Genomic DNA, 71,879 nt, shown 5'->3' on the forward strand with positions numbered 1-71,879 from the left:
TGAGTCCTTGGTTCTCCCAGACTGAGAAGTCCTTGCATTTGGCCTGTGACCATTGCTGAGCTGAATTCATGACGTCTTCAGTGGTCTGAACACCCGTAGCATGAAAATGGATGTCATACATATGTACAGGTGATAGGGCACGGCATGATAGAAGACTGAAGAGTGAGTGTGCAGAGCATTCTGGGAAGATGGTGCAGTAAGAGGCAATAGGAAATCTGTCTCCCCACCAGGACAACAATTGCACTGGCAGAATTTGCCGGATGTAACTATTTTGAAACTCTGGGGTCTATACAATAAGGCTTACAACTTTCAGGGGAAGGATCGGATGGTTAATTGTGGTCCATTTCAGGTCCTAGCACAATAGCAGCTGCTTACTCCCTGCTCCCTTCCACGGGGCAGGCAGCTGTGCACATGTTCCTGCAGCAGCTTGCACACAGTCTGCAGGAATCGGGGTGGGTGGAAAGGACTGTGTCCTCAAATACGGGTTCTGGTCAGTGGTTGTCGTCTCTGATGAGAGATGCAAAGAGGCAGGTGGTCACTGTTGCTGCACCTCCCGCAGTTGTTGTAAGAGCTTCACCCTCCAGCTGATGTGACTTCCAGGGAACTTAAAGCGCCAGCATCTTCTCCCCTTTATAGTTTTCATTTTTCCCTTTTAGGAGCCAGATGTTAAAGACAAGCATGTTCAGAAGCAACTGCATATATGGGGATAATTAGAAAGTGACTGTGCATGCCCAGGGAAGGGCACAGGGACAGCCTACAACAATAAAATAAGGACAGCAGAGACTGAACTAGCAAACTGGGAGGGGGGAGAAGCTGATATCCAGAGTTACCACATTTTGAGATCCAAATGTCTGGTTTTCAACAAAAAACTCAACCAAGAATCCTGTGTCTGGCAAAACTGTCCTTCAAAAGTGAGGGAGAAATTAAGACATTCTTAGAAAAACAAAAGTTGAGGGAGTTTGGTATCACTACACCTGGCCTGCAAAAAAACCCCCCAAAAAACAAACAAACAAAATGCTCAAGGGAGCCCTGCAGAGGGGAATGGAAGGGCGAAGAAATAAAGATCACGGTGAAGGTAAATACACGGGCAATTATAAAAGCTAGTGTTATTATAGTAACTATTCTTTTTGTTTCCTACATGATTTAAGAGACCAATACATTTAAAATAATTATTAATTTGTGGTTTTGGACACACGTGAAAAGATATAATTGCGTGACAGCGACTGGAAGAGGTGGGGACAGAGCTGGGAAGGAGCGGAGTTTTAGTGTGTCACTGCAGTTGAGCTTGCGTAAGTTCAAATTAGAGTGTTACAGCTCGGGCATGTTAAAGGTAATCCCCATGGGAACCACAAACAAAAGAGTTATAAAACATGCACAAAAGGAAATGAAAAAGAATTTTAGCATTTCACTACAAAATATCAACTATACACAAAATAAGAAGTGCAGGAAATGAGGGCCAAAAATCTATAAGGCATGTAGAGAACAAGTAGCAAAATGACAGAAGTCACTTCTTGCCAGTGATTACTTTAAATGTAAATGGATTAAACTCTCCAATCAAAAGACAGAGATTGACATAATGGAAAAAGAACATATGACCCAACTATAGGCTGTTGACAAGAGACTCACTTTGGATCCAAAGACACATAAGAGATTGAAAGTGAAAGGGTGGGAAAAATATTCCATGCAAGTAGCAAGCAAAAGAGAGTAGGGATGGCTATACTAGTATCAGACAACATAGACTTAAATCCAGAAAGGTTACAAGAGACAAAGGATGTTACATATTAATAAAAGGTTCAATACGGCAAGAAGACACGACAATTATAAACGTTTATGCACTTAATGACAGACCATCAAAATCTATGAAGCAAAACCTGATAGAATCAAGACAGAAGTAGATGATTCTACAAGTGTTGGAGACTTCAGTCTCCCGTCATCCTCACACTTAGATGAATCTGCCTCCTCGCAGAGACTGCCCGTTAAGAGGGTAATGAGAGAATTTCTTTTAAATAATGTAAAATTTCAAAAACTAAGGGGCTTCTCAGGTATGATGCTTGAGGCTCAACCCGGTTCTGCACAATGAGTCTTCATTACGCGTCATCGGCATTTGTTTGTTCTGAAACTGCACAGTGCAGTTCCGGTATTGAGAAATCACTCTGTGCGACCTGCGGGGGTGGGGACAGAGCAACTCCTGTGTTGCTAGTAAGGGCTGAGCGGGCACAGGGAGGTGAGAGCTAAAGGGTACCAGGTTTCTTGAGCCGATGAAAGTGTGTTAAAATTGTGGTTATGTTTGCACATATCTATGAATATACCAAAATCCGCTGACTTGTACACTTTAAGTGGGTGGATTGTATGTTATGTGAAGTGTATCTCAGTAAAGCTGGTCATTAAAAGAGGTGAGTTCACAGCACCAGGTTGCATGGTAACCTGTGTAAAGACATGTATTAGAGGTATTAGAGGTATTTTAAAGAATGCTAGTTGCACATATGAAGAAGGCTAATGTTACTTCAGTGAGCGAATGTGTTCACCACACTGGGGAGCATGGAATACACTATGTAAAGACATGTTTTAACAATATTTCAAACAGTGGGGGGAAACGATTTGAGAACTCCACAAAATGTCCCATTTGTTGGGGAAATGGCCTTAATATACTTAAACCTAATTCTGATAATTTCCTATGATATTTGACCCAAATCAGTAATGACTTCTTCCTGACTTTGCTTATTACCCTATCTTCACTGACTTGTGTTACTGGAGTTTGACCCATTTTGCTTTCAAAGGGAAGTGTCTCAGTAGAGGGTCAGCCCTAACTTTGAATCCCAGCAGGCACCTGCTAGGCTGGGCGTTGGCTGACCACCTGGGCCCACATTGTGCCGCTCACTGGTCTTTACGGACTGACCTCACCCTGCATTTTCTGGCTTAAGGCTTTTCCCTTCTGAAATCATGAATTTAGACCTATGGCCAAAAGTACTGCAGGGGATCATCGAGGAGCCATTCCTCTGTCTATTTGAAAGCTATTGCTCCATTTAAATAATGAACAGCTTCCCTTCTAAGAAGCCTGCAATGAAGAGCCGGCCAGAGCCTCTCTCCTGTGGTGCTCAGGAACTATGGGGCTGGAAGGGTTCTGGGAGACCTTATGCGACTCTGTTTTACTCTTGAGGAAACAGGCCCAAGAGGTGAAGTGTAAGGAAATCACCAGGTACTGGGCAAGATAAGACTGAGTCCCCCAACTCATGGCTTATTCCACTTTTCGTTGCCTATGAAAGCTAAAAGGAAAACAAACCCCCAACTATTCATCTCCCCTGTCTCCTCAAACCAACCATCTATTTCTAAAATCAAGTTGCAGCTGTTTCTGAGACAGAGCAGGGCAGCCCATTCCCATCACTAAAGAAATATGACCCTCTTGGCAGGGAAGACATTGCTCTGAGGGGTAGAAGGAGCCCAATCACTCCCTCCACTCCTCAGGGCCCAGCCCACAGGCTCTGCCTTCACAAGTGCCAGAGGCTGGAAGAGTGTTCTCTCCCTCCTAATGTAACCTAATTGCTGCCTCCCTGCTAGCCCAGGCACTCAGCATTCCCTGTGCCAAGCTCTGGCTCCCACCCAGGCCCTCCTTGAGGTGGAGCCAATCCCCAGACTCCCTTGTCCCAGGAACAGGTCCAGAAAGGCCTTAGCAATCAGTAAGGAAGAGCTCTATTCCACGGTCTAGGGGGTCCGGCTGCCCCAGCTCATGCTGCCTGGGTGGGTGGCCAGGACACCTCCTCTGTAGGGACCTGCCCCAGCTCAGCAAATAAAAGACAAAAAAGGGAAAGGACAGGTGTGGCCCTTAGTGTGGCCCTGAGTTGCCGGTGAGGGTGGGGTGTGAGAAACTGCTTGCTCTGGCTAACCCCTCCTTCTGGAACTAGGAGGAGCTCTTGAGTGCCACATGCCTTACTCTTCAATTCAGCCAAATATTGAGCTACTGGGATCCTGGAACCACTCACACTCTGGACACCTGGGAATCTGCATGACAGCAGGTGAAGCTGGAACTGGGGCAGTGTGGGCCAGTCCAGGCGATGTCTCTTCTTCACAAGGAAGCTTTGCAAGCCCTCTCCACTATTCCCTTCCTCGGGGTCAACAGTGCCTAGTGTGTCCAGTGATGGCCTCCCTGTACCTTTGAGATTTATTACTCGGAATGCCAGGACAGGCTCGTCAATTCTTTGGTTTAGGTATGGTAGCTCTGCCTGACCAGTTTTCAAAGGGTAGGCAGAACATGTAGGAGCCTGCCTCTCCCTGCAGCCAGCCTCTGTGTCCCCAGGCACATGTTTACCCTGAAGCCTTTGAAGCCCCACCACCGAGTCACCATGAAGGGCAGGGTGACATTCATTCATTCTCTCCAAGCCTATACTTTCACGTGTTGTAGCGACATTTCTCAAAATTGAGAACTCACAGGTGCCTAGCTATGCCTGCAACCCTGAGGGTGTGCCCAGGCCTATTAGAGAAACACACTGTTACTTTTCTCTCATTTGAGCTGACCCATCAGCATGAGTGACATTGTGAGCACAAAGAGAAACGCGGACCCCGAAGCCAGAGGGCATCATCTGACTTACGGTCGCCATCCCTTCATGATTCAGAAGGTACTGATGATGATTTGTGATTTTTTTAAAAGTTAGAATGAAAGAAAAATTGTAAAACTCCTTTTACAACTTATGGACTCTTCCCCCTCCAACTCACCCACCCCAGAACCTCCTCCAAGGCCATCTGATTCATGACTTTTGTCCATGTCCCAGCCAGTCCATTAATGGACAGCTCCTGCTAATGCAGTGTCTTGGCTGCCAGTTGGCTGATCTAGAATTTTCCCGGATTGGTTTTGCTCTTGACACCTGGAACCATATTAAATTAAAAACAATTTTTCCAAAGATATTGGAGCAGAGAGCATGCAGGCCTGATTCGAGCCTGCTTTCTTTTTATATGTAAATGAATAGAAGAAGTTCATTGGAGCAGCCAATGAGTGTACTGATTTGCTTCTGAAAAAAGTACAGATGGGCGAGATGGGAGTTTGGAGGAGACACACAGATGGAGCAGTCTTTTCATTTTGTCACTGAGCAGAGACCTGGAGCTGCTGAGGGTGTCAGAGCTCACAGATGCAGACTCGCAGGGACGAGGAGTGATGCAGACACAGGCAGGCACAGAGGCAGGAAACGTCTTCCTGCAGGTTCAGATACACAGGGACACATAAGCAGGGTGGGGGGGACCTTCAGCACGAGTCCCTGGTGTTCCCCATGGGGACAGAGCTGAGTGCTCAGGGATGGCGGGGGATTCCAGATGACAGACAAGCTGCTCCGGGGAACCCCACCCCCTTAAAGAATGAGTCCTGTCTGCCTTGGATTTGCTCAGCCGGGCAGCGCTGTCTGGTTTGTGTGGGGCTTGATCAATTGTGCGAGTGTGTACTGCTGCTTGTTGGAAGTCAGTTTTATTTCGGGTGCCACTTACATGTAGGCCTGCGCATGCTAACCTTGTTTTTGTGGGTTCTCATTATTGAAAATTTTGTACAGAGTTCTGAGCAAAATGCACATCTGCTAGCCTGCCACATTTTTTTCAGCCCAAAGAGCCTCTCTCTTGTTTACTACATTGTTATGTAAAGTATTTGAAATTTCTTACCTTTTCATTTGGTTGATGAATTCGACAATTACTTGAACTTATATGCCAATGTAGGTTAAAATGTGTACACAGGGCTGGTTTTGGCTCTGTTTAGAGGAATGGCGGGTTACCTGTCCCTGGGTAGCCCAGCTCCCCCGGCTAATGTTGGTAAGTTTGAGATACACTCAGCTGGCCTTGCAGTACAGAGAGCCCCTTGGCTGCCTCAGCTGGGGAAGCCTAAGGCCATAGAAGATGTCTGTTGTTGCCCTTGCTGAGACCTGCTGGTGGAAGCGCTGATCTTTCTCTGAGCAGAACAAGGACGTCGCAGGTCCTGTAGAGACTCATGGGCTGTCAGAACTCAGCCCTCCTTTGCCTGGGAATCTGCCTTCTTCCTGGCTGTGTCTCAGATGGGCAGAAGACAGTTCCACCCATTCTTTTTGGGTCGCAGTTCTCTGGATAGGTCTACCTGGCTTAGTGAAAAAAGAACCAGCTCTCAAACTAGAACACAATCCCTAATCAGATGAGTACACCAAAGCGAGCATTGAGGACTATGTGAAAATGCATTCAGCTACTGCTGGGGGGTTTGCTGCCGACTGGGTGGGTGAGAAGGGGAGCAGTCTGCTTGTGGTTTCCACCAGCTGTACCCAAACTACCAACGACTTCCCCAGCCCAGATTGGCACAGGGCATCACTGTTAGTCCTCGAGTCTATGAGGAGGCTGTCAAATATGGAGAACAGTGGATTACTTAACTATTGCCCATTCCTCCCCGGACATCCTTCCTATGAACTAATTATGAGTGCTGGTAGCTGAAGAACTTACCTGCATGGTTTGCACTGATGTTGACAAGGGAGCTAGTTCAGGCTAAATGGCCACTGTAGGTTTTTTTTCACACGTTCCCACATACCACCTCTTGATGTTCCTGCTAGAGACCATGGCGTGGCATAAGCCAGAGGGCTGAGCTAATGTGGCATTTTACAAAAGAGGCGTCGCAGGACAGGAGGTGATGCAGGAAGAGCACGTCTCTTAATGTGGTGTCCTCCAGACAACATTGTAAGACAATACATTCCCCTGACGTTTGCTGAGAGTGTGACGAAAAGGTGGCAGGATGCCCTGACTGGTGTGGCTCAGGGGGGTTGGTGTCAGCCCACAAAGCGAAAGGTTCAATTCCTGCCTCTCTGTGAGAGACGACTGATTGATGTTTCCCTCTCTCCTTCCCTTCCCTTCTCCACACCCCTGAGCTGGCTCTCCCTAGACCAGGGGCACAGCCCTACCTGGCTTCCCCTGGGGCTACATCCCCTCAGGGTCTAAGGGCAGAGGCTTTACTCTCCATTTTCTTCTTCCTTTAAATCCCATTATTCTTAACACTGTATATAACTCCAGGGGATTTTAATTTTTGAATAACAATTCCAAAACCTCTTGTTGGAGGGGTAGTTTCAATTTATTAATGAACCAGAGAAAACAGCACAGAATGACTATGAAGGACCCAGAAAGACAGATGGGGGGTTCATTTTGCCTGGCTCGCCTGTGCATGCCAGATTAAGCCCTCCCGTGTCTCATGGACTGTGCCCCTGGGACGCGGGACAGCCGGTCCCACAGCAGAGCACAGTTCGCTTCTGTGCAACGGGTGGCAAACTCCGCGTGCCCGCCGGAGGGTCATAAATCAGCACATCTGAGACCTAAAAGACGGCTTCTGAGAAACATCCTCCCAAATGGCCGCTATATTTTTCACACCTTTAGATTCATTTCCAGTTTGTTTGAAAGAGCACATCTGGAGACAGACCGCAAACCCAGACCACCAGAGACTATTGTTCTGTTCGTTGCTGTGTAGTGGTCTGGATCCAGGTCGGACCCTCCCACACCCTGAAGGGAAAGTAAGACCCTACTTTAGTGTTTTCAAAAGCATGAACATACACTGTTTCATTTGATCCTCACAGCAGCCCTAGAAGGCAGACAGGCAGGTATCCTGGCTCCAAGACCCAGAGGACAGAGGAGCCGTAACTGGTGGAGCTGGGAACCAAACCCATGTCCTCTGACTCCTGGTCCAGAGCTCCTTCCACTCCACAAGATGAACTGAGGTCTCCTTGAAGAGCAGGGCAGCCTTTCTGCTCAGAATAGACAAAATGTCCTTCGGGCTTGCAGACAAAGGTGATTTTAAGTACAGACCTCATCAGCGAGCTCAGGGAATAAACCCACCTGAGCTCGATTCGACATGAACACTGGAGGGAAGAAAAGGACAGAACACAGGTGTGTCTTTGACAAGGGTTTCTTCCTGTTTTCTTGATTCTCACCCAGACCACGCTGGGTGCAGTAACATGAACGCAGCAAAGTCCAGGAGGAACGAAAATGTTCAAAGGACGTTCTCATCGAGCAATTTATGGATTCCTTCACAAATCCTCTTGAGGTTGGGTCTACAGTTTCCATCCAGACTATAGAGGGTAGAGAGGAACTCCACATCAGCGAAGTGGTTGAAGACATGGTTGATGCGCCCGTGGGTCCTGGGCGTCAGGTGTCGCTGCACCAGTTCATGCACCAGGTCCTTGCACTCGTGTAGGAGCTTGGAGAGCACACTCCTGTCGAAGGTGTATTCCACCTCGTAGAAGCTGATGATGGTCATGGCGGTCTGGTTCAGCTTCTTCCTGAACTTCTCCACGATGACAACCTCCTCCTGGTTGAACTGGTTGTTCCGGTAGAGGATCCCAATTTTGATTGCCACCTTGATTAAGTCTTTCATGATCCTGTGGGCCTCCTTCTTGTTGTGGGTGTGCTCTTTGGTGACTTTGTAGAGCTCATCAAAGATCTCACTGCTGGTGTCATCAATCAACATGCTGGCCACGGCTTTGCTGGCTATTTTGCTCAGAATCTTCTTCTGGGCTTGAATGGCAAGGCTCTTGGAACTGAAAACATCAGGACCTATGGTAAGAAAGAAATGAAGGTTATGGCAATAGGAGAGCAATTTATTATTTTTCTACAAGTGAAACACACTAATTTGAGCTTAACTTCTTAGGGCAAAAACTCATGCTTCTAGAGCCCACACTCCCTGTCTAAACCCCACCCACGCCCAGCTGCCACACTGCCCTGTCCATGTGACATGCTTGTTTACTCTCTTGAACCTTCTAAACTGCGCTCTTCCCTCCCTGGAAGTGCTCGCCTCCTGTCTGGGCCAAATCTCACCTTTTTAGACCTACTCCATGCATACAGCCTTCCAGACTCTATTAGATCTCAGGGGACTCCCTGTAATGGAAACCATTCAGTTTTGCAAATGATACAGGGGGAGAGTTATTGCTTAAGGACAAGAATGTAGTCTTTTTTGACTCTCGGAATCCATATGGACTCAGAATCCATATGGACTGTTCACTGAGTCTAAGGTGTATATTTTTCCAGTTTGATAACTTCGAAACCCAAGATGTGTCTTATAGTCAATGTTGCCAGGTGTCAGTTGTGCCATAGTGTCATCACCTGTGTGCACATCAGTTTACAGAATAAGAGCCAGAGAGATTTGGGAGAAAAGTCAAGAGCACTCTTGTAAGAAACAGTGCCTCGCCAGTGCTCCCGGTGGCACAGAGAACCGCGCCACGTGGGAAATTAGACCCCGACAGCTCCAAGTCAAAGGTGCTACAATCGGTAACACTCTCAATGTGAAGAAGCTTGGAAAAACCACAGCCAGTTTATTTCCTTGTTATTCTCCACTGTACAAATGAAAAAGAACAATACATGTTAAAAATAATACTATGTCTAAGTAAGTCGTAAAAGGATGTTTCAGTAAGTATACTCCCCTTACAGGGCGCTGTACTTATTGAAAATAAAAATTCTAAGTAACAAGAAAGCAATCACAATTTAATTGGCACCATCTTTTTCTCTCTTAAGAACACATAAAACAGCATTTTACAATCAATGGGGTCTTAGATCTGATGAAATACCCTAGGGAGTCACCAATTAGCTGGAGCTGACATTTGGAATTCAACACTCCCCCTCCCCCCATCCAGCCTTACTCAACAGTTTTTATGTGCACTATTATCATTAGCTTCCCAAGGCGGTGTCGGTTGCCTGAGGACAGAGGCAGTGTCTCCCGCAGCACCCAGCTCAGTTCTGGGCACAGGGATGGGCTGGTGTCTGTTGTGAAGTACCAGGGAAATACCGCAGGAGAATAAGAAGGTAGTAACGTATAAGAAGTGCAAACATATACTTACCAAAAACAACAACAAATTTTCCTTTGAGAGTTGAAGGCCCTCTAGGATCTCTAGGGCTTGCCACCCAGAGTGCTCTGTGGCCATGTGGAAGGGACATGTGTGACATGCAGGGTGGATGGCCAGCCAGCCCCACTCGCCACCTTCTGCAGCCCTTGTCTGGCCCCTACCCTATCTCATATTCCACCACCTCTGCCCACCCGGACTCATTTCCCCAGTGGACAGTGATTAATCCCTGGACACTCAGGTCTTGCAGACACAGACTCAATAAACACTCCAACACAATTTAGACACAGGCCCCAGCGTATCCTCCACCCCCATGGCTCCTCACGGACTGGCCCCACCTCGCTCCCTCAGCCCTGGGTCCTTCCAGGACAGCTACTTTGGCTCTCAGGCTGCTCCCTGCTGCGGGCCCCAGTGGCACCGCCTGGACTGGGGTCACTGCAGTGGGATGAGCGGAATGCAGGCACTGGGTGCCGTGATCCTCTCACAGCCCAGGACGCTCCCTCTGTACAGTTTGACACCATAGAATCTTCAAGCAACTCGCTGCCCAGTGTCCCTGACCTGGCTGGGATTTCCCTGCAGCCTCTGTGCAAAGGGACTATCTCTGGACTCTGCCATGAGAAAGCCTGACTTCCTGGTCTGTCCTCTTCCAGAGTCTGAGACAAGTAAATTCTTGCCTCGTCTCATCATCCACCACGGCCACCAGACCTTTGTGTGAATAACCTTTGTTCCAAAAACATCAATTTGCCCTTCAAAGGTAAATATTTACAAGCCTTTTGGCCATGCAAGTGATTGTGCTGTACGTTCGAAGTCAACTCCCCAGGAGAAGCTCAAAGACTTCTGCTTAAGGGCCCTGCCATTGCGACAAGCGTCTGCCTCCTCGCGTGCGTGTTCTGAGGGGAGCAACGAAATCTACACAGATCCACTCTGGAATATCAAAGTGAGTCATTCCTTTGTAGAAACAGTTCCTAAAAATCGCCTGAGAATAAAGTCCTGCAGGAGGCTCTCCAGAAACGCAGCCAACACGCATTTCCACAGAAGCCACAAATCAGCGAAATAGGAGTTCACTAGAACGGAAGCTCTGTGGGAGCAGGGACTGGCGTCTGAGCCCTACTGTCTGTCCAGGGCCTAGTGCACCGGAGGCACTGGTTGCGTGAAGGGAGCGCCGGCTCCAGCAGGCGCCCGTGGTTTTTAACCCTAAGAGCTGGGTGACGCTGGCATTTTTACTGAGGCTTCCTTGCAAGCCTGATTCCAGGCCTCCTCACCACCAGTATTCCCAACCTTGTCCTCTAGAAGTGGCCATCACACCTTTTGCTCATATATCCCCATAAGAATTTGAAAAACTACAACCCTCCTTGCATATTATTTTAACTTGACAGCAAGTATTTTTCACCTCATGGTTAAATAGTTATATTTCTAAATAGATACAATTTCAAGATACTATAAATATTGATATTTTAAAATTAACCTTTTAAGTTATTCTTTTCAGTGAGTCCATTGTAACAGTGAGAAAACACACATTACTGTCCATTTAAAAATGCCGGCGATGTGCCATCTTGGGGCCAAAGTCCTTTTGGTTCTTTGGTTTCGCTGCAATTATTGAGCATTTACTATTTGTTCACCTCTGCACGATGTTGGGGATATCCTCCAGAATATTTAACTGGGTGCTGCCATTCAGACAAATGAAACAAACAGAGTGACATGAAGCAGCTTAAATTGGCATGAGTGACAACAGCTGGGGGAGGTCCCGTGGGCTCTGAAGGTAAATTCAGGTGCGGACAGACGGGGATGGCTGCCATGTTAGGAGGTGGTTTCCACAGGCAGGGAAACAGGCCGGTGATTGTCCCCAGATCACACAGGCCCTCAGAAGTTTTCAGCATCTCTCTTGCATAAACATGCGTTATTTACCTACAAAGGGACTTGGGTGCAAGTTCTTTGGTGAGGGCCCAGGAGGGTCATGGGTATAGCATGTCTGAAGCCCTAAAGATCAAAATCATAAGGAAAGCTTTAAGAAAAAACAGCGCACAACAACAACAACAACAACAGCGAATAAGCAGATTCCCACACTCTACCGCAGGCTGCCAGTATTAACGTCTTTAGAAGCAGAGCCAGTAATGCCAAGCTCCCGACGTGGTTCTCACATGCCGAACGCAGGACCCGCTGACCGTGACGTGCCCCCCTGCTTCCTGTAGAATACTAGTCCTATTAGATGCTCCCGGAAAGAAGGCTCCGTGGTCACTTAAATGAGCTTGTAGATGACTACATATTGTGACTGGCTTTTGATGACTTGCCCTACCAGTTAGCTTATTAAAGGCCTTAAGAAGTTCTGCAATAAAGATATCTGTGTAGTTTTTTTTAGCCTATCACTTCTCAAACTTACTGGACCTTAGAAAGCATATCTGTATCCATAGAGATATATATACACAAATATATATATCTCCCTCCAACAATATCCCATGGTATAGATCATGGGAAATGTGGGGGGAGGGTTGACAGAAATAACCTAAAGACACCAGTCCAATCAACATTTACAACTCCCAGGGATCTGTGGGGGAGGCGCGGGGAGATGCTGCTGTTTCCCACATACACGCATGACTTAAGGAGCGTGTGTGCACTGTGGGAGAGCTGGGAGGGGCAGTCCTATTCAAAAGACATTATGCACATGGAAACCTTGGGCTTGTTTCCTACCGTCCGTCCTTCTGTCTCAGTTTTCTGCAGAGGGACCATGTTGGTGACCCGCCCCCCAGGAGCAACTCCGCAGGCTAAGAGGAAGAGTGTGAGCTTTGGGAGCCAAGGTCAGGAGTGAGTGCTCCTTGGGATATCTAGGGAGACAGGCCTAATGAGTGGGCACAGGTTTGTTTTGTGGAAACACCATGAGATCTAGAATAGGTCTTGGCAAAACTTTTTAGGCCTGTGTACAAGGCTTAAGAAGACTCTTTTCACCAGGGTTGATTCTCTTAACCATATTTGAACAAAAGTTCCCATTCCCCAGCCATAAAAAGTAATGCGTTGTTTACAGTACCTCAGGATCTTGGAGAATGGAGATTAAACTCGTGACTATGCAGCGACTGTATACCGCACCTGACTAGCGCAAAGAGACAAGATTGAGGAAGCTGCAAAATTCCTCCCCATAGAAACAAACAGGGGCTTCCTTAAACCAAGACTAACGGAGGAGCTCAAGGGAAAGAATTACGACGTCAGTGCTCTGAGAAGAAGCACCCTTAGAACATTTACAAGGAAAGGAAAAGTACCAGAACTATGTTGGGAGAATGGCATAATAATGGTTGTGAACTAGTTTGGCCAGAGAAAGCAAAACATAATTTAAGTGGCCCTTTTCCCTGCATGGGAAAGTGCTAGGGCCAGTCTGAGTTGATGTTTCTATAAACGACGCTCAGCCATAGTACAAGTGATGTATGTTTTTACATTTCTAGAAAACACTGAGCTCTCCCAGATGGTGAAACGCCAAGCTGGTAGTGATGAACAGCAGGAAGCTGGGTGAGTGGGCAGCGAAGAGGCAGATGAGCTTCGGCATGGTAAGAACAAGGTAACACACTCCAGGAAAAATAAAGTAAATGACGGGTAGGAAAGATGACCATCTCTGAGCTGTCAGCTACGGCCCAGAAGAGAGCTGAGTATCAACCCAGGACATGTCATGGTAGAGAGGGGCTAGGGGACTGACTCAGCTCCTGTCTCCATACTCACAAGACCAGGTAACCTTTCCACCTCTAGTTAAGGTGTGGAAAACTTGTATGTGAGTATGGATACCTGTGTCAAAATTATAAAACGAAATCACCTGTAAGAGCCAGCACTCCCACAGTATCACTTCATTTCCGTCAGCAGCTTAAGACGAAGGAAAGGAAGAGAGCTAGCTACAAGTGTTCGGTAGAGGTTAGGAGTGGAACTAGTACCCAGAGAGAAGCAATCTGTGGAGCTTAATAAGCACCATCCATTAAAGGGTGACCAACCTTTTGGCGTCTCTGGGCCACACTGGAAGAAGAAGAGTTGTTTTGGGCTACACATTCAATATACTAACAAAAACTGATGAGTAAAAAAAAAGGCTTTAAGTAAATTTTCAATTTTGTGTTGGGCCCCATTCATAGCCATCCTGGACTCCACAAGGCCCATGGGTTGTGGGTTGGACACCCCTGTGAGACCCAGAATACAAGGAAGGGGGGAGCAAAGTTCCTAGGGCATGGGGTGGGCAAGGGAAAGGCTGTGTGTGGGCAGAGGGTGATCTGTGGTTGTGCAAGTTTCTGGCACTCAATCACCTACACTTAGATGTTGGAAGAAAAGTTCAGGCAAGTCTCCTTGAGATGGAGCAGCCTCACAAATGACTTTGAATTTGAACTTTCACGATGTGCCCCCATCCTTCTGCACGTGCACTCAGAGAAGCTGGTTGAACCAGTCACTTCCCTCAGGTTCGGTCTTTCACTACTGATCAGGGGCCAGTGGGGAGACTGACACCCTCTCCCCTTCCTTCCTGCTTTTTGTCTGTTCTCTGGGTGAATGATGAGGAAGGGGGGTTGACTGTGGGGGTGACGTGGTCCGCAGGGTGGGATATCCATGACAATGTTAAAACACCTGGAAGAGACACTGCCTCCGCTTTAGTTCTCGGTTGTCCCTTTGCAGCTATGGGAACAAGACTACTAAGGAACGATTGAGTAGTGCTTTGAAATGCAGACCTAACACAGTTACGGTTTTCAGAAAAACTAATTCGGCCGTTGCATCTCCAAGTGGAGTCAAACTGGAAAACCTTTTCCTTTTCTTGTATAGCACTGTTGTGTACTGCTGGAACAGTAAAGAAAACACACAGCACTGGTGGAAGTACGATGCAGTAAAATCAAGGAGGGGACCTTGGAGTCAGGGACATGCCAAAGCCTTGATCCTCTTCTCCCCCCAGAGACAAATGATCAAGCTTAGAGGCTCATGAAAAATGCCTTTTGTTGGTCTAATCCCTTTCATACTTGATTGATGGCATTTTTAAGGCATTAAGAAATATATTTTGGCATATAAGTGGAACCTAATCAACAAAACAAACAAGCAAGCAAAATATAACCAGACACATTGAAATTAAGAACAAACTGACAGTAACCAGAGGGGAGGTTGGAGGGGTTGATAGAGGGGAAAAAGGGGAAGGGTTTTCAGGAACACTTATAAAGGACACAAGGACAAAACCAAGGGGGGGAGGGAGGAAAATGGAGACAACTGTACTTGAACAACAATAACAACACAAAGACAGGTATTTTGGGATACTTTAAAAGGCATTGCAGTAAAATTTAGATGGTCCGGGCAGGTTAGGAAACAGATTTTTTCCGACTAAAGGTTAATCCAGAACATCCTTGAGGCCTTCTTAGGTCTCGCCCCACCCCTACCTTCCAACACAGCTACCGGCCTTGGGGACATATCCCCTGCGCTCCCCCTTGCTGCTGAGAACATCTGAGGTCCCCAAATTTCCACCGCCTGCCATAAGAAACAAGCAACTTGTGGGTGCTGTGGATGGGGTCACCATGCCTTGGAGGGTGGCAGCCTCTGCCAGGCATGGGCTAGTGGGTGTGCATAAGGAAAGTATTAGAACCTCTATTCTGCGTCTTCATTTTCTAATGGGGTAAATTAGGCTTTGCTAATATTTAACACCCCGGCTGACCCTGGGACCTGTAGTAGGCAGTTAGACATGAGCAGAGGAGTGATGAGCCAGGTATGAAGGTCACCAGGCTGGAAAGCCCCAGGTGACCTTTCCTCCCCTAGCACATCGATGGTCATGCAGCACAGTCATTCTGTTCAGACCCTCCTCTGCTGGCGTGTCACTAGTCACACAGTAGACCCCCGTAGAGGAGGGACAAGGGTGGAGAACAGCCTCATATGACTCCTACACAAGCCCTTGCACAATCACTCCCTTAAGCATTAAGCTTTCAAGACAATGAGGTTCTGAGCAGCATCAAATAATCTTAGGAGCAAAGCCTCAGTATGCTGAGCATAGAGGCAGAGTTTTGCTCATACTAGAGATTCATCTAGGCCTCAGTTGTGTTTTAGCTCCAGGCCCAGAAAAGCAGCAAAACCAGACAGAACAGAGGCCACAGCTGACATCAGGCCCAGCTGCACTGACCCTTCCCCAGAGCAGACCAGCAAGTAGACACCCCCTTCTTCTTTCAAGGCACACAGCTTTGCTTCCTTTGTTCTAAGCTCCGAGGGTCCTTCTTTTGTCTCTGTAACTTGTTTCCTGAGTCACTTCTTCCACCCCTGTGACTTTCTAAATGAACGTTTGCCTGTATTTCAGTTCCTTGGCTCTGAATTCTTTTCTTAGCCAAAGTCAAGGACGGAGGCCTAACAACCTGGAGGGGGGGCGGGGGTGGGGGCGGGGGCGGGGGCGGGGCGGGTGTTTAGTGTCTCCCTTGCTTGTTTGTTCCCTTTCAGCGATTCTGATTGATTTCATCCTATGTGTATGTGTGCTTGGTTAAACAGACTCCCGCTTATATTATGTAGTTCTAACTAAACTAACCCTCACAAAATGGACCAGTGATTTCAAGAGATTCCTGCAAGAAACGCAATTGAGGACTGAAGGCAATATGCTAATCATGCCAGCACAAGGGAACAGCAAGAAAATGGCTTTTCTGAAACCCATTTATAAGGTAAAATAATGATCTAATCAGATCTGACAAGAAATGAGCCATAAAAGCTTCAAAGATTCTAATAAGATGATTTGAAATATGGATTTCAAATACTTTTACTTGCCTTGAGATGCTCCCCAAGCAGTAGGAAGCCATGGCAATTAGCAAGACAGTGGAACGCACTGCGATTTGCTCCTGACTTGTGTGGGTGATGGGGAGAGGCAGTAAGGCACAGCAGACCACCTGGGGTGGGGGGAGGGATGAGTCAAGGATGACACCGAGTGTGTCTCCTAGATGAGGGGACGGGTGGGGTGGGGTCATTAAGGCACCACCAACTGCAACAGGCATCTGGGAGCCTGGGGGGAAGACGACTTCTCAGGTCCCAGAACAATGAGTTTGAGGGGCCCTGGGGAGCATCTGAGCCACATGAGGCTGCACAGGAGGCACCTCTGACTCAACTATCCTACCTACTCTGAGCTTCCCATTTTCCCATCCAAACCCTGTCACTTTCCATCAAAGCAAGACCAGACAAAAAGACCCATCTTCCCTAAATAATTAGCCAATTAGGGATCCTGAGAGATAAAGAGATTCTCCCTAAAAATGCAAACACCTGTTACCATGGTCATAGCGTAGTCTCTGGTCACAGCTTGCTGGGCATCCCTGTCGATCACTGTAGTCAGAGCCGCACTGCATCCTTCCTAAGCGTTCCCTCTCCCCGGTGCGGTCCACCACCAAACCACACGGTTTCCCCACCACGAGAATGAATTATTGAAAAAGAAGGGTTGGAAGTGAAAGGCAGGCTTGGGTGCAGAAGGAGCGGGGTGGAGGGTGGAAGAGAAAAACTAGAATTGTCAGAGACAGCAAAATGCAGAGGAGGGGATGTCGCATCAGCCAGACTTCACTCCCTATGCCATGTGACCACTCGTCCCTCCTCCAGCTCTGGCTTGGGTGCCCCTGAAATTGTGCCTTTGGCTCAGGCCTGGGAACAGGTACAGGGTTTTGCCTTTGCCCTTGGTGGCTGCTCAGTCCTAGAGGTCACTCATCCAGTGGTCTGGAATTAGAACAAAAATGTTTTTTTGGGGGGCCAAGCATGATGAAATTTCTTGGCTACATTGGATGGTTTAGGGTGCTGAGCAAGGACATACAATAGCAATGATAGTTGAACAGGGCATGTCTTATAGGAAAGCAAATTCAGATTGTTGCAACACCTCGTATTACATAATTACACTTTATTGATTATGCTATTACAGTTGTCCCAATTTTTCCCCCTTTTGCCCCCCTCCACCCAGTACCCCCCATTCCCTCCAGCATTCCTCCCCTTTAGTTCATGTCCATGGGTTGTGCATACAATTTCTTTGACTTCTTCATTTTCTATATTGTTCTTAACCTCCCCTGTCTATTCTGTACCTACCAATTTGTACTTCTTAATCCCTGCACCTTTCCCCCATTCTCCCCCTTCCCGTCCCAACAGATAACCCTCCAAATGGTCTCCATATCTATGATTCTGTTCCTATTATGGTTGTTTGCTTAGCTCATTCTTTTAGATTCAGTTTTGGTAGTTGTGAATTTGTTGTCGTTTTAATGTTCATAGTTTTGATCTTCTTTTTCTTAGATCCCTTTAACATTTCATATAATAATGGCTTGGTGATGATGAGATCCTTTAACTTGATCTTATCTGGGAAGCACTTTAACTGCCCTTCCATTCTAAATGCTAGCTTTGTTGGATACAGTAATCTAGGTTGTAGGTCATTGTTTTCATTACTTTGAATACTTCCTGCCCTTCTAGCCTGTGAAGTTTCTTTTGAGAAATCAGCTGACAGTCCTATGGGAACCCCTTTGTAGGTAATTCTCTGCTTTTCTCTTGCTGCTTGTAAGATTCTCTCTTTATCTTTAACCTTTGGCATCTTAATGATGATGTGCCTTGGTGTGGTCCTCTTTGTCTCCATCTTGTTTGGGACTCTCCGTGCCTCCTGGACTTGTATGCCTATTTCCTTCACCAAATTAGGGAAGTGTTCTTTCATTATTTTTTGAAATAGATTTCCAATTTCTTGCTTTTCTCTTCTCCCTCTTGTGCCTCCATGATTCGAATGTTGGTATGTTTGAAGTTGTCCCAGAGACTCCTTGGCCTATCTTTGACTTTTTGGATTCTTTTTACTCTTTGCTATTCTGATTGAATGCTTTTTTCTTCCTTACGTTCCAAACCATTGATTTGATTCTCGGCTTCATGCACTCCACTGTTGGTTCCTGTAGATTTTTCTTTATTTCACTTAGTGTAAACTTCATTTCTGCCAGGGTCTTGTATAATGTTGTTGAAGTACCCAATAGGTTCCTTGAGCATCGTAATAAACAGTGTTTTGAACTCTCTGACAGATCGCTTATCTCCATTTTGTTTAGTTCTCTTTCTGGAGTTTTGATCTGTTCTTTCATTTGGGCCATCTTTTTTTGTCTCCTCATTTTGGCAGCCTCCCCATGTTTGTTTCTACATATTAGGTGGAGCTGCTTTGACTCCATGTCTTGGTAGTGTGGCCTGTTGTAGAGAAGAGCACCTGTGAGTAGGATGGGGCACAGCCTTTGGTAATCGCTGGGCAGGGCATCCCTGTAAACCGGTTGTTGGAGTCTCAGATACGGTATCGTCACTCCGTGGCTCTGTGTGGGGGAGGGCTTGGAGAAAGGGGACAAAGCCACTGCTTGGCCTCTAGCGTTTTAGAGTTTTGTCTCAGAGGAAGCTGTCCCCCAGCACTCGCCCTGATGCCAGATAGTTTAATTTCTCCCCACATGCCCCTGGTGCCTTCCCAGCTGCTGCCCCAGTGCTGCAGCCCAGAGGGAATGAGTGTGCATGAGTCCTAAGTCTGTTGCAGGCCCTTTAAGAGAAGACTCCTGAGAATTTCTGTTTCTTCCACCACCCCAAACTCCACTGGTTTTTACAGTCAGAAGTTATAGGGACTTATCTTCCTGCCACTGGATCCCTGGGCTGGGTGGTCTGGTATGGGGCTAGGATCCCTCACTTCCAAAGTATCCCTCCTGATTTTTATCTACCACACGTGGTTGTGGGACCGCCCCAGGCCTCTCTGCGCATCTCCGCCCCTTCTACCCCTCTAAGATGAATTGACTTCTTTAATTCCTTGGTTGTCATACTTTCATACACCTCGATTTTCTGATAATTCTGGGTGATATTTGTTTTGTAGTTGAGTTGTAATTTTTGCTGTGGCTGGGTGAGGAGGTGAGCCATGTTTACCTACGCCTCCATCTTGACCCTAAGTAAATAATTACACTTTAAAAGCAGCATTTGATCATCTTCAAGATGAAGACCAAGTTTTTTTCAGTTCAGAAATAAATTCCTGGGCCTTGAAATAACTCGTTGTTTCAAGTGGTGAAGAAACATTGGCAGGGTCATCTGTAAGACCTTCTAGCTCATTATCTCATCTTGTCTTAGTTTCTCCCCAGTCCCCCCAACCATCAGCATTGAAGGATCTGTAACTCAATTAATAACGATCATGTCAGAGATAATATCAACTACTGAGCGCAGATTATGTGCTCAAGGTAGTGCGTACCAGGTTTTGATCCTCACAAGGGTTCTGCTAGAGAGGGGCTGTGAGTCCCATTTTAGAGTTGAGGAAACAGAGGCACAACAGATTTAAGAAATTCTCTCAAAGCTACGAGGCTAATAAGCAGCAGAGCTGTAGTTCAAATCAATTCCAGACAAAACCTGTTATCTTTGCCTTCATGCATCTGCTTTCAGAAAATTGTCCTGGGTTCCCTCATGGCTGTGATTTCCCACTTATCTGAGACATCAAACAGGCCTCCATTAAAATCCCCATCTAACAAAGAGATTTAGACTTCATCCTTTTTTTAAATACAAAAAGCCAGTCTTATTATACAATAGAACAATACCACACATTCATCAAAACTGGAAGATACATGAAGCTTTCACTTTAAAGGGTATTTTATATATTTCAACAGAGGCACATACTGATTTTATTTTTCATATTGATTTTACAGCCAGCTCTGAAAAGTGAGTGAGTGATCATTGTACGTATTAGAGCTGACTGTAAAGTCACTGGGTGGTGGATGAATCATCTCCAACTCAACAGGTTAATTTTGGAGAGCTGAGAGATATTTTTGTCTCACTGCACTAGAAGAACAACCATCACTTAAAACAACTTCTACTTACATGATTTCTTTAAACAACACTTATTCATCCCTTCCCCCACTCTCTTTTGCATCTAACAAATAACTAGTGTCTCTCCAAATGGTCCATGTTCAGGCATAATAATAGCAGAGACGACCTTAAGTGTGCTTTATGCACAGTAACTCATCATATCCTTGCACCAGGTCTATGAGTCGGCATTAACAGCATCAGCATCAGCATCATCGTCATCACTATCATCATCATCGTCAGTAGCAGCAGCAGCAGCATTTTACCTCCAAGGAAACCACGCAAAGACAGAGGATGGAGCTTGTTTACAGCTACCACTTCAGAGTGGCAGAGCTGGGTCAGACCTAGGCAGGCTGCCCCAGAGTCCTGCGCTTCAACCCGCCTCGCCGAATGGCTGTTCATGAGGTGATAAACATCAATTAGTTTAAATGGGTTTTTTTGAATTATTGCCCACTTTAAGATGGAGATTGAGCAGGTGCTTTTCCTCAGAAGAATTAATTTTTTAAAAACCACGATGCATTTCAAATGTACAGACAAAACAGAAGTTAATATAACGAACTCTACTTGGGTGGCCACCACCCAGTTGGAACAAATCTTAACATTTTGTCCTCAGACACAGAAGAAAAGTCCTCTTTTCAACTCCCTCTCTTTTCCTTCTGCCCTGTCCCGCCCCCCCGCCGCCTCCCCCCCCCCCCCCCCCCCCCCGCTCCGATCTAACTGCACTTCGGAAGCTGATGCGTCTTTGTCATCTATCTTTTCATACTTTTGCCTCATGGGTATGCATGCATCGACATTATATTGCTCAGAGTGTTTTTAAACTTCAGATAAAGGTGTCATGCTACAGATTCTTCTCCAACTTCATTCAACATTCTGCTTTTGAGATTGATCTGATTTAGTCATTCAGTTGCTTATATGAATATGCTATATATCCATGTTTCCTGTTGATGGACATGTAGGCTCTTTCCACTTTCTGCAAGCAAAACAGTCCACGGACACGTCTCTTTGTGCACACACACAGCAGTGCCCAGGACGCGACTGCCAGGTCCTACACCAGAGGCTGCCAAGTGCTTTCCAGCGAGGCCGCACTAATTTTCACTCCCAGCAGCAGAGCTTGAGTCCCTGTGGTTCCACTTCCTCAACAACACTTCAGATAGTCCACCTTTACATGTTTCGCTAATCTGATAAGGACAAAATGGCATCTTGTTTTAATATAACTTTCTTTGATTGTTAGTGAGCATCACTATATTTTCTGTGTACATACAGCATTCAGGTCTTTCATCGGTGAATGCTCTTTCATATAATTTGCTTATTTTTTCCTCCAAATTCAACTGTATGTTTTTTTTCTGGCTAATCTGTACAGTCTTTTAATATATTATGGATTCTAATCCTCTGTTGATCATACTATCTCTTCCCAGTCTGTAGCATTGTCTTTAACTATATGGTGTCTTTAGCCATGTAGAATTTAAACATTTTCACAGAGTCACATTTATCACTCTTTTCCTTTCCAGTTAGTGTTTTTCCTCCATCACCATGTACGCCCCCAGAGCCTCTTCCACCTCCACCCACCCACCGCCTGGCCTCAATCACCACACTGTTGTCTGTGTTCATGAGTTCTTTCTTTCTCTTTTTTTTTTGCTCGATTCCCCCATGGCCAGTGGTCTTTGTATCATGTTCTCCTGCCACGAGGTGATAAGTTTAGTCTTATGTATTTCCCCAGAGTTTTAAGGTTTTGCTTTTCCCATTCAGGTCTTTAATCCACCTAGAATTTATTCGTACATATTGTATGAGGCACACTGTTCTCCTCACAATTTATTCAATTTATTGAATAGTTCATCCTTCTGCTGATCTGTTAGGCCACCTTTTTCTTATGAAGTTTAAATATTGCACAGGCCTGAGCTTTTTAAATTCTGTTCCATTGAGCAAGTGCTACTTCAGTACCAACACCACACTATCTTAATTGCCATAGTCATTACTGTAATGCACAGTAAATCTTGATAGGCCATAGGGAAGTTTCCTCCATTTTATTCTTCTTACAAATTAGCTTGACTATTCTTGCTTTACTCTTCCATCTAAATTTTAGGATCATTTGACCAAATGCCATTAATACCCTGCATTAATCTGAGGTGAACTGGAATCTTTACATAATATTAAGCTTCCCTCCAACATGATATATTCAGGTCTCCATTTATTCAGATCTTTTTCTGTGTCCTTCAATAATGTTTTATAGTTATTTCCATAAGGCTACTGCATATCTTTCATTAGATTTCCTTCTAGGTACCATATAGTTTTGGTTGCTACTGTAAGTGTATTTTTTTCTGTTATAGTTTCTAAATAGTTATTAATGATATATAGGAACCCAACTGATTCCTGTACATTTATCTCCAGTTGAGAGATTCTGCTGAGTTCTGTTATTAGTTAGCTCTATTAGATTTTATGTAGCATGTCTTGGATTTTTTTTATGTGGACAGCTACAGTGCCTGTATAAAATGATTGTTTTCCTCAACCTCCTTTTTCTTTTTCTTGCCTTATTGCACTGGCGGGACCTCCAGCACATGCGGAATAGCCAGGCTGCATTAGCACTCTTGTCTTGTTCCTGACTTTAACAGAAGTGTCTCAAAACTTTCCCACCACATATGACATCTGCTGTGGGTTTTGGTTGGATATCACTCATCAGGTTAAGGAATCTTTCTTCTGTTCCTATTTTGCTAAGGCTTTGTATGTTTGAAGGTAGAAATATACATCTAATGTTATCAAACACTTCTTTTGTACCTATTGAAATTATCATATGGTTTATCCCTTTTGATATGTGAATTTAACCAATTATGTATTAAAAGACCCTTTGATTTAAGTCATCATTGCTTTCCCAAGATAAGCCGTACTTGGTTGTGGTATGTATGTATTCAATATACTGAAGAATTCTAGTAGTAAATATTGTATTTACCATTTTGCAAATATTCTCAAAGGTAAGATTTGTCTATAAATTTTTCCTAGTACAGTCCTTGTCTGATTTTGATGTCAGAGTAAACTATCCTCATAAAATAGGCTGCATTGCTCTCTTTCTCTCCTCTGAGACTGTGTAAGGTGAAGGTTAACTGTTTTCTGAAGCCTTAGCCAACTTGCCCATAAAGCCACTTGTGACTAGTGTGTATTTTGAGAGTGGAGAATCAATTTCTTTAACGTTTATTTATGTGTGGAAGACCAATAGTTCCCTAAACAACAAAAACTTACATTTTTTAATTTAACAACTGGTTTAAGCTCTCTAGATTTTTCTTTTCTTTCCTGAGAGCACCCACAAAGTGGGTAGTCTCTCTGAATGGTAGATCATTCTCAGAAATAAAGTGATAAACACCATCTACTGGTATAACTTTCAGTACTTTGAGAGGGGAGACAAAAGCCATTTCTCAAAATATTTTTTCTTCAATCCTTTTATTACAGAAAAATGATACATGAGCACTGAGAACAGTCAGAAAAGCCAGATGAGCTAAAGGAAGAAAATCAGTCCCCTGCATGTCTATATTTTTCCAAACGTTCTCCCAAGCACATACACTTTAATATTCCCAAGCGTGATATCAATGGGCACCCTATGTTAATCAGCAGAAAGCAACAAACAATGCGGCATCCGGAGGGAAGGGTGTCCAAAAGTGTCTGTGGGAACATAGCAGCATCCCCTTCCCAAGTCAGGAGGAGGATCCCCCACAAACGGACCGCTGGCTCTGCCCACTCCACCCCAGCCCTCCCCATAAGACATCTGCTTGTCCCGTCAGACGACATGCTGAAATCAGAGGCCAAAGGTCAGCTCATCCCATCACAAGGATGTCTCCAACCTCGCCCAACTGGCTAAAGATAGGCAGATGAGCACCCAAAAGTACCAGAAATCAAGTCTGCTGTCCTTGAGGGTGCTGCCCTGGCCCTCTGTGCCTACAGCTGGGTCCCCTGCCCAGGTCGCAGAGGGAGAGGGACAGACTGTTCCAGCTGGAGGCTTCCTCTCGCGGTAGCCTCTGGCCAGCCTGCGCACCCAGCTCTGGCGCAGTGCTGTTCCCATGCTGCACCTGAGCAGTGCAGGGTCCCACAGGACTGATGCTCAGAGGGCTCGTGTATCCTCACAATGGGGGAGAGTTGCCCACGTGCAAGGTGATCAATAGCAAGATGTCTGCTAAGTGAGTGACCGAGTGATTTCGGTCACTCGGTGAAGGAGTTCCTTTCCCTTCTTTAACGTCCAGGTCCTGTCTGCTCAGGACGCATACTGGAATGTGTGTATTCACGAGCACAGGCTGAACCGAAGGCACTCAAGGGCCTTCTGAACTCAGCACGAGGTCCACCCCTTGTCTTTGACACGGAGCTGCCTGCCTGGCCCAGCTGGGCTGCCTGTCTGCACCCCGACAGGCAGCAGTATCACCTGGGGCACCAGATGCTTCGCCCACTACTCGCTCAGTATTCGATTCCAGCAGGAACCCTCTCTCCATGGCAGCGGCCCCCATCCCTGCTGCCACCCCCAAAGCCTCCCCATTCACGCTCACCAGCTATTTTAATACTCAGGAGCTGCTGGGGATCAGAATAGCACAGGCCACTTCTGTCTCTGGGTGATCCTCTCTCTCTGCTGTCGGCTCTCGAACTGTTCTCCACAGCAGTTGCCTGAAACCCAGGCCCAGGCCACCAGACTGCTAACAAGGACACCCGTGGGATGCCGAACGCAGAGCTGTGGGAGGATGGCAGCTTAGTAATATGTGAAATTAGTAAACAGACTGATGCAGTAAAAATGTCAGTTTTTGGAATTCTTCAGTTTTGGGCGTGTAGATGTAAAACCTAAAATGTTAAAAAAGCAGGCAGCAACATGGAACAAACTCCAGTCTATCTTGGAAAAAATAAACACAATATGGCCTGAGATAGTGGGTATTTCAGCCTAAAGAATGAAGGCTGTTGGAAGGTGCTGGAATTCGATAAATATAGTAATGCATGAACCTTCAGCTTAGTCAGCTTTAAACAAAAAGAAGAAGACAAACAGTTAGCTGTACTAGAGAGGTTGGAACATGCAAGGGAGAAGGAACCAGAAGGTACTCCTGGCCCGGAGATGATTTGGCAGACAGCACCACGCCTTGCTCAATGTTCTACTCAATTTTTTTTTTAGTGAAATATCAATTTTGTTCAATGACATTTTTGGATTTCAGTCAATCTGAAAGTGGAACAGCAGGAAAGGAATACGTAATATGTCACTTATAATATTCCTTACGTACATTCTGTTGTAGTTGTTTTTTTGTTCGTGGATTGGAGATGTGAGGCGTGGATCATGCCACGTTGGACGTTCACTGGTGCCGGGATTGGTATCTGCCCAGCGGAATGACCATGTCGGGGGCCAGTTTGCAGATGGCAGGTGGGTAGCTGCCAGGTCTGAGGCTGAGCTCCTAAGCTCTGCTGGGACCCCTACTCTCATGGAGACACTCTGAGCTGGTGGTCCCACTCACATCACTCAAGAAGAAGAGCCAAACTGGCCGTGGTGACCTACCTTCCTGGGAGTTATTCATCAGTGTGTCTTTCTTTGAGGCCTCCCCATACTTGTCTCAATGGCAGTAAATGTCTCCAAATTATTTATACTTCATGGTAATATAACACAGTGCCACCAAAAGGTTTCACATCAAGTCACTGGATATGGTCACTCCAAGATGCTGACAGTGACTGTCCTGTGGCCATGGAGTCGCTCCCCAAGTACAGGGCAAACTCCAAATACAAATACAGCGAAAACTGGAGAGCCGATCCTGGTTTGTCTCTGGCCCAGGAGGAGGCAGCGGGCAGGGGAGAGAGCCGGCCTGCACCCCCTGCGGCCCCGCAGTGCACTCACTCAGTGTGCACCGTGGGCCCAAGGCTTCACCTTCCAGGTTTCTTGGTCTGTTATGTGAGGGAACTGAACTAGATGGTTCTGATTTCTTTTATAGTCTCAGTGTAGAAGTGAGTTCTTCAGAGTCAGAAATTGGGGTTTTAAATCTATAGAAAAACCTCGCCCTGGGCACATAGGAGAATTGAGCTCAGGGACTGTCAGGCTCCTCTCCGCACACGACTCCTCTCCAAGCGCACAGCTCTCTCCCAGCTCTGCAGCCTCGGTGCTTCAGCAGTGGAAAGCTCCTGCTTTCTCTCCCTCTGAAACACCTGGGGCACTGGCTTTGGGGCCTCCAGCTTTCCTTTTCTGTGGCTTCCCTCCAAAATGCCTCTCCCTCCCCTGATTTCATAGGGCCCCGACTCCTCTGTCAGCTGTCAGCCTGTGCCCGCCGTGGAGCAGGTGGTCAGCAGGCTCTAGCAGGCTCTCCCCAAGGCCTCTCCTATGCGGGTCTCAGTGTCCACTGACCAAGCCACAGCCTGCCAGCCCCAGGAGGCTACCCTGTGCTGACACACCCGGTATGCAAGTCGTGTGCCAAATCCCGGGGCCGCATCCTCCTGCCAGGCCTCACATCCCTGTGGTCCCACTTCTTCCTCCCCTAAGAGAAAGCACCTCCCCTTTCCCCAGTCTTGCCCACTTTGCTCTGTGCATCTTCTCCCCAGATCTGAGTGCCCCTCCTGCCCTCCCACCCCCTTCCTTGACCCCTCCATCTATCTAGAACAACTCTCCTCATGGCCTGTTCAAACACCCCCCACCTGACTGTACTTGTTTGTTCACTGCAAGCTCCAGGAGCAGGGTGGCCCTGGACACCGTGTCCACTGTGGTATGTCTGGCACATTGTAGAAGCTCAGTAATACATTTAAATCTCCAAAACAACAGTGACTGCTAAGCCCTGGAAGTGATGTCATAGGGGACAGAACAGCGTTTCTCTACAAACTCAATGGCAACTGCTCTCATCAAGGCCACCCAGTGGCCTTCTAATGTCCCTGCGGAGTGTTTGGAAACATGAAAGGACATTTATGCTCTCACAGGATGTGAGCGGTGGGTTCTATGGGGACATTAGTGGGCGGGGCCAGGTATGCTAACTACTCTGTAGTGCCAGTGGAGCCCTGAAACACACAGCTCTGCCCTCGGCCTACCTGACCTCTAATAGCATGGGACCTCAGTCAGCCTCTGCTTTCCTGACCACCCCACCCCCTGGTCCTTCTCGGCCTCCCCAGGGCTCCTTTCCCTGTCCGTGCCTGAAGTCTGGTGTTCTCCTGGGTTTACTTAGGGACTCCTTCTCTCTTGTCACACATTCTCCAAGTGAGATGTCACCTCTTGTCCAGGTGCTGACCCCTTCCTGATTTGTCACCAGCCCAGGAGTCCCTCCTGAGGGCCACTCCCATATATATTACTGCTTACCAGACCTCTCTATCTAGATTCTCACAGGCCCATCACCCCCCCACCCCTGTTTAAAACATCACTCATCTCCTTTCTCCAATCCCTGAAGCCCTCCTCCTTGTAGTATAAGTGGCTTGGCTGCCTGCCAAGTGTCCAGACAAGAACCTGGGGGGCATCCTTGCCTTCTTTCTCTCCCTCACCTCCCACATCTAATGGGACAACAGACTGTTGATTGAGCTTCCTCAGTATCTTCAAATGCATCTGCCTTTGTCTGCCTCACTGACACCACCTTAGAGCAGACCCTCCTCATTTCTCACCCGAATAATAGTCTGTCTCCTTGCTCATCTCTCTAATCCAGCTTCCATCCTCTTTTCCACTGGGCTGAGAGCTGCCTTTGATGATAGTACCCCTCCAGTAAGGACTGGCTTCCCATAGCCTTGAGGACAAAGTCCAGATTCTTTCTCACAGCATGTGGGGTCACTGAGCTGATGATCTATCTATTGCCCACCTCCCCAACTTCATCCTCCCCAAAATTTGAGCTCCTGACTCCAGGCCACATGCAGGTGTCACCTGTACCAGGCCCTGTCATGCCTGGGTCTTCCCCCCCAACCCCCATGCCTTTGCATATTCTGTTCCCCTGTGCTTGGATATCTGCTCCTCCCTCACCCCACCTCCCCTAATTTCTCTTCAACCTCCAGGGCTCCTCTGAAGGACTCCTGACCTCTGAGACTTTTCTCTGCAGGCACCTTTGTCTCTAGTATATTCCCTTTACCATGTAGAACAACCATCCCTTTGCTGGATGAGCACCTTTGTATCTCACCAGTCCGTGAACCCGTTGAGGGCAAGAATCATGATGTATTCATCCTGGCAACACAGCCAGGGATGGAAACACAGAGAATGTTCATTGCATGAACGGATGGCTACCAGTCTTGACACTTTACTGAAGTGCATTCACACTCAAGTCAGGAACAATAATGACAACTGGGGCTAGCGAGGCCTCATGAAGCCAGCTACCTCCACCTACGAGCCTCGGGTCACCCCAACTGTGCCTCTTCCCCACCTGGGCATGGTCACCAGGACATCACTCCCTGGGCTGACTAGTCACTTTTCTTTTTTGTTTTATTATTTAAAAAATCTACTTTCAAAGTACTATAGGTATGCTACTTTAAACGTCAAGTCATTCTATAAGGCTTATAACAAAACGCAGCATCCTCCAGCCCACTTCTGATGCTGGCTCCTTAGAGGCAAAATACTGTAAACACTTTAGCTATTTCGACCTACAATTACCTTTCTATATTTAAATTATGTACTGATACTGTTAGTTCCTGATTTTACTTGCTTTTAGCTTCTTCCTATTATAAAAGGTGAGAATTTAACTCTTCTCCATTTATTTTTCCTCCCACCTTCATATTTGGTTCTATTTTAATATTTGGTTAAATCAAACTTACTATAACTTAAATATCACTCATAGCTGAGTCACGGATGTTCAGTGACTGCATTTCCTTTCATGCTCATCTTGTTTTCCCGGAGCTAAACACTGCCTTGTTTTTGTTCTGGTTAGCTTCCTATCTGCCACTAATTCATTCCCAAAGTTCCTGGCAGAATATAAAATTCTTCTCAACAGTTTTAAACTCCTTAACCAATGTACCACTGCAACTTCGTTCTTGGAGACTCCTCTGGGAGAGCTTGGTGCCCTGGCTCAAGTCTGGGTGTGCATCCCTCTAAGCCTGCTCTGGGCCATCCTCCCCTCTCCCTCCATCCTTCATCCCTTCTCTTCTGTGTCCATTTCCTGCTTCTTGGCTCTCGCGGTTTCTTCTTTCCTATTCTAGTACAGGTGCCAGCAAACCACCTTAAACAGCTAGAGAATAAAGGCCAAAAGAATAAAGGCTAAAAGGCTGATTTAAAACTAGGTTTAAACTCTGACAGATGTGAATCTAAAGGGTGAGCACTACTGTTTCCTACAGACTTCCTGACTGAGCTACCCCTATTTGATGGACTATAGCAGAACAGGGTAGAGATAGGGAGGCAGTAAAGAATACTAAGGCCGTGACATTTCTTATTTTCAGTGCCAAGATGCACAAGAAACCCTCAATTAAATTTCTAATCCCTTCAGAAATACACAGTATACTTAATATCATACAACTCCTCAATTATGAATTTGTTTGGAATGCAGACCAATGTGGATGGTGGCAGAGCAATACCTCCTCAAAGCAAATAGTCCTGTTATACAGCATTTTAAGTGCCCCCTCTTCTCTCTAACTGGAAAAGTAATAAAAACAGATAATCAATGTATAAATGCAGAAGTGGAAAGTGAAAGTCACTCATACTGGGGATCAGAGTCAGGGAGAGGTGTGGTGTGATACTGTGGTTTTAATTTGATTTCCTGATGATTAGTGATGATGAGCATCTTTTAATGTCTGTTGGCCATCTGTATGTCCTCTTTGGAGAAATGTCTATTCAGGTCATCTGCCCATTTTTTAACTGGATTGTTTTTTTATGTTAATTTGTATGAGTTTCTTACATATTTTGGATATTACTCTCGTATTAGATGTCTCATTTGTGAATATCTTCCCTCATTCAATAGGCTTTTTGTTTTGTTGTGCAAAACTTTTTCATCTGATGTAGTCTCGCGTGGTTTTTCTTTTGTTTCTCTTGCCTGAGGAGAAATACACAAAAGGATATTATTAAGAGTGACGTTAAAGAGTTTACTGCCTGTGTTTTGTTCTAGGAGTTTTATGGTTTCAGGTCTTACATTTAAGTCTTTAATCCATTTTGAGTTTATTTTTGTATATGGTAAGAAAGTAGTCCAACTTCATTTTTTAAAAATTTATTTATTGATTTGAAAGAGACAGAAACATCGATTTGTTGTTCCACTAATTTATGCATCCATCAGTTGACCCTTATATGTGCCCTACTGGGGATGGAACCCACAACCTTGGCCTATCAGGATGACGCTCTAACTGAGGTAACTGGCCAAGGCCCAATTTCATTCTTTTGCATGCATCTGCCCAGTTTTCCCAACACAACTTACTGACGAGACTGTCTTTACCCCATTTTATATCCTGCCTCCTTTATTGCAGCTTAACTGACCATATAAACAAGGACTTATTCCTGGGATCTTCATTCTAGTCCACTGATCTATACATCTATTTTTATGACACTATCATTGTTTTGATTATTGTAGCTTTGTAGTATAGTTAGATACCAGAGTGCGATACCTCCCATTTTGTTCTTTCTCAAGATTTCTTTGACTATCTGAGGTCTTTTGTGGTCCTATATAAAGTTTAGGATCTGTTGTCCTAATTCGGACAAAAATGTCACTGGTATTTTAACAGGGATTGCACTGAATCTGCATATTGCTTTAGGTAGTAAGAGCATTTTGATAATATTAATTCTTCCAACCCATGAACAAGGTATATCCTTCCATTTATTTGTATCTGCCTCAGTGTCTCATGATTTTCAAAGTATAGGTCTTTCACCTCTTTGGTTAAATTTGTTCCCAGGTATTTTATGATTTTTGTTGCAATTGTAAATGGGATTGTTTTATCAGTTTCTCCTTCTTTTCATTTGTTATTGGTGTATAGAGATGCAATGGATTTCTGTATATTGATTCTGTATCCCACAACTTTACTGAATTAATTTATTAGTTCTAGTAGTTTTTTTTTTTCTTTTTGGTGGACTCTTTAGGGTTTTCTATATATAGTATCATGTCATCCACAAATAGTGAGAGTTTTACTTCTTTCTTTTCAATTTGGATGCCTTTATTTCTTTTCCTTGTCTGCTATGGCTAGGACTTCCAATACTATGCTGAATAGAAGTGGTGATAGTGGGCATCCTTGTCCTGTTCCTGATCTTAGGGAAAAGGTGTTCGGCTTTTCACCAGTGAGTATGACGTTAGCAGTGGGTTGTCATATACAGCCTTCATTATGTTGAGGTATGTTCTTTCTATACCCATTTTGTTTAGAGTTTTTATCATAAAAGGATTTTGAATTTTGTCAAATGCTTTCTGCATCAATTGAGATGATCATATGGTTTTTATCCTTCATTTTGTTTATGTGGTGTATCACATTGATTGACTTATGAATGATCCCTTTTGGTCATGGCGTATAATCCTTTTAATGTATTGTTGAATCTGTTTTGCTAACATTTTCTTGAGAATTTTTGCATCTATGTTCATTAAAGATACTAGCCTGTAATTTTCTTTTTTTTGTGATGCTTTTATCTGGTTTTGGTATCAGACTAGTGCTGGCTTCATAGAATGAGTTTGGAAGCACTCCTTTCTCTTCAATTTTTTCTAATAGTTTAGGAGAGATAGGTGTTAATTCTTTTTTGAATGGTGGAATTCATCTGCATTGTTGTCTGATCCTGGGCTTTATTTGTTAGGACTTTTTTGATTACTGCTTCAACTTCATTGCTAGTAATAGATCTGGTTAGATTATATATTTCTTCCTGCTCAATCTTGCAAGGTTATATGTAATTCTAGAAATTTATAAATTTCTTCTAGATTGTCTAACTTGTTGGCATATGCCAGTAGTTGTAGTATTCTTCAGTGATTCTTTGTGTTTCTGTGGTGTTGGTTGGAACTCCTCTTTCATTTATTTGGGTTCTCGCTCCTTTTTTCTTAATAAGTTTGACTAAAGATTTGTCAATTTACTTATTTTTGTCAATTATTTATCTTCATTCTTGCTTCCTTCAAGACTGTCTCTCTCTCTCTCTCTTTTAATCATCACCTGAGGATATGTTTTTGTTGCTTTTAGAGAGAGAGGAAGAGGGAGGGGAAGGGGTGGGGAGAAACATCAATTGGTTGCCTCCCGTACATGTCCCAACCGAGGATTGAACCTGCAACCTAGATATGTGCCCTGACCGGGAATCAAACCTGAAAACTTTTTGGTGCATGGGACAATGCTCCAACCAACTGAGCCACCCGACCAGGGAAAGAGTGTCTTTTTCTCTTTAACTTTTGCCATTTTAATTACAATGTCTTGGTGTGAATCTCTTTGGGTTCATCTAGTTTGGAACTCTGTGCTTCCTAGATCTGGATGTCTGTTTCCTTTCCCAGGTTAGCAAAGTTTTCAGCTGTTATTTCTTTAAATAAAGTTTCTGCTCCTTTTTTCTCTTTCTTCACCTTCTGGGGTCCCTGTAATGCAAATGTTTGAGTGCTTAATGTTATCCCAGAGGTCCCTTACACTCTTGTTTTGGTTGTTTTTTTTTTAAATCCTTTTTCCCTTGTGCTGTTCTGATTGGTTGATTTCCACTTGTCTTTCAAAGTCTCTGGTCTGTTCTTTTGTGCTACCTAATCTGATGTTGATTTTTTCTAATGTGTTTTTCATTTCAGTTATTGTATTCTTCAGGTCTGCTTGGTTCTTTATTACACTTTCTCTTTGTTGAAGTTCTCCTTAAGTTCCTTTGCTCTACTCTCAAGTTTGGTCAGAATCCTTATGATCATCTCTTTAAATTCTTTATCAGGTAAGTTAGTTATCTCTGTTTCCTTAGGTTTCCCCGCCTCACCTTCCCCCCCCACCCCAGGGGTTTTCTTGTTTCTTAACTTTAGGGATATCCTTCTGTTTTTTTATTTTGTTTGACTTCTAGCTTGTTTATATGAATTAGACAAAATAGCTATCTCTCCCAGTTGGGAAAGAGTGGCCTTATGTATAAGTGGCCTGTGTGTAAACTGTGTGTGTGAGTGGTTTTCGCAGGCCAGCAGGAGCTGAGTGGTACCTTAGGAATCAGGGACACTGGCCCACTGAGCCAGAGAGGCTCTGGGTTGAGAAGCCAGGTGCATGCAGCAGTGCCTTGTTGATCCTGCTTGCTCCCTTCGTCTGTGGCCAAAATGGACTCGTGTGAGTCTGGGAACCCATTTCAGTGACCTTGCTGGTAGACCAGAGCACCTGGATAGAGCACCATGGCTCACCTGTGCCATGGAGGTGGAGGGAGGCGAAAATAATGGTCCTCACCAGCCCCACCAACCCAACGAGTTCCCACAGTCCTCGAAGAGCTCCTGCAGCTCCCCAGACTTCTCTATACAGTCTCTCTCTGGTTTGTTATACAGAAAGTGGTCCCATTGAGGCAGGATAGTAAGAAGACAGGAAAATTCCTTTGCCAGTGGAACAGGACAACTGAGTCAGAAAGCTGAACAAAATGGCTGAGCAATTTACAGCCAGATACAGAAGGTCCCCTCCCTGGAGACAGCATCTAGGCCTTAGTTGTATTTCAGCCCCAGGCCCCAGAAAAGCAGAAAAACCAGGTGAACGAAGCTGGAAGCAAGGACCAGCTGCAATGACTATCGAGCCCCTACTCTGGCACTGACCAATCAGTGGAGACCAGGACCCTGAAAGAGCGCACCTGGAAAACTGATGGGTATTCTGCTGAAACCCTCCCCTGAGACCTCCCCTAGGATCCCCACTTGCAAGAGAGAGAGAAAAGCTCTCCCTCTTGGGGGCAGCCCATGCCATTTCCTTCCCTCTCTTCTTCCCCCACTTCTTCCTTCAAAAGCATGCATTTCTTAAACTCTAAGGGTCCCCACGAGACTTGTAACCAGAGAAGAAACAGGGCAGCAGTAGCTTGCACCAGGCTCATCCCCTAACCTGTCCCCAAGACCCCCTTTACTCTGACTTCCCAGTGAGCTAAAGTGGCCCAGCCTAGGCTCTCCTGCTGCTTCTTCTACACTAGGCCCTTCCTTGTTTCACTGTCCCCAGCTTTAATAAATGTAGCCTCATAGTCACCTGGACTGGTGGTGTGCAATCTTTCCTACACGAAGTCAAGAACCCATACACTACTGGCTGGACCTAGGCAGGCTAGTCAAGGCCACGCCCCCTGTCCAGTAACACCGTGCAGAAGTAACTTCTTGTAGGCTCCCCATGTGCCAGGTGGTTTTGGGAAGCTGCTTGGAGCTGGGCATGCGCTTTCGGTAAGTGTGGGGCACAACAACCTGCTGGGAGGGGCACCTCCAGGCTGGAAAGTCAGGTGTGTTGGTGAAGCTCCTTTGTTCCCGTGTGCTCCATTTGTTTGGAGGAAAAAAGACTCCAGGCAATGTAGCTGGGACTGCATCATGGTGATTTGCAGGTAGGCCAAGCACCCCAATAAGTAGAATAGATCCCTATGGAAATGGAGGGGAAGTGAACAATGGCGCTCACAGGAGCCTGAAGAGCTCCTGTAGCTTCTGAGGGCTCCCTTGAGTCCCAGCCGTCCCTAGTCCGTCTCTTTTTCTCTTGTCAGTTGTCAGAAGCTGCTCATTCAGCCCGCAGTTGCCTCGCGGGAGTAATTGCTCTCTGTATACCAATACGTTTGAGTTTGCTCCTGGGAAGGGGAGAGCTCCCAGTTTCCTATGCTGTGGCCATCTTCGGGCCTCCTCTCACTGAATATTCACTGAATATTTAAACTGTTTGCTTAGGTTGCATATTTAGGTTTGTTTCTGTCCCCCTTTTTGGGGGGTCAGTTTTAAATAGTGAAAAATCCACTACTTACTTTGTAATTTTGTCTTTCTTCCTGGCTTAGTCTTGGAAGGTTATATACTTCTAGAAATGTATCCATTTCTTATAGACTTGGTAATTTAATATTTCTGAATCTGTTTCTTCATCTGTAAACTGAGAATGAGAATAACCTGCGTTATATGTGTTCTGTTTTTGCTGTGAGGTCATATATATAGGATATTTCACTATTATTATGACTTCACAACTGTTTTAACTTAGAATGAGTTGGTGGTTATTGAGGCCACCAGCAGAGGTAATGGTCCGGGTGTGGAGATGTTGAGTTGAGATGCCTCGTGAATGGCTGGGTAGGAGGAGACGCCCAGAGGCCTCTGAAATGCAAGATTCTAGCTCAGGAGAAAGGACTGGGCTAGAACACAGCTTTGGGGATCTTTAACTTTGTGCTGTAAGAATAGGTGATCTCTTCCAAATAAAGGTGTATTGTCAGACAAGAACAAGGCCAAGAGTTCGGCTTCCTGGGACGCAGGAGGAGCAACTGAGGATGAGTACAGGGACACCAGGATTATATACAGGAAAAAAAAAATTCAAGAAAATTCGGGTTTAATTCCTATTAGGTACTGCTCTGGGCTCTCTAAAAGTTGACTCTTAACTTAGCTCCACCTGCTTTGTGTGAGACTGAATCACTAATTATGTAGTTAAATCCTGAGGACAGAGAGGCTAATAGATGAACAAACTTCCTTGTTTCCTTACAAAAATAAAAAATCAATCTAAACAAAAGATAAAACGTGATTGGAGAAACAGGCCAATATGCCTATTTCTGAAGCTGGTCGCTATTATATTAAACTCAAAAGGAAATGAACCTTTGCAATGGCCACTGGGCATCTGTAAAACCTAATACCTCTTGGGTAATTAAAAAAAAAAGTAAAAGTCTTCTGAGTGCTCCCCTTGGGGCAATTCCTGACTGAGAGAGAGGAATGGGCCGGGCACAAGGGAAGGGCCTGGTGTGGGCCCGTGGCGGTCTGACCTCCGGCAGATGTGCCCAGGAGGGAGAAGCCTAGGGGGAGAAGAAGGAGGGGAAGGAAGCAGAGCAGGGGTCCTTTTGATATCACGACACTCAGAATAATCTGCTCCTTTCTTTTTCAATGACATATGTTCTGGGAGAATGATAGAGGAGTCACAGGATCTGGCTTCCAGTTCTGGTTCTGACAGCGCCTGGCAGTGCAGCCAGATGTTTTTAGTGTTCCCAAGTCAACATTTCAGAAACAGGGACTCAGCTTCTCGTATAAAGCCCCACCCCTCCCCAAAGAAAGCTCTCTTGCATCTTCCAAAACTGCTTTTGGTCTACACTCACTCCTTTGGAAAAGCACATCTATTCTTAGGGCTCAATCTAATTTTCTTCTTTGTATTGTTTTTATATACTCTTCCAAGAGCTTGCATTCTTGCATTCTTTTGGTCAGAAAATGACGTTACCAAAGAACAAGAAGTAAGAGATGGCTCTGACAACCAAAGCCAAGTTGTTTCCCTCCGAATCTCAAGTTCTTGTCACTGCGCTGCAGTCTCATCTTCGAGTTTTCTCTCCCCCTCGAATCCAGCCGTCACCACGTCCTGGGGAGGCTGTATCTGAACTGATTCTAAGTGGAACGATATTACTCCTGCGCTCAGGACCCAGCTTAAGTGCACTCTGGTAGAGAGAATATTGGTTTGTCTTCGGCACCTCTCTTGACTCTGCTTTTCCACCCTTCTCTCCTCTCCATCCACCAGGTCCCCATCACCCTAAAGCTGCTCGTGGCTGCAGGGTCCTTCCAGGACCTTCTCTCCCTGGCAGCAGCTATACCAGTTTCCCCATCTTCCATCCCAACCCCCCACCCCCACCAGTCCCTGTTCCAGAGCCCATGCCAGCCATTCATGTGTTATTGGGCTAATGCAGGTAATACCTGCAGCTTAAAACTGAGTTGTAATGTCTTAACCAAACTGAAGGAGCCTAATGGTGAGGGTTCTGGGTCCCATGGGAGCTGGTGAGAGACACAAAGAAGCCTGGTGGTCCACTGACCTAACTGCACAGTCTAGCTGCTACAAGAGCACCATTTCTGGAGTTAGACTGGCTTCATGTCCCTGACAAGCTGCATATCCCTGAGCAAGTTACTTACCCTCCCTGTGCCTCAATTTCTTGGTTTACAAAAATGGGGCTATTTACAGTACCTAGCCCAGAAGGGTTAAATACCATATAAACAGCTAACCGAATCTCAAATACATTGTACAGGCTTAATTAATATAAAATAATAAGTAAATATGCAAAACATCACTATTATTTTACACTCACGACTAGCCCCCTGGGGCTGGACCCTGGCTGGCAAAGACCATCCTCAGTTTTCCATCTTGTTTGATGTTTGCCACAACTTCTTGAACTCTACTTTTTCTCACCCTGTAACCCCAACTCCAGTCTCTCTCCCCAACTTTCTCATTGTTATCCCAAGGAAACCAAGGAACCAGACACAAATGTGGTAGGAGAGAGGCCTGCCCTGCCAACAGCCCCCTTCACCTCCCTCCCAGATTCTCCACTGAAACACCAGTGCACCTTCTCAGCATAACCCACAGGCCCCAAATCCGGGGTGTGGGACCTGTGTGCTCACCAGAACAACCCTTCACAGAATTTCTTCCTGCACATAAAATCGGATGCCTCTACTATAAAAACAAAAAACAAAAAACGGGGAGTCTCCATAAAGCTATGTGTCACTGAAAAGCTTCCTTCCAGGGCTCGAACAGTTTCACAGAAAGCGTGTCTCACTTCTCAGAAGAGAACCTAGGAGCTGGTGGCTGCTCCTGTGGCTTTTCAACAGTGTAAGCCAATACGTGGGCACTGCCAAAGTGTCTCCTTTTTTTCCTGGAGAACTGAGTTACAAAATACTGGTTTCCATTAGGGTGTGTCTAGCACTCTCTGTGCCGCCAAGCCTTCCATTTTTATAGTCTGCACACCAGTAGATTTTCCATGAACAGGCTCAACTTTATTCCCTGGCAATGATGTTTAGGGAACCCACAATGAACGTGAAGGTTGTTCTAAAGCAATCTCAGAATTTGTGCCATGCAAAAATACAAAATACAAAATACAAAAGTACTTCTGATGTATTAAAAAATGTATATTTTTGGCATGTCTTAATATATGTGGGGTATTCACTCTTCTTATATGTTTTCTTGGATTGGGCTATTAGGGAAAACTTGGGTTTTTAAAAACATTCTTCTCTTTTCTTTATTTCTATACTTGTACAAGATACAGCCCAAACACCCACCTACACAGGCATTTTACATGAAGGGTTGGAAAACAAGTGACCAAAAACTACAACAAAATCATATATATAGTGTTTTTATAGAGATTTACATGTGAATTCAAGTGAGCGCCAATGGCGATGTTGGAGGAAAATAAACCAGTCAGAGAAAGTGCTAATGGAAAGTGTGACTATAATTTGGTTATGCTGACAAATAAAAAAACAGGTGCCCTATTTTTAAAGAGAGATATAATACAGGAAATAGAGCTTTATATTTACGTACTCATACACATTCTCTCTTCATCTCCAGAAACTTGCACATTGCCTACAACCACCACCACGGCACCTGGTTTTGAGTAGGACAGCCCTTGCCTACCAGGGGGCCCCCATTGGGCCAGGCCCACCCTCAAGGCCCATCCCTCCACGAGGCCTTCCCACCGGAATCACAACCCACCATGTCCTATACTCCAAATTGTACACTAGTTATTGCTGCCGCCACCCAGTCTTTCAGATCCAGTTTTGGGTGGGTGGGTGATCTGTCTCCCTAACAGGGCTGCATGCAAACCTCTTGAGGGCCATACCACATCTAATTCCATTTCTGTCTGTACCAAAGCACCCTGCACCACTCTGAACCCAAAGCAGATGATCAGCCAATACCCGTTGGATCGTGTAGATTAAAGAGTTAAGTGCAGAGCTATTAGGTCTACAGTGGCTATCCATCTGGCAATCTAAACTGCCCTAATGAGGTCTAGATAAAGTTCACAGCTCAACAACCACCCCCTGCACACTGCTGGTAGACAAGGCTGGCTTCCCTAATGAAACATTGCTGAAGAACTTTGGAGGCCGCCTGTCATGGATGCTGAGATGTACTGCCCGGGTTCTCCATTGGGAATGAAGGTGCAAATATTCCACAAGCCGCTGGGAGGGCTACTTTCAGACAGCCCTCAGAAGGGAAGAGCTTCATCCAAGGTACACCCTGTTCCTTGGGATGGCCTGCTGTAATGACTGATGATTATATTGTTACATATGAAGGCCTGGTCCCTCGCCCCAACTCAGAACAGTTCCAAACGGCTATTCCAGCTTGAGCGCAAGGCTCTGTTGGGTCTGCATTGCAGTCTAGTGTCCCTCCCCTTCCCTTTTCTTCCCCAGGCATTGACCCCAAGAGTGGTCTCAAATAAACCTGCTATGTGCTAATCTCCACCTCAGAGTCTGCTTCCTGGAGACCCAACCTACAACATCATCCATGTATCTATCCATCCATCCATCCATCCACCCATCCAACCAGCTAGCAACCTACCTGTGTGTTTAGAGCACATAGGTAGTGTTGGTGGGAGGTCATATGGGTGAAAAAGACCCAGCCCTTGGCCTTAGGGAGCTAACAGTCCAGCACAAGAGATGAGACATGTACAGGAATAACCACAAGTATGCAATGGGAAATGGCTGGCGTCAAGAGAGAACATATAAACAGAGATGAGGCCCACATATAATCCCAGGGAAGGGGGTCGGGAGTCTTCGTGCATTGGCTTAGACTGTGGCAATTGGTATATGTGTTCCCTCCCCCCATCTGATCCCAAGCCCTGGAAGACAGGATGGACTCTTCACATCCCCTATACCTTCCAACACAGTGTCCCAGACAGTGCAAGAAATCTTAAAACAATGAAGCAAAACCAAACACGGAAGGAAGGCTTTGGCAGTTCCACTTCATTGGATAGGTTTCTGGCTGTCTCTCTGGCCTTTTAGGGCAGAGTTCTCAGGAGCTGCCTTAGGATGCTCATTTATTTATTGTGTCCATAAAAGTCTTGGGAACATGAAAGCATAAGACAAGATCCTGACCCTCAAAGCAACTACAGCCCACTGTGTGGACAGACAGGTAGAGGCCCCCCAAAATGTCCACAGTCAGGAATGAGACACGGGACAGGGACTAACAGCCAAGTGGCACATCATTCCCAGGAGGTCCCTACCCTCCGTTGGGCAGCTCATCAATTCTCAATCTATTGACAAAGGTTACTGAACAGCCTCCTCCAGGAACCTACAAACTTTGGGACCTCATCATACCCCCAAACCAATGCTCCGGCATGATTTACTGCCTATCGGGGCAAAGCACTGTAAACCAAACATCACTAAGTGCCTGTGAAAGGGGGGCTGGGAGCCAGTCTCCTGCATTTCCCTGCCCTTACCCGAACTCCACACGCCAGTCTCCTTCCACTCTCCCTTCCTTTCACAGCTTTTGTACAGTCTGTCACCAGATTCTGTTGCTTGCTTCTCTGAAATGGCATGCACATCCTTCTTCTGCCTTGCCTTAGCACTTAGGGCTACCACCCTCTCCAATTGTGGCCACATCCTGGGAGCTGAGGCTCAAGCCTAAGTCATCCCCACACTTCATATCTGTCAAATGTGGCTTCTGCAAACCCCGCTCTCAGTTGGTCACATCTCTGCTCAACAGTCAGCTCAGGGGCGTCTGTTCAGCATCAACAGAACCAAGTGATTTAGACCCTCTAATAAGTGGTTCTCCCTATACTCACCTAAGTTTATTTCCCAGTACTCCCTAGTATATGCCCTACACCCCAGTTGCCTTCCTATTTATTTGTGCCTTTGCTCCAGTGGTATCTGACTTCTGAAACATCTCTCCTCCTCTTGGCCACCGATTGAATCCTATGTACTCCTTCCCATTTTGTTCACGTGGACCCAGCTTAGGACCTAGGGGATGGAGAGAGCAGGAAGGGCAATGTTAGAAGCCTGCTGTTTTTCCACTTCCTTGATTGTCTTCAACTTCACTTACCACATGCTCTCTCCATGAGACAGAAATGCTTTTCTGCAGTACCTACCCGGCTGCAAGGATGCCCCATCAGCTTGGCTGCCCTGGACCAGCCAGCTGTGACGGAGCTTGTCTGCCTTCAGCTGGGTAGACGATCTTGGTCGTACAAGCCAGAAAGGGAAAAAGCTGACACTGCTAATGTTTACTCGCTTGTTGCATCTTTGGAAACACTGCCAAGTTAATACACCAAGCTCTAGGGTTTCTGAGAGATGGATAGTGGGTTTGCCAAAGAAGAGACTGCCAAGTTGGGTCTCTGGAATGAATCCAGTGTTCCATAAACCCTGCCTCTCTCCTAATCATAGAAAGAACCATAAAATAAGAGAAAGGCAGAGGAGCTGCAGGCAGCAGGATGACATGGAAGCATCATCCCATGCTTCCTGAATAACAGAAAATGCAGATTGAGACAAATCTCATCCCCCCTTCACCCTCTGATGGAGGGTGTTGCTAGATGGGAGAGCTACACAGTAGACACGGAGGAGATCTTCGGAAAAGTCTCTTGAAAGGGGTAAAGTGTAGGTGGTCCTCGGAGATTTCCTCACTCCTCTGTCAGTTTGTGGCCAGTGAGATGGGCAGAAATGGAAGAGAGAATGGTGAGTACCTCCTGTGCCTCCTCGCTACCTGGTAGGGAAATATGTGTGTTGGGGAGGCTTACACCCTCTTCCTATTCGAAGTGGCATGAAAGTGGCTCATCTCCAGGTTAGCAGGTGGATTGGGTAAGGGATTCTCTGCTTTTTACACCTTTCCCCAGAGCTGGAGAAAAAGGGTGGTGGAAGCAGTAGATTTAAAAGTCCCCATTTTAATGCCTTGAGCTGGAAGGTGATGAGGGTGAACAGACGTAAATTTAACATAATCCCCCCAAAACAAACAGGCAAACACATGCGCACATGTGCATGCGCATACACACATACCAGAGAGAGAATAAGAGAGTACGAGGGAGAAAACTAAAAACAAATCTCCTTAGACAATTGTATTAATGTGATAATAATGATGACAATACTAATTGTCTTACAAGTGTCTATGGTCTACATTTTACAAAGCGGTAGGATACATTATTTAGCAGATTGCTTATAACACATAATCCAATCAGGTGATAATCAAATTTACTGAATGACTACCAGGATCGTTTTCCCGTGTTATTTTGTTTAATCCTCACAACCCCCTTGTGGCACTGTTGTTGCTCCATTTCACAGAGGGGGAAACGGAGGTTTGAAGAGGCTCAGTTACTTGCTCACTGGGTGGAAACTGAAACCTAGATCTTTCTGATCCACGGTCCAGGTTCTTGCCCTTGATAAGGCCCATCTTGGGGCGGGGCTTTTACACAAGTTTAAGAAGGGCAGGGTCTCGAGGAGGAAGGAGCCTTTATGTCTCAACTCCCTACGTAGTAGCTACACACAGACACACACACTTGCATATGCGAAGAGGTCGCACTTGCTCTCCTGTCCTTCTCAGGTCTGAAGCTGTCCGGCTTGAATAGATACAGTCCAGTTGAATGCCACATTCCTTACAGCCCCTATGGATAACATACCTGTCATTTAACTTATATCTGGATCTGCACAGAGTCCCCATTTGACAGGATGCAGCCACAGCAAGGCGGTGAATTAGCATCACGCTTTGAAGCTTTGTCACAAAGAACACTTTAAGACTGAAAATAATGAGTGAGACTGAATGTCATTTAGCAGAATGGCTTGTGACATTCAAATGTTCAACTTGTGGGATTCAAGCACACAGAGAAAGAAGAAATGACGGTAGAAAACAGTAAGGTACAAGCGCATGGCGACAGCTCGCAAGAGCTGGCTGCCCTGTTCTTCGCGGGCCCCGTCTGACTTCAGTGGCCATGCCTGCTGTTAGCTGTGCAGAGGCCTTCTGACACAGAGTTGGCCACATGCAGGCAGGCAGTGCTGGGCAGGCTGGCGGAAGAAGCAACAGGACCCTTAAGAACTCCTTCCCTTCCCTTTCACCCAAGTACCAACTCTTCTATAATGTCTCCCCCTTCTCCTCCTCCCCTCTCTTCTCTAAGCCTCCTGTCCCTCTCCATCAACCCCAACAGAGATCTGAGGGTGGGGGCAGGCAGAGCCTGTTAGTTCCTGGGATTCTGAGAGAGTCACGCAAGTGTCAGCACCACTGCCCCCTCCTTCAGTTCTGAAGATATACATAGGTACACACAAAGCTGGAACTTTTAAATGATGAGAGGAGATCCACCAGCCACCTGTGAAATGAAATCTTGGTGTTTCATAATCACGGAAATATACACATAGGCAAAGGGCTCATGTTTATTAATTATGCCTACACATACCTACACAAAGCAGGTGGCCCTTGCACACACAGAGAAATCATCTCACACAGGCATCTTGGCGAAGCCACCTGTCCTTTCTGCAGCCTCTTTTCCTCCCACCCCTCTACCCGAAAGTGTTGACCACAGCTGACCTGTGAGAGGCTCAGGGGTATGATGCAGTGGGAAGGGCCTCACTCTGCCCTTGGCTACTCCCTGGCTGTGAGATGTGGGCAAGCCACCTGGTTAGGTGCTGTGAAGACGACGGGGAATAATACACACAGATAGAGCCCTTGGTTCCAGAGCCTACCTTTCCTGCACCCATTCCTAGGCTGATGGTGCCTCTTGTCACTTGGTCCCCACCTTTAGAACACTGGCCTGACAGCAGGAAGAGTGGGGACTAGTCCAGGACCTTGGGTCTCTATACCAGGTGAGTCCCAGAACTCAGGACACAGGTCTGCTGGCCAGGGCTAGCATTCAGGGTCACACAGGGAGGCGAAAAGGAGGGCACTGGGGTGCACGTTCTGGTCTCTGGTGCGTGGACCTCAAGGCGGCAGGCGGAGCCCAGCAGTAAGTCGACCCAAGGCTGTGGGTGGCTTCCTCCTGTTGCTCAGTATCAGGGAGAGGCGGGGGAGGACATTCATTTTTTCCTAAGTAAGCATCCACCCATTGCTTCAATAACTATCGATTGTGAAAAGCCGGTGGCACCTCTTAAAGGCAAAGCCCGGTCCGGTGCACCCCAGCGTGTGTTTTCTGGGACCCTCTCTGCGGGGACCTTCTGCGCGCGTGCAGGACAAGCGATGAGCGAATGCTTCTGCACGGGCTCGTCTAGCAGCCTCGGAAACCTCAGTCAGTAGCTGTGGTTTGACCTCTGCCTGTCCAGGGCTTTTCCTTCCAGAGTCCCCAGTCACATTCTCAACCGAGTCACCTGTCCCACAGCGACAGCGGCACCCTAGGTTCGAAGGCGGGACAGGGCTGGTAAAGTTATTTCAAAAGGCAGATGTGTTGTAACCCTCGCTGTAGCTAACAACAGGACTCAGATTTCCCGAACCCTTCCCCACCCCCACACAGCCCGGGTGACCGAGACTGCTGCGAGAGCCACGCTGAGTGGAGAGGCACACGCAAACGCACCTCCTGTGCCTCCTGCGTGCCCAAGTGCGAAGGAGGAGAAAGCCCGAAAGCAAACTCCCAGCGCGGAGCAATCGCTGGTCCCGCCCTGTAACAAACCGAGCTGCTGGGGATCGGCCTCCCGCCTGCAGCTCGGGGAAATACACGAGATTTCCTGCCCTGTCCTCTCCTCCTCCCAGTCCAAGCCCTCTCTGCTAGGCTGCCGCGACCCCTCAGTACCTGCAGTGGTCACCGGCTCGCCCTCGCTTTGCTCGCCGGAATCCGAATCCATGCTGTGAGCTGCTGGCCCGGGGGCCACAGCCGCCAGCCCGTCTGCGGGGCGCTCTGGGCCGGAGTCCCGACTCGGGCTGTCCCGCGCACTTCAGTGCGGTCAGCCCGGGTGGTGCGGTCTGGGCAGCGCGCGACTAGCGCTGCCCGCGTCCTGCCCCTGGAGCCCGCCAGCTGGTGCCTGCGCCGGAGGAGAGCGCGGGGTGGAGGGTGGGGCGCGCCGGGAGAGAGCTGGGAGGGAAGAGAGGAGGTGCGATCGGCAGGGAGCGGGAGCGGCCGGCGCCCCGCGGGCCCCAGACTGGTGTTAAATACCCTGGGGGCGGCGCCACTCCTCCTACCCGCGCCCGGAGCCCGGAACCTGCGGAGCGCAGCGAGGTCGTGCTCTTGCTCTTCTTGAGGGTGGTGGCCAAGTTTGGAGGATTCTTAGGTGAAACGGTGCCTCTGCCCAACTAGGAAAAGATGCAGTTCCGAGTGAGAGGGCTGCTCTGTTGGAGGACGGCTCCACCGCTTGGAGACCGCGGGGGAGTCACTCAACTTCTGTTTCCTCTTGGCAAATGGGAAAAAGCGAGAGTTTCCTTTTGTCCGAAATGTTGTGGGGGGGTACATAAGATAATGCGAGCGAGGGTCCAAGAGCTGGGCCTGGTGCACAGAGAGAAAGTAAACAACGCTGGGCAGGTAATGCTAACTCGGGCGGTTCCTCTCCAGGCGTGGGTGGCGCAGGGTGGACCCGCCGCTGTGGAGCTGGTAGCGAGGGCTGTGGCCCTCGTGCATGTCAAAGGCAGGGCCCGCCCTGCCAGGGGGGCAAGGATTGATTTAACACCCTCTCTCTGTCTTTAACACTGAGTGCTAAACTTCCTCAATACCCCCTCCTTCCACTTTCTTAAAAAAAAGAAAAAAAACAGCATTTGTAACCTTATTCAGTAATTAAGACTAAATTAAGGGATAAAATACACGGAGCAGTAGGGCCTCAGGAGATTCTTTGTTGTTAATTCTTGACTATCCACACAGTATTTTTGCCTCCCTGAGTTATCAGCTCCAATACCTGCATCACCTCAGGCCGGCTTCTCTGCGCACAAGTGCAGGTAGAGAATACAGGCTAACCTGCCTGACCTGTGCAAGTAGAGAATACAGGCTAATCTGCCTGACCTGTGCAAAATGCAATCCGAAGAGCAAGTCTACTAAAAACCACTATGTATTGAGTGCACTCCTTCAACGACCCAGTGACAAACTTAGGTAGGGCCATTCGAAAGTGCTTTGTTGGGTCAGAAATGGTTGCAAGTTGGCAAGTTTATAGAATTCAATCTATACTGTTATTTCCATTTTATAGAGGTGGAAACTGAGTCTCAGAAATGGTAGGTAACTTTCCTGTGATCTGAGGTCCAGTAACTGGGTGAGCAGAGGCTTGAAACCAAGGCCGTGTGATGACCAGCCCCACTCCTAACTGCTAGAGCGTGTCACAAGGGAGTTTGGCCTCTCTGTTGGCTGGGGGCGGCTTCCTTTAGTGAGGAATGGGCTTCACAAAGTGCAAATGCAGCCCTACTCTGTGTTCTCAGAAAGTGCTTTCTGGATGGCCAAACGCACGGACTTTGGTAAAAGTTGGATGGATTTCAATGGAGGGAAGGGAAGAGGCCCCCCAACCCCTAAATGTGTAATCTTTGGCAAATGGCTTAACTTCCCTCAGTTTCCTCATATGTTGGCATCTGCTCCATAGGGGGGCTTGTAAGGGAGTAAATGAAATAATGAGTGTGGAAGCTATTACCCAATGCCTGGTGCATAGTTAATGTTTGGTAAGTGGAAAGAACATTCATTCTTAGATCCAATGGATCCCATATAGAAACACAAAATATTTACAACCACATTTTTAAATGAAAAAAATCATGTCAACAATTGGAAAAGTGAATACTCAAAAAAACAAATAGTTGAGATCATTTTAAAAGTTTGTCCTCATAGCTTTGCCATTTTAAGGAAAAACAACGAAGACGGTGTCAGAGAACGAAGCATATTGCATTGAAGGGGCATCCAGCTTCCTCTAAACACCACCAAAACATCTATGCAGCACAGTAATAAAGGAAACAGGGAAGCTCACTCCTGGGACTTGACCAGCAGTAAGCCAAGTACCAGGAGCACACATGTACAACACATACATTCGCATCGCTCATCAGATCTTTACCCGTGCCTGGTACCTCTCCGCCCAGAGGTAAAATGGGGGTGGGGGGCCCTGCTGGCTAAAGTACTCCTGAAAAATCTATTAGGTGAGTCTTCAATAAATAACACTTACTTATTTATCTGTTTCTATATTCAGTCACAGTGTATTTCTGCAAGGAAAGCATATATGGGATGAAAAATTGAATGTGGAATTGAACAATGGAGAATAGAGATCCAAACAAAATAAGGTCTCCATTCCAATTTCCGACGATAGGCAATCTGTTGTCGTGGGATAGCAAGACAAAAGGAAATGACTGCTGGCACGCATGTGTGGCTAATGAGGGACATTAGTGGAACATACCTTATCTGTCCTCTCCCAGTGTGGAAAAGTCTGTGTAAGAGAAGGAAGTCCTTAAAATAGTACCCCACGACCATTACCCCCATGAAAACTGAAATCTATGCTTTAATCTCCTTTATAAACCAATCCTAGTATACTTCTTTAAAAAAGGAAAGAGAGAGAAAGCTTAGAAAAGAGGGAAGGATTTCCATAGTTCCTCTGTGTATTTTTAGAAGAATGGCATCACTCTGCAGACTTGAATCTAGCGTCAGGGTTATAAACCACTTTCCTCAGTGTTTCCACTACATCTTTTCAGTCTGGCTGCTCTTCAGACACGTGTTTCTCACTCTTATTGGTCATTTCTTTAGCTTCAGCTTAACGAAATTGTTGGCTTTTTAAGGAACTTGCCTGTCTGGTTGGAAAAACATATCTATTTGTAAGGTGTCAAGAAACAGATAATAAAATAGATCCATTTTTGCTAACACAATAATACTTCTTTAATCCAAGCCAGTGCTATGACTCATCTGCCTGTCTCCTCTTGTGGGATGGAAAGGGAGCTGTCTGCAAACCTTCGGCAGGCAGCTGGGAGGCGGGAGGGAGGTTGCTCTCACAAGCTAGGACTGCTGCTCTGCTTCAAAAACCCACAGGGCTCTGGAGAGGCTGTTTCTCTGGGCTGAAGTGGCCCTTGGTACTTCAGGATGAGAGGTTGGCCAGGACAGCTCCATTTTTAATAACTTGTCTCAAGGTGGTTGCTGATACCAAGGAAGCTTCTGCCCAGAGCCAAGGCAGCCTCCACGGGGCTCTCAGCAAGCTGGACAGCGGAGTTGGAGCTGGTTTCATACCCACCGGGCAGAACAAGGTGCCGGAAGTCAGCCTTTAAAGAGTGGGCTTTTCCTATTTCTTTCTGGCTAGCAAAAATAAGTGTTATTGCCCCTCCCCCCGCCATCCTATTTCCAAAGCAATTCACATCACTGTAGAAAAATTGGAAAACACATATGAACAATAAAAAGGAAACATTTTAAATCCATTCATAATGCTACCAGTTGCAACAAATATTACATATGTTTTGAAAAAAATTCCCTTTGTGGTATGTAGCATTCTGCTTTCTAATTTGCTTTTTCCTTTTAAAATAATACATTGCGAACATCATTCCAGCCAGTCTCTGACAATGTGATTTTTAATAGCTTCACAATATTCTATTGTATGGGTGCATCATAATGTATTTAAACACTCCTCTCTTGTTGGACATATAGGTTGATTCCAATTGTCTCTTATAATAGGCAGCATCAGTGAGCACTGTCATGTCTAAATCTTTGCACGCATCTTTAATCACTGTCTGTGACCCTTCGGCAGCCTCCTTGGGTCTTGGGAGAAAGAGATAAGACAAAATTGTATCTAACAAAGTATTTGTTGTAAATATCCTGAGACTTTAAGGGTATAAAGAATTTTCATGGATGTGATCCCCTCTTGGCAGAGGGTGGGTTCCTGGATTTTATTCTTGCATTTATCAAGCATTGTTTGAGCCCAGAGGGGGTTCCTATAGGTTGAGGAGAGTGGAAGCTTTCCTTTCATATTTTTATTGTGGGCAATGTGTCGTCTGCACATCCCCATCCAAGTCCAGACACCTGTGGGAGGCAGGGGGTGGAAGAGGCTGGCAAATTCGGCATCAGGCTGTTCTCCCGGGTTCTTAGCTTCTGCCCTCGTAAACTGCCTACAGGACAGCTTCCTGAGCAGCTACTGCAGTTATAGTAAGTAACGCACTGATTCAGAGGGAGCGGGAAATTGAGAGGAAGGCAGGAGGAAGGGAAAGAAGGAGAGAGAAGAAAACTCTGTGGGTGCAATCTCTGTTGTGTTCTGGCTCAGCTTCCTATTGGGTTGTTTGTAAGCCTCTTAAACAGCAGGACCAGGATGATAGGTTCAGCCCTGCTGGGAGTCTCCCTGATTGCATATGGTGTCTGGTCTCGCTTGTGGCATTCACTTTGGGGGCTGCAGGATGTGACTGTGCTGTATTGGTGCTGTATCACAGGATCCACAGGGCTCCTATGTGAGACCCTACGTGACTGTTTTAGCTGTGTCCAGTGTCTTTCCGTCTTCCTGGATCCTTACAGCTCTGCGGCATGGAAAGGGTCAATATTATTCCTACTGGGGAGAAGAGGGAGTCAAGACCCGTGAGGCTTAAGCAGCTACTAGAGTCCTTAAAGTTTTTAGGAAGGTAAGAGAGTATCCAAAGAGTGGATGGGGGCAATATTGCCCCAGTTTTTAAAAGGCAGAAAGGAGCGGATTCCAGGAATAACATTGGTAGCATTTTTGTTACTCTCTAGCAAAAATCTGGAGCAAATAGGTTTATAAACATTTAAAGAAGAAAACGGTGATCACTAGCAGCCAACATGGGTTTATTATCATGTCTCGTTAAAATGACCATGTTAACTTTCTTTAAAGAGAGTCATTAGGGCTACAAATTAAGGTAATTTTATTCAGTTTCAATGCAGCAGGTATTGGTTGAGCACCGTCTGTGTTTCAGGTACAAAGTGAAGGGAACTGATTGCCACAGATACCGTATATTGTAAGTAAAGCACATAATTCCCTTGCTGTTGGTTGTGTAACTCTACACAGGAAGACTTGACTCATGGTTCTCAGTTCATGTGGAGGGAGGTCTCCAGGGGAGTGACAGAGAGCTCTGTCCTTAGCTCTGGCAACATACGTCTCAGAAAATAAAAATAAGTAAATAAATAAAAGTCAGTGATTTAGAGGATGAATTTGGAATTTGGTTGTACTTCTCAACTGTGTAGATTACCTGCTAGGACAAGTTACGGAAGACTTGGAATTATATAGAAAAGATATGTGGGTCTTCGTTGTCTCTAAACTCAACGTGAGTTAACAGTGGGATAACAATGCATTGCTACAAGAAGAGCAGGAATAGTCCCTCTGTATTCAGCTGGTATTATGGACACCTGGGATTTCATGAACATCTGGTGCCACATCTTAAGTAGCCATACCAGGGAGCCCCTGGAGGAGTGAAACCAGAACAATGAAGGAGCTTTGGAAAACATTCCATATGAGGAAGATTCAATGTCAGACTGGGGAAGAAAGAAAATGAGGCATGACAGGATGGACGTCCTCATGGGTAAAGACCTAGACTCTAGGCTGATGGAGGACTCATGGGTAGGTGTTAGTAGAAAGTGGGATTTGGACCTAGTGCCAGTCCAGGCCTGCTTGTCCTCAAGTCCATCTCTTGCCCGTTCTCTGCTGTGTGTGGGAGAGGGCTGACCCCTGCAGGCTGCATTTGCCAGGCTCCTGTAAGCTGGTTTCTAGCTCGATCCAACCCATGTGAGACACTAACAGAAGATTGGAGATTAGGGGAAAGAAGAGCCAGAATATTCTCTTCAATCCTCTATCCCTCAGATCTTGGCACCCCTGACGATGGCTGCCTCTCTTCCAGGGTTCCAGCTCTCACCAGATGGATCCACTGTGGTTCCAGTGTCCAACTGGTGACCACAGCCTCCGGGTTCTAGTCATAGTACCTCCTCCCTTTTATACCTTTAGCCAAGGGGGTCACTGGCTTCCCTCTGTTGCTATTATCGAGGTTGCCACACTGTCCTGTGTTTGTCTTCTCGGCTCTTCCATCACCTCTATAGCCAGTTCCCCACGTGACTCTTTTGAAAAAATATAACATAGTTCTGCTTTCCTAGTAGGACCTTATTAGTACAGACATGTAGAAAGAAGAGAGAGTACTGTAATGATTACAGGTGGATGACCGTATTGTGGGAGGCTGGAGTCCATGATCTTTAGGATTCCGTTGCCAGTTGGGGCGCAGAGGCCAATGACATGCTCAAATCCTCGATGTGGCAGAGCTGGGACTACAACTCAAGGCTCCGGACCCCTACATCAGTACTCTTTTCTGTCCTCCTGCATATATCTTTACTAACCATCCACCTGCAGTTTATCTTAATCACTCTTCTGATCTATGGAAGGGAAAATTGAGTCTCCTAAATTCTTTTTTTCTTTCAATTCTCTTGTAATTATGTGACAACCCAGTTCAATAATGCTTACTTGCTAATTATTTTACAGAACAAATATCGCTCGCCAAGTGTTGAGTAGAACCTTATTTCTTCCCTTCAAAGCATTTGCTACTTAGAAAAGCTAAATACATGTTCCAGTCTGGAAGGTTCCATTTATATAAGCCTCTGATTTTATAACATCTATGTTGAATTGAGGGCTGTAGAAGAGAAGAGGGCTGTACAAGCTCACCTAGTCTAACTCCTTCACTTTAAATATAAAGATACAAGTCCAGACCGTTGGAATGGCTTGCCAAAAGTTAGGGGCAATGGTGAGACTAGAACCCAGGACTCCAGTTCTAGTTCAGCATACCCCTCATATCACCAGACTCCCTTACGGGCCCTTTACTCTCCTTCACAACATCAGTTTTCAGTCTGCTGCTGCCTTCTGCTCCCAACTCTCTGTCCTCAGTATTTATCTTCCTCCTCTTTTACCGCCTGCACACCAGTCAGTGTTCCAGGAGCCCATCTTCACCCGGAATGAAATGATCAAAAGCAGGACTTGATGACCAGCCCCTCTTCTTAATTTCTTCACCTCATCAACAACTTCTTTCTATTCCCTTCTTTTCCCTCCCCTCCCCTTCTCCTCTGGATTCTCAAACTTTCCATTCCTCTCTCCTCTCTAGCCAACATTTTTTCCCCACCCAGTCTCTCATTGGCATTGTTCTTGAATTGATCTTTCTCTTCTGTGTTCAAAGCTAATCTGCCTGGTTGAAGTTATCAACACTTCTAAGAGAGGACTCTTTTAAACACTGGATCTCATTTCTGGCTGCCATAAACTTTTGATCATTCTCTGGGGAAAGCCGTAAATTAACGTCATTCCTTGGCAGGACCCCTGGGCCAATTGCTGTTATTTCCCCGGTTTCTCCACTGTGGATGTAAACATTTAACACCTCAAGCAGAATGTATAGATGGGAAATCCTCCCACAGACTATAAAATCCTCCCAAGACTATAAAATTTATTTTAGTTCAAACCGTTAACACGTGTCCCATGGAAGTTTCTAGTGTTCCAACAACTTCCTCCTTTGGCTGTCAGTATCAATTTTAGCTGGTTTTTAGATCTTTCCAAATTTGTGTTAATCTAGACGTTCATGAGTGGTTAGATTTATTGAAGCTTTTTCAGATAACATAATTACAATACAACATTTGAGTCGCAGCGACCTCGTTCAAATGAACAAATCCTCCACCCGAAAAAGACACATTGACACCATATTTCCAGTTGGCTTGCTTACATTCTTCTATCCTTCCAAATTTTATGTTACTTTCTTCCAATGTGGATTTTGTCAAGTCCCATAATTGTCAAGAGTCCATGAACTCAGTTCACCCTTCACATACTCATACTTTAACTTCTCTTGATGAAGTTGGCAAATCTCAGGATCAAGTACTGGATTTCTGTTTCAGAAATAAGTGTAGGGGACACCTGTTTCCTCCCTTAGTACAATGACATTGCTGCAAACAGGAATGGGGAGTAACCTACAGGAAAGAAGACAGCCTTGGATCCCACAATGCTCTCCTCTCCTAGATGCGGGGTGGAGGGTGGGGTCGGAGCAATGCCAACTCTCAGTTCCAAGCAAACACATCTTCCCAAAGTCTCCATCGCTGCCGGGGGTGCCAACAGCTTCCCAGATCTTCAGACTGGTAGTCTTCAAATTAGTTCCCTGATTTTTGTCTTATTCTTACTTTGGCATTCACAGTCTTATCAAATTCTACTGGTATTTCTTCCACAAATTTCTTGATGTTTACCTTTTTCTTTCTAAGTCTTCAGTCTCTCTCCTCTTGACTCTTCACTCACGTCTTCATTGCTGCCACAACACTTTCTCCATCCTTGCCCAAATCCCACTACTCCCAGCCAGAGCTGAAGGCCCCTCTTTTCACCTAATAACTTGTATCTTTACTATGTGCTCTGTACCCCCAGGCACGGGAGAGCACTGAATACGTATTGAAACAAAGAAGTAGCCAGAGTCTGAGCAACGATTTGTTTGTCCCACATCCACCCCATTTCAATCTCTTCTTGCTTCCTGCCTCGCCCTACATTTAATTTATATGGCTCTCTGTTAGCAGCAGCCCCATCCCTGGTGTGTGGGCCCCTCATCCCTCTTACCCCCACTGTCTCTGTGTTTCCCACCTGCCAGCCGGTGTGTTTGCTGTGATGGCTTGAGGTTTTGAATCTCAGGCTTAGCCTTGGGCTCCTTTCCCCAGAGTTATCCTCATGGGAACTTTTGGCCAGTGTGCCCTGGTGTCCTTGCAACCCACTTCCTGTTCTTGGCTATGCCTCTGGACTACTAAGTGTTGGGTAATTTCTGCTGTGGTGGATTGAAGACACCTGGGTTTTTGTCCTGGCTGTTCATAAACTTGACGTAGGACTTTAAGTCAGAGCTGCCTGTCCCAGCCCTCTTCACATGCCAGTTTTGAGGGCCTACAGTTGGCCATCTCACATGCCTTGAACATGGCCCCCACTTCCCTGCTTTGACCAAGTCCTCTTCCCCCACAAGAAAGGGGAGGGGGTGAGTCTTGTAACCTGGCGTCCGGTGTAACTGGAGCTCCTACATATCCACTGCCCCACAGTTCTCCCTTTGGCTGTGCCTCACAGAGTGTGTAAACCAGTGTGTTGGGGTTTGCCTCAGTTTACCCACTTGCACTCATGCATCCTTCTAGAGACAGTAACCCCACTGGGACACTGACTCTTTCTGAGGTCCGGCTATTTCCTATTACTTGAGGTAACACGAACAGTCAGTTTTCATCTCCAGAGACTTTGCCTAACACAAACTGCCATTTGTGGACTCTTACTTTGCTTTAAAAATTAATTTCATTGGGTATTTTTGAGTGGCCAATTTTTTCTTTAAACTACTAGTTGTCTTACAATACCTTTTTAAAAGAATATAACCAAAAGCCAGAAGAAGTCAGAAAGTAAAGGCCCCTGAGCTATCAAAAAAGGTATCTTTGACTCACAAGAGAGTCCCTTAGGCTCTCACTCATAGTTTTCCTTCTTTACCCCCCAATGACGTCAGGTGTGAGAACAGGAGCGGGGTGGAGCAGCCGCTCCAGGCAGCCCCAGGACCAGTGTGGAGGAGCTTCTGTCCTCACCCACATCCCCTTGGCATTCGCCTTGCCCTGTGCACTGCTGGCTTCCTACTGCAAACAGCTGCAGGCTTCTGGAGGTGCCAGGGAGCTAAGGGGACAGCTCTCAAAGGATGGTGGATAGGATGGGGGACAAAATCTAGGTTCCTCTTCCTCATGTGGGACAGTTTGAGCGTAGTCTTGTAGAGGTCCCAGTGCCGCTGGGGCCCCACTGCCTCAAGGGGTAAGCAGCTTGCACCCGGAAGTAATGCACCCCTACAGGCTGCCTTCCGTTTTTGTCACCCCCTGCTGCTGTTCCCCGGAATCACCTCCTAAACTAGCAACTTGCCCTCTAATCCTTCTCTCAGGGGCTGTGTCTGGGGAACCTTTCCTCAACCATGGCACAAGAACAAAATGCTGAGAAATGATGGGGAAAAAAATGGGAGAACTTTGGGAAAACAGAGATAAGAACTAAAGTATTTCTGGCCCTGGGTTTTAGCAAGGACCATTGGAACCCCAGGGTCTGGGACATAATTACTGAGGGCTAACATCACGATCTGGGTATAGTGTATTCTCTTTAGGAGGCCCAGGGAATGCATACCCCATTTTACAAAGGGTTTTGCCTGAAAGAGTGAAATTAGGTTGTGATATTTAAAGAGTCAATATAGGTTGTGATGCTTAAAGAAATAATTCATTGGCTATTTGGTAGCCTGCGTTTCCTGCACACCCTTCCCCTGATAGCCAGGATTTATTACTGGGTTTTCAGTTGAACTAAAACTATTGCCTTCAAGCCTCAATGCCCCTGGCTCCAGCAGCTTTGTTCTTTTAGATTTGTATTCTTCATGTTTTTCATAGCCTTTGATTTCATCCCTTCCCATCCCCGGTTTGCATAATGGAGCTCTTTTTTTTAAAAGTCTGCCTTCCCCTGGAGCCCCCTTTTCCCTTGGCCACCTCAATGGCCCTTCTTGTGCACCATTATCTCTTTCTTGGGGTAAAGGGATCGGCTCTGCATTCAGTATTCCAAAGGCCAGCACGCTGAGATTTGTACTTCTGTTTTGTTTCCAATCCAAATTGATTATTTTTTCAGTTTTCATCCAGATGTTTGATATCATGTAAACACAGCTTGAAAGTGTTCCTGAACTGCTTACAGATGTACACCAATGAAATCCTTTCCAAATTATCTATAATGATGCTCCGGGTCTATTTATAACCATGTCATAGTCTTTGGCTTGAGTTTTAGCTACAAGACTAAGTTAGAAAGAAAGTGAAAAACTCACGTGTATGGGTCATTTGTCTACTTGATTAAAGACTCCAGCTATTTGGAAATAGCAATTGACGTCATTTTCCACTGAATTCTGGCATGTCTGTAACTGTGGTGTTACGTACAGACTGAACATTTGTGTCCCCTTCAAATTCACATGTTGAATTCCCAATCTCAGTGTGATGGGGCTTGAAGGCTGGGCCTTTGGAAGGTCGTTAGGGTTAGATATGGGAGTGGTGCCCTGATAAGAAGAGAAGAGGCACCGGTGAGTGAGCACCCAGTGAGGTGGGCCGTCTGTAGCCCAAGGCAAGAGGCCTCAGCAGAGCCTCACCAGGCTTGCACCTTCATCTCAGACTTCTAGCCCCCATAACTGTGAGGAATTTGTTTTAATTTTTGTTGTTTAAGCCATCCAGTCTGTGGTATTATATGTTATGGCAGCCTGAGCAGAATCATTCACGTAGGGACCCAGATCTGCCGATCCATTTAGCATGGGATTACTGTAACTCTCCAAGCTGCTGCAGTCTACCCAGGTAGACCAAACCAGGACCTCCTCCCTGATGTTTGGCACCAGAAAGACACCCTTTAACCCTCTACATGCACTCAATTCTTATCAAAATTTTGGTTGCAGGATATGGTATTTATGTGTGATTGAGTGAAGGATATTGAGGCAGATTGCATTTTTTAAAGATGGCAGCAACAGTATCTCCTACCCACTGCTTTCTATGATGTGACTTTGACAGGCCTCCTCTCAAGAAGTGTTCTGTCCCCATGATCTGTGACTCACTTGTAACCAACCCAATGCAGTGAAGGGGACTTTGTATAACTTCCAAGGCTTGGCCAGAAAAAATTATGCAGCTTCTGGCTGGTTCTCTGGGGCACTCACCTTTGGAGTCTGGAGCTTCCATTTAAGAAGTTTTACTCCCCTTAGGCCTTCATGCAGTGAGGAAGCCGTGGCCAAGTGGAGAGGCCATGTGTGTGCGCTCCTGTCCCAGCCGGCAGCCAGATCAACCACCAGACCTGTCAGTGAAGATGCCTTCGTATTGCAGCTTCGGAGCAGCCCCCAGGCGAGCCCCCAACACCATGGTGCAGAAATAAGCTGTCTATGCTGTAGCCTCTCCAGGTTCTTGGCCTACAACGTTGGAAGCAAAATAAAATGGTAGTTGTAAGTTACTAAGTTTTGGTGTAATTTGCTATGCATCTATAGAAACTGGAATGGATGTATATTTCACTGATTCCTCGAGGACTAAAATCCCACCCCTGGATCAAGCCAGACCAACAGAAACCCTCCTTGCTTAGATCTTCCTGGCACAGCCCTCAGGTGTGGTGCCCTGTTTTGTACCAACAGGCAGGATTGGAGGCAGCTATTCTGCAGAGATACTGTTGAGGGTGGGACAGAGAGTGGAGCCTCCTGCAGGAAAAGTTGTGTTTCCTGAAAGCCGCTGGCATCTTGTACTCTGAAGCTTACTGTGGCTCAGCTTTCCCTCTTTGCTCTGGCTTCTGGGAAGCTCCGGACTAACTTTATGACTAACGTGTAAGAACTAATTTTATCTCTTTGTATCCCATTGCATTTATTTTTGTGAGCTCCTCAAAATATTTTGGAATAAAGTGGGATATAAATGAATTCATGGCAGGATGAATGTCCCTCCAATCATTCTAATATTTGAGAATATTATTAGACTAAGCTAGTTACAACATATCGGTTTATTATAACTAAACAACAAACATATTCTACCTTCTCTAAAACAAAAATAGAAGAAGCCAAAAGTGGCAGTCTTGACCACAAGTTAAAAGAAATAATAATCCGCCGCAAAGGATGTATCATTTAGTAAGCAACACAATGAGGCACTTGGGAAAGTAATATTTATAGAACACTGCTAAGCATTTTCTAGATCCTTTATATACATGATCTTATTTAATCATATTTATTCTGATAAAACAACCTGATGAGCATGAAGTTATTTTATTTTGCAAATGAAGAAACTGAGGCTCAGAGAGGTTACTAAGCTTGTCCAGGGTCACACAGCGACATGGGAGAGCTGAGATTCAAACCCATTCCCTTTCCTGTTATGGTGGGCGTCAACGACGCCTCTGAGGCCCACACAAGTTAGGATGCTTCCCCAGGCGTAGATCAAGCCCTGTGCAAGCGAACACTGTGCAGATGCATCTCTGTCATGGGAATGGGGTTTTGTTATAAGCAGTCATGGCTGAGGAGGGATTCTGTGCCCTGGGGTGCAGCAGGCAGGGAAGGCTGAGCCACAGGAGGGGGAACAGGACACTCCTGCGAGAGACAGCCTCTTACACAGTTGCCACTTGCTGAGCCCACGCTTTCCGAATGGGATGTTTTGTTTTTCCCTTTCCCTGTTATCTCTACTGTGCCCCACCCTCTTCTGGAAAATATCTTGCTCCTTCAAGGAAGCTCCCCAGAAAACCTCTTGGATGCAGGCCGTGGCTGTGGGTGAGGTCAGCGTCACACTCACCAGTGTGAGAGCCTGCTTGTTTCTGGACACTGCCACAGGCGAGGCGTTTGCCGTTTCTCCCCACATATGGACAGGAACTGGAGAAATGTGTTCTTGGTACCAAAATAATTCCTCTCAATGACTTCAGCCACAAGCAGATGGGGCGAGCATCGTGACCATGGGCTTCTAGATGAGGCTTGGACCTTCTTGCATTTGGTGATGTGAATCGTTCATGGTAATGATACCCTGCTTGCTACATCCTTTACCAGGCAGTGATTTTAAGCACCAGGGAGAAGAAACCCTGACCTGTGGGCAAGAACTTCATCCAAGCTCTAGCCACATTTATCTAGGCAATGCCAACAAAGCTATGACCTAAATTCTCCTATTTCTCTAATGACTTGTCTGCATAAATGGCCTTGTGGTTGCTACTGGAGTTAGCCTTATAGTAGGTATGACGTGACTCAAGGGGTGTGATCTAGGTGAGTCAAATAGCTTGACATCTTCTCCCCTGCTGGCTCTGGTGCCTGAAGTGCCATCATCCTAGGCAGAGGGACCAGCCGGGGTGAAGGGCCTGAGCAGGAGCCATGTGGGGTGCTGAAGGACCATCAGAGGGCCTGGAGGCTGGGGGAGGGCTGGGGAGTGTGGCTGGTGAGGAGGGCGGCGGTGGGGGTGGTGGTGAGGTGGGCAGGTGTAGTCACTGTTGATTCCCAGTCTGAGTGCCTGGAAGGCTTAGAGCAAACCCTCGACATGACGTAGGCTCTCTTCCAGAGGGTTAAGGAGCTCCATCCAGGGCCCCAGCTTACCTGGACAAGGTCCTGGAAACTCCTTGCACCTGCCCTCTGTATCCACAAGTACCACCCCTCTACATACTGTTGTCTGGGTACTCTCCCTTGGATGGCCCCTAGGGCCTTCAATTGGCCATCCACCAGCCCCTACCCTGACACCAGGGTGGGAGAAGGCCACCTTGCACACTGGTACTCCTTAGCCCCATCCCTGCCCCATCCCAGCTTCTGTGACACCCCTAGACCCCGAGCCAATCCTCTAACCCATTCCTGAAGCTGGTCCTTTCTGCACGGAATCAGTGCATGGGAAAGCAGGCTGGGAGATGTCCTCTCCACAGTTTCAGCCAAGGCCCACCCTGGGTGGGTTTCTCCTGTCCTTGGGAGATTCATTGAGTGCTTGGTAGGTGCTAAGCACATACTTTACATGTGTCAAGATTTCCCAATGAGATAGGTGTTTTAAAATTTTGTCCATATTTTATAGATGAGGAAGTAGAGGCTCAGAAAGACGAAGTCACTTGCTCAAGGAGGTAAAGTTTTGTTTGAAACCCAAATCCATCTTTCCCCAGGGCCCCTCCCAGAAAAACAAGAGTCATTGAATGTGTTCGGAAAGAGCTTCTGAATTGAGAAGTGTGAGAGGGACAGCCTTGGGGGTGCAGGCACGACAAGGCACTTCTGTGGTCGTGGTCGCCCAGCAGGAATGAAGGTCCTGGGGACAACCCCGCTAAACCTCACTGGGGACGACGCTCCTGTACCAGCATCCAAAGCGGTGCTGCTCCTCTCTGACCCAGAGCGCCTGGCTGCAAAGAGAGAAAAGTCCTGCATTTAGTGTTTCTTCCCAAGTATAAATGATCTTTCTCCTGGCCCTAGTGTACACCAGACATTCACTAAGTGCCTTCCGGGTACCAAGGACTGGGGACACAAAGCTAATTATGGCCTGGCTTCTGCTGTCATGGGCAACCCAGAGCAGAGGAACAAGTGACCTTTTGGGCTGGCTGCACCATGACCCTTTTTCCTGAGGAAAAGGCCAAGCTGCTGTCATCCCCCAGTCCCCTCAGATCTGCGGGTTCTTACTGAGCACCTATTACCTGTGAGTGTGGGCTCAGGCCTGCTGAGGACACAGTGAGAGTTGGGACCCTCTTGGTCTTAAGGTGTCAGTTAGCTAGACTGAGATGGGGAGAAGGGGAGTGTGCCCAAGACAAGTACTCAAAAAACTCTACTAGCAGGCAGAATGTAAGCCTTTTGTTGCTTAACTATGTGCTTCAAAACAAAACAAAGCAAAACAAAACTTGAATAAGGGCAATGATATCTCAACAAGATGAGCCTGCAATGAAAATGTACATGACATAAAACATTTTTTATAGAACATTCAAACTGCAAATCACTTCTCAGTAAACTTTTAAAAAATGTCCCCATTTACCTCACATAGTTTTTCCAAGAAATTTCTAGGAGATTATTGCTTCTGTGCAATTGTTTAAACCTGTTTTCGTGCAAGATCCAGATGTAAAACTGATAGGGAAAGATGACTCTCATTTTTAGGAATAATGGCAAAAACAGAATTGTACACAATGCCCCTCGGTTCGTTGAGAGACGTCTCAGTATAATTTGTTTTCTGTTGCTGTTTCATTCCCACTTCCTCAGGCATTTCAGGGGAGGCCCCTGACCATCTGGGAGAGGGTCAGGCCTTCCCCGTTGGGCTCTGTGGGGAAATCATCCCTTCAGGTGGCACCTGTGGGGCATAAGAAGGAGTCATCTGCCAGCAGGGAGTGTGATTTGGAAGGAGCCAACACATCCCCTCTGCCACCAGGTGTGTGCAGCCCCATAACCTGCTATGGCACCTGCAGTTCCACCATTAGAGGTTTATTCCCTTTGATGACGCTGTTAAACTTCTTCTGAGATAATGGTAATACAGTGGAGCTCTTTCTGCAAACGAGCTCTTGTACCCAAGGCCCAGATATAAAACTTGGTATGAATTGGGGACCTCTCGCTCCTTGAATTTTAGGTGAAATTCTCTAGATATCCCCACCCCTTGCCATCTCACCTATTTTCACAACCTGATGAAGCAGACACTTCTGTGGTCCCATTGGCTGCTACCTCTTGTGTCCCATTTCTCTTGAATCCACCCTGATGCGGAGCTCAGCCAACCTCCAGCTTCCATGGGACACTCGGTATTGCTAGAGTTTTGTGTTTCAAAAATGTCCCTAAAGATTTTGTGGGGATCAAAGGAGAGTTCTCTGCATGAGCAGGCTCACCCATTTGTCCTCTGTCTTCTCTCACACCCTGACTCTCCTGGGCTCCCAATTCTTCTCCTTGCACCTGGATTACCAGCCGGTGGCCCCTGCTCTACCTGGACCAACTGAATCCCCCTCTTCACTACCGAACATGCTCCTTCTACTGGCTCCTGAAAGATTCTACCATCTTCCTGCTGCTCAAGCTGGAGACTGGAGTCATCCTTTATGGAGTCGTCCTCTCCCTCTCTGTGTCCCATGTCCAACTACCAAGCCCTGTCTACCCTAAACATCCCCATTCTTTAGGCTGGATCGAATTCACTAGGCAGAGGGTGGGGTGGGTGTGTGTGTGTTAGGGAACAATCTGCTAGTGAGTGGGGGAGGGGTAGGACTGGAGGCCTATTTTCTAGCTACAGGTGCATAGCCAATGCCCTGTGTTAAATTGCATTTCTGTTTACTTGGGGTGACTTTTGGAGATGAGCTGATGGAGATTATGGGCAATGGCTAAGGTCCCCCAACCCCCCATCACAGTTACTTCTCTCATCCCCAGTGCTGCCGTCCCCACCGAGAGCACAGAATGACAGAACACAGGCATGGCCTTCTACCCAAACTGCCTGGCCCTCTGCTCCTTCTGATCCAGTCTCCACACAGCCTTCGAACCTGGCTTTCTGAAAGTTCAATCTGATCCTGTTGTTTCCCAGCTTCAATGGGCTTCACTGTCCTACAGCTAAAGACCCAAATTCTTCACACGGCCTGCAAGGCCCACCACAGCCTGGGCTCACTTTTCTAGCATCACTCTCGCCTCCCCCACATCCTTGCTCTCCAATCCAGCCAGGCAGACCTGTTTTCAGTGCCCCGAGTGCACTCGTGGTGTTCGCACAGGCTACTCCACATGTCTGTAACACTCCCCAGTCCCGTGGTCTGGGGAGACTGTGTCTCAGCTTAACCTCCTAGGTAGAGATCGCTTCTTCTGGGATAGGTTCCTGATGTCGTAGGCTACTTTATGGAGGGCTGGCTTGGGAATTTTTTGCTAGAGATAATAATAGAGGCCACTGAGATTGAGGGGTTCCCTTGCCAACAGTGTGTGGCAGTCCTGCTGTCCTGAGAGGCCACCCCGCCCACCCTGGTATCTGCAGTATCTGGCACAAGCCTATTGCATCGAATGTGATCAGTGAGTCTGAGCCGAACCAATGAACGAATGAGCATGGTGCCAAAGGGACGTTTCTGTGTGAAAGTCACTCTCACGATGCTCATCTGGAAAAGGGATCACAGGCAGGGCGGGAGGCTGTGCATGACCATTGGCCTGAGGCTGCTGTGAGAAGTTGTTAGAGGATTAGAAACAAATGCCGTGAAGTGCTGAGCACAGCACCTGGGACCCACTAAGATTCCACTGAAGGACACTTTCCATCCCCTCTTGTCATCTTTGTGCCCATTCCGACCAAACCCAGTCTTCGACAAAGGACTGAATTACAGGCATCAAGCAGAGAGATCGGTGAAGCAGGTTTCTACCCCTGGGAAGGAATGTTCTGGAAAGGAATTTGATCCTTGTGATGGTGACGTCCCTGCCCTATAATCATACGATGTTGAAACAAGGACAGCCGTACACTGGAGATGTGGGTGGGGGTGGGCCAGATGTCCTTTATGTTTCCTTCTCTCCCTGAGAAGATTGGATTCTATTATATCATCCTTAAAAAAAAAAAAATTGTTGCCCTGGTTTAAAATGGTGCTGCAAAAATTCAAATATAAGAGAAGTTTCAGGAAAATTACATTACTAGGGGGAAAAAGTTTGGGTATTTGTTCAAGAGAATTTCTATTCTGTCATCTTATCTTGTTTGTGAGGGTCTTGCCAAGAAAAATTCCTTATCTGTGGCCAGTCTTCTTTGAGTTGGACTCCCTCCCACAATGAACCTTGACCATGGAGCACCAAACACCACTTGATGGCTACTACCTGTCTTGCTCTTTTAGGTATTAAAGCAGAAAGCAGTGTTTTCAAGGATGTTTCTTATCCCAAGCAAGAGTGTGTATTTATTCAGGACATTCTGGACTCCCTCAATAAAACATAAGATGTGTAGGTCAGGGTTTCTTAACCTTGACACTTTGACTTTTGGGCCAGACAGTGCTTCATCGTGGAGGGCGGTCCCGTGCATTTTACGATGTTTGTAGCAGCATCTTTGGCCTCTACCAACTAGATTCCAGTAGCACCTGTCCAGATATTGTCAGGTGTCCCCCTTGGGAAGCAAAAGTCACACCTGGTTAAGAAGCACTTGTCTATATAAAAAGTTTTGGAAGTCCATCATCCAGATATTCTGCTGGTCTGGGTAACTTACACACTTGAAACCCAGCTTCCCTAACCTCATAACTTGGGCTTAACAGGCAGGACCTCAGTGTAATTAAGATCAAGGATCTAGAATTTAAATGGCCTGGGTTCAAATCTTGACCCTCCTAGGTTTAAGTTACTAACCTCTGTAAGCTTTAGTTTCTTCATCTATGAAATGGGGCAACGATAGTGTTTGCTCTTGAGGTGTATTTGCATAGCTTGATGAGAATTAGGGATCTCTCTGTCCTTGCTTTCTGGATGGTCAGGAGGATTAAATGAGATAATATTTGCAAAGTGCTTATCACAATACCTGATACTTAATAAGGCTGGAATCTATGTGGCCTGTTATTTGTGACAGTAACTTTCCATGATGAAAAAGATCATCTATTCTTTGAAAGATAACTTAAATATCTGCATGTATTAGGCAGCATAGGCTACCTGCTATAACCAACAACCCTGAAGTTTGTTATATAAGAATGTATTTTTCACCCACCCAAAAGTCCACCACTGGTGTTTCCGGTAGGACTGCTCCCCTGGGCAGCTCCAGGCATGTTCTGGATTCCCTCAATAAAACATATAAGATGTCTAGGTCAGGGTTTCTTAACCTTGACACTATGACACTTCGGGCCAGATAGTGCTTCTGAGGAGAGGCCACCAAGCTGCCACAGCTCATTTTACAAGCAAAAAATTTTTTTTTTCCAAGATGGAAGGATCTTTATGGCTTATGTTAATCATAAGAATAATAATACTTATAAAAATTCCAAATTTTCCAAAATATACATAGATATTAGTGAAATTTGAAATTTGCCCATAATCCCACACCCCAGAAATAATCTCTCTCTCCCTCTCTCTCTCTCTCTCTCTGCCCCCGTCATGGTCTTTGTTACAAGAATAGGATTATGCCTACTGCTTGGCACCCTGGACATTTTTTTTTTCAGTTCTATTCATATAATTCCTGCTGTTTCGTCATTTTAATGATAGCACAGCATTCTATTTTCTGGATGTATCATAAAGACTTCTGTTCCTTAAGTTACATAATTTTAAGTTTTAAAGGCCAAATGGGGTCATATGCACTAAGGACTGAGCATAGAGGAAAATGTCTGGGGACAGAAATGATAGGGTCCCAGGATGTGGTGTCATCTTGGAAATAGCCCCATTTTTTGCAGTTGTTCCTGCTACGGTTCCTTGAGGAGCTAACTGATGGTTCTCATTTTTATAGTTAAACATAATTTCGGCAGAATCACTCTCAGCACAATTGCTTCATATGAGATGCTGTATTTTATTTTCAAATGAACACATACTGCCTCCTGATACAAGATATTGAGAAGTCGGCATCACTTATGTGGCATTCTTACCAAAAGGGCATAATCTGAATCTAATGATGACAAAGTGCCAGACAAACCCAAACTGAGGACATTCAACAAAAATAACTAGCTATTCTTAATAGCTTTTCTGTGAGTCTGGAATTATGTCTAAAATTTAAAATAAAATAAATTTGAATGAAAATATGCATGTAAAGTTTTTCCTTTTTATTACTGCCAAAAGACCTAGATACACAGCTTGAAATTTTCTTGGAAATGGTTGACTCATGATTCATTAACCTTCAGAAAATCACAGAAATTCTACTTGCTTTGTCAGTGTTGCTGATTGCTCACCTCCCTCTAGGCCTTGTCCTGATGACCCACAGCCTCTCAGCTCACCGCTCTCTCCCTCACTTGCCCTCCTCTCATTGAATTTGCCCGTCCATCCACTGGCTCCCAAACATCAAAACACTGTCATATCCCATCTGCCTGACCATGGTTCTGTATGGATCTATAATATTTCAGGGTCAGATCAATAACTGCAGACATTTCCCTATGACTCCACCCTTTCTTCATTGCTCCATCTTACAGTGTTGGGATAAAATCTGTTTAGATTTGAAATTGCTTATCTCCTCTTGATTAGGAGAGTGAAGTCTTTATGCCTCTACCTTTGCTCCTCATACCCCATCTCCACTTTTTCTTTGTAAGATAACGTACAAACTCTTCGATCTTGTCATTTCATCCTCCTACTCCGTCCCTGTCTGGCCCTTTGCAACCTCACATCCCTTGTGGGAACCCTTCTCTCCTACTGAACTAGCCCACTCACCATCCTACAGCTCTGCCACATGGCATGTTCTTGCTCATCTTTCCCCATTTGGAATCTGGCTTTCCAACACATCCCTGGAAACCCCAGGCCCTGAGAATATCTCATTCGTCAGGATAGCTGTAGCACTTCTTGCTCTAAAGTTTTCATTTTTTCTACCTCCCCATGTTCGTAACCTTTTCCTGTGTGACTGGCTTCCCACTGGCCCCACAAGCTCCCTGAGCACAGAAGTGGCCAACACTGGTGGGATACATGCCTTTCTGTGGTCTTAGTTGCTGTCCCATTTGCCCCACTCCCCACAACCTGACTTTGGCTTTCTGAGCTGTAGCTTCCCCATTCAGATAGTGGGGCACTACCTCCGTGGTAGCCCCTTCCATCCTTTGATTTACATAAAAAATTGAACAGATGTTTGGAAGCAGATTCCACTCCTCCCCCACCCCGCCCTGTGGTTGTGCCATTGGCTAGGACTTGGCTTGTTTCATGCTTGCAGATTTTGCCTGTAAGAAGGTTATCATATTCTCTCCCCACACATTGGGTATGCTGGCCCCAGGCAGCGGTGCCTCAAACACACCATCTGTACTGTGAGGCAAAGTCTGCTGGAGATTTGCCTCCGGTCATGACATCTTTAGTCCTTTTTATAACATTGTTTCTTTATTAAGTCATGCAAAATATCTTTAACAACCCTTATACAGTAAGTCCTCACTTACAGTCATTGATAGGTTCTTGGAACTGCAGTGAAAACAATGTATAATGAATTTTTATTGTAAACTTTATAACTAATTTTACCATAGGCTGATTGATATAAACAAGGGTGAAGTTCCTACAGCATCTCATAAATGTTACAGTGAAACAACATTGAATAAAAGACGTTACTTGAGGACCTGCTGTACTAAAGACCACATTTTACAGCAACTTTTAAAGAAATCAGTATGTGGTGTACTGTTTTATTGTAAGCTCCCGTTTCACCTCCAGGAACTAAGAGCTTTTCCTGGCTGTTTTGTTCTCCATAGTTAGGCCACTTGGCTTGAAGATCTTTCTGGCTACTCATTTTTCTGCACCAGAAACTTCAAGGGCTGAAGTATCTTCTGAGGGTTTCCAAGTTACTCAGAAGGAAAGATCTGACTTTACCCTTCTCTTTCCACATCACTTCTCCTCCTGCTACTCCCCACCCCTTCCCTTTATGTTATTAAAGGAAAGGTAGAATGTTTTATATGGCAAGTGCCTGTGCTGAAAACACAACAGGGCCACCCAGCTAGCAACTTTCCAATCCTGGAGTGCTTTCTCGGGGAATTTAGTTTTCTCCCTCCTTTTCTAACTTCCTGAGAGGCTCTCCCTTCGGACAGAGCTGTCACTAGCTTTGTGACCGAAGCTCTCTGTGCCCCCTTTTCCTCATCTCTTGGACAGGGATGCCACCTTCTTTGCTTGGTAACTCTGAAGATGAAATGAGTTATAATACAAAATTATATTATAATATTTTATATGTATATGTAATATCAAAGTGCCTTAGCATGGTACTTGGCATATAAGAGGAGTTTAAGAGATACGAGGTCCTTTCTACCTGCTTTCCACCTAAGTAATACCTCAGAACAGTGGCCCTTAAACTACTGTGTATCAGAAACACATGGTTTCTTGAAAAAATAAGATTCCAGAGTTTCATCCCCAAAGAGTCTACTCTTTGGGTCTGAGATGGGGCCAAGAATTCTTCCTTTTAATAACCAGTGATTCTAATACAAGTGGTCTAATACAGGCCACCCTCTGAGAGATCTTGCTTTAGAATCATAAAATTAAATGAAGGTAGAGATGGAAGGGACTCCAGATTTTTTCATTCAACACTCCCCATTTTGCTGATAGACACTGAGTTTAGGTGACTCACTCTAGGTCACACAGGGAGGCAGTGGCTGAGCTAAAATGGGAACTCAGGTCCCCTGACTCACAGGGTGACTGGCTACACCAGAAGGCCACCTCCTCTTTATCAGGGAACAGAGCCTTCTGTGGCTCAAGCTGAGGTTGCCCTGAGCAACAGCATCTTGGCAATAGCTTAAGTGCTTAGCCTTCTTTGTCAAAACCCTTCTAGAAACAGTTTCCTGTAAGGAATTACTCTTGTAGAGCAGCTTATACCTCCTTTCCTTAGTCCTTGTTGAAAGTGTCTTCCGATTAAGAAAAATTTCTTCAATTATTTCTTTGATCATAACGGATGCTTTGCTGCCCTTATTTTAAAGTTTTTGGCATCCTTCTTAATTGAAGACTGCAATGCCTTTTAATGAGAAACATTTCTTTTGGTCATTTTAACCCTTTCATTGTAAAATAAAACATAAATAGGAAAAAAATCCCCCAGGAAACAAATGATAGCTTAGTGGAATGTTGTAAGGCAAAAACATCCTTCCCATTACCACCCAGGTGAAGACCTAGAATTCTGCCAGCCGCTCCAGAAGCCTTCCACATACCCCGTCCCACTGACAGCCTCCTCCACATCTCCAAAAGTAACTATGACCCTGACTTTCTGTGGTGATCACTCCTTTGCATATCTCTATAGTTTATTACCCGCATCCTGCATTCCTAGACAATGAAGTTTAACTTTGCTCTTTCAAAAAAATCTGATGGCTTTTAAGTTTCTTTTAAACTGCAGATTCCCTCCATTCCTTCCTGCTTCTTACAATTTATCTTTTGAAGAACCTCATCTATTTGACCTGTAAAGTTTCTTATAGTTTTAATTTTGCTGATTGTCAGAGTTTTGATCAAATTGCACCTGATCTTTTTAACTGGATTGTAAGTGGCCTGTGTTCTTTCTTTGGGACACACATAATGTCTGTTTTTCATTTCTTTCTCTTCCATTAGCAATCGTTTATGCTCAGTGCCTTGACTTATTAATTCATTGGAGGATGGAAGGTGGTAGTATTCTATCCTTCTGTTTTCATTTTTTACTGGAATAATTTTATTAAAAGGCACTCCGCATCTGCTAATTTTTGGTTGGCAACACTGTCACCTGAGTGAAAGACATATTCCCCAGCATCCCTTGCAGCTGGGTATGACCATGTGACTATGTTCCAGCCAATAAGCTATAAATGGAAATGTCATGTGAGACTTCCAGAAAGTCTCTTGAAAGGGAGAGGAGGACACTGTTCTGGCCTATGTTCCGTCCTGGTGTTTAGACTGCTAATATGACAGTTGGAACTTCAGCAGGCATGGAGCCATAAGATGATTTTGGAAGGCCCCTGTTAGGATGGAGGAGTGGGGAGGAAGAAGGAGCCTGGGTCCCTGATGACAAAGTGGAGCTTTCTCACCAGGCCTGAGTCTCCTGCATCCATCCTTCTGCTATGTGAGAGAAATAGAAACGTCTATATTAAGGCACTGCAAGTGGGTTTCTGTTATATGCAGCTGAACCTAATCCTGACCAAGTACCCTTCACTGATATACCATAGAGGCGGGACATGATGCCAGGGAGACATGACCTAAAGAAAGAGGCCATGTGAGGGAAGGCTTTTCTGAAGAAGCTGAGACCAAGCTAGATCTCAAGGAAAGCCAAGAGGTAACTATTTGAGTGGGAACTCAGGAGGATGTAAAAAGCCTTTGGCAAAGGAATAGTTTGTGGGAGGTTCTGTGATGGGAAGGAGTGTGACGTATTAAAACAACCCCAGAGGTGAAAGAGTAGCTGATCTCAGAGAGAGAGAGAGAGGGTGGTACCCATTGTGGCTGGAGAAGTAAGGAGTGCTATCTTCCTCCTAAGAGCAATGGAAGAGCTTTAAACAGGAGTGGGGACCCATGACTGGAGTTTTTTTTTTCAATAATGCCATTGGGGCTGCTGTGTGGAGAAAGATTGGAGGGAGCAGGAATGCCTGTGGGAAGGTCAGCTGTCCAGGTGAGAGATGATGAACTAGCTGGGTGGGGTAGAGCTGAAGAGAAAGGCGCAGGTTCTACATCTGTAGGAAATACATTAATAAGACTCCGTGATGGGTTGGAAATGGCGGTGTGAGGGAGAGGAAGTCACCTGCCCTGCTTGTGGGTTTCTGACTGATGTACTAGGATGGCAGGTGTGCTAAAAGCAGTGAAACAATCCAGTTTGGAGGACAAGGTCATGAAATCAGATTTGGCCTTTATAGGGGTGGGAAAAAATCTTTTCTCCTTCCACCACCTTAGGTCCATTGGCTGGGCCCTATAAATTAGACAAGAGAAAAACAAACCTAAGTTTATTTACACATGCATTATGCATACACGTAGGAGTACCCAGGGATGAGTAACTCAAAGTGGTGTTTAGTACTTGGGCTCATACAGCATCTTAACAAAGAATAATAAAATTTTAAAGAAGTGACAAGACAACACGAGACAAAGAAAAGGACTGTGATTTTCTAGGGCAGCAAGTTGTGGGAAGGTGAATGTATGGGGGAGCTTATTGAGGACAAGGGCTAGTTAGTAAAACTTGTATGCAGGTTCCTTTGGTGTTGTCTCTTTGGTTCCTTTGGCTGATGAGAGTGTAGAGTTTTCTCTGTTGATTAGCTATCATCCTTCCTCGAACAACAACAACAACAAAATCTTTTGTCCTGTCCTGGTTTTAGGAAACAGGGGGAGGGCAGAGAGTTTTTCTTATACTTGCTACTTCTCAATTGCCTTCAGCTCAAAATAACCCTTATGTCTAAGTGGCATATTTTAGGATGACATATTCTGCTACCCTTCATCTTGATGGGTATAAAATGTTTGTATTCATTTGCAAAGTACCATAAATTGGTTGGCTTACAGCAACAGTAATGTATTGTCTCACAGTTCTGGAGGTTAGAAGTTTGAAATCAAGGCGCTGGCAGGGCCATGCTCTCTCTGAAGGCTCAGAGGAAGATCCTTCTTTGCCTCTGTCTACTTTCTGGTAGTCGCCAGCAGTGCTTGGAACTACTTGGCCTGTAGCTTCATCACTCCAGTCTTTGCCTTTGTCATCACTTGGTCTTCTCCCTCTGTGTCTGTGTCTCTACCTCTTTTTATAAGAACACCAGTCACGTTGGAGTTAGGGCCTGCCCTAATCAGTATGACCTCATTTTCACTAATTAAATCTACAAAAACTCTATTTCCAAATAAGATCATACTCACAAGGACTTGGGGTTAGCACTTCAATGTATATTTTGGGGGTCACAATTCAACCCGGCGTCTGTGCTGCCAGTGCGGTGGCTAACTGGGCAGTGGGCTGTGCAGGTCTGTACTGACAGGGCTGTGGAGAGGGGGGAACACGGTGCTGACCTTCAACAAACAGCCAGATGGTTCTCCATCAAAATGGGTTTATTTGGAAACAACCAAGACTTGCGATTGGAGACAGGCAGTCTGATGGCTAAGCATGCAAATCTAAAGAACAGAGGAGAGGAATGCTCTTTTACAGACTTGGGAGGGGCCATTGTTATCAGAGTCCATTGGAGGAAACAGAAGTTCTAGTGTGGCAGTCTCCCGTTAGCTGAGCTGTCACTGCCCAAGGAGGACTCTTCTTCGTCCCGCTGAGGTAGTACAGCAGTGATGGGATCCCTTCCTGTCTGAGAGGCAAGGTACGTCTCTTCCTGTTGGGGTCAGTAGTGTGCAGTTGCTGATACCTATGTGAGTGTCCCTTCTCCTGGTTTCCTGACGCCATTACATTTTTTTAAAAATCTTCACCGGAGGACATTTTCTCATTGCTTTTAGAGAGAGAGAAAAGGAGGGAGGGAGGGAGGGAGGGAGAGAGGGAGGGAGGGGGAGAGAGAGAGAGAGAGAGAGATGTGAGAGAGAAACATCAGTTGGTTGCCTCTTGCACATGCCCAGACCCGGGATCTAACCTGCGACCTGGGTATGTGCCCTGACCGGAAATCAAATCATTGACTTTCAGTCTACAAGATGACGCTCCAACCAACCAAGCCACATAGGCCAGGGCCTGGTCCCATTTTAAATGAGGTTTCTGCCCTGGCTAAGTAGCTCAGTTGGAACATCATCCTGATACACCAATGTTGTGGGTTTAATCCCTGATCAGGACACATACAAGAATAAACCAGTGAATGCATAAATGAGTGGAACAACAAATCAATGTTTCTCTTTCTCTTCCTTTCTCTAAAATCAACACGTAAGTTTTAAAAAATTAAATGAGGTTTCTGTTTATTAGTTTTCACAATGACAAGAAACAAATGGTGACAATGCAGTGTGAAAATG

General features: G+C 45.9%; 1 protein-coding gene across 2 annotated transcripts; it reads right to left on the reverse strand.

Annotated features, from left to right (window-relative positions):
* Nucleotides 1-7,028: 7,028 nt before the first annotated feature.
* On the reverse strand, nucleotides 7,029-45,244 carry TNFAIP8L3 (TNF alpha induced protein 8 like 3). Of its 2 annotated transcripts, none has more exons than XM_024567841.4 (2): nucleotides 44,929-45,244; nucleotides 7,029-8,523 (listed from the first exon to the last, which is right to left on the reverse strand). In XM_024567841.4, the coding sequence occupies exons 1-2, from the start codon at nucleotides 44,978-44,980 to the stop codon at nucleotides 7,961-7,963; spliced, it is 615 nt and encodes a 204-aa protein (XP_024423609.1). In that variant the 5' UTR covers nucleotides 44,981-45,244; the 3' UTR covers nucleotides 7,029-7,960. The 2 variants fall into 2 exon arrangements, with proteins under 2 accessions (XP_024423609.1, XP_045058070.1); XM_045202135.2 differs by lacking the exon at nucleotides 44,929-45,244 and adding an exon at nucleotides 42,838-42,876.
* Nucleotides 45,245-71,879: the final 26,635 nt, after the last annotated feature.

This window comes from Desmodus rotundus, chromosome 7 (assembly GCF_022682495.2).
Source record: "Desmodus rotundus isolate HL8 chromosome 7, HLdesRot8A.1, whole genome shotgun sequence".
In the NCBI taxonomy this organism is placed as follows: Eukaryota; Metazoa; Chordata; class Mammalia; order Chiroptera; family Phyllostomidae; genus Desmodus; species Desmodus rotundus.

Excerpts from the sequence above, each read along its gene's own strand:
- TNFAIP8L3 (XM_024567841.4), bottom strand. The coding sequence starts at position 44,980 with ATGGATTCGGATTCCGGCGAGCAAAGCGAGGGCGAGCCGGTGACCACT. Across the intron at positions 8,524-44,928 it reads CGAGCCGGTGACCACTGCAG|GTCCTGATGTTTTCAGTTCC; the intron begins GTACTGAGGGGT and ends TTCTTACCATAG.